Consider the following 72,089-nt stretch of genomic DNA (forward strand, 5'->3'; position numbering starts at 1 on the left):
ATATATAATTTGGTCCCTAATTTTTTTGATTTAGTTAATCCTTGAATTTATTTTTCGTCAATTAGGTTAATATCTTTACACTGATATCATTAGTTTATGTTGATGTGGAACTACTAGTCAATTTGGTGGTGTCATGTGATAGCATTTTATACAGGGGCAAAACTAAGGGTTGGCAGGGGTCCGACCACCCAAAAATGAAAATTTTTTTATTTAAGCTATTTGAAATTTTTAAAATTTTAAATTAATAAAGGTAAAATTATACTTTAGCTCCTCTAAAATGATAAAAATTAATTTAATCCTTTAAAAATTATAAAATTAGAGGCTATTAAAATAGTGAAATTGTATTTTTATTATCGTAAAAATTATAATTTAATTTTGACCCTTAAAAAATTTTCTAGTTTCCCCCTGCTTTTATATATATATATGTTTGTCAGGTAAAGTTCTGAGAGATTGTCATGTGCTATTACCAAATTGACTAGCAGTTTCATGTCAGTATAAACTAACGGTGTTAATGCAGAGTACCAATTTGATTGATGAAATATAAGTTTGGGACTAACTAGGTTTAGAAAAAAAATTTAGTGACCGATTAGGTATAAATAGACAAGTTCAGGGGATATAGTATATATTATCCCTATGGTTTATAAAAGATAAAAAGGTATATACTTTCACGAAAGCAATCATCTAAAAAGTCCCACCTTTTTTTCATTTACATGGGTCACTATCATTTATCTCAAATTTCAAAAGCCAAATAGATACCCAGATCCTCCATTGATGCTCTGCAACTCTGCTAGTTTGTTTGCCTACTTCAATAAAAGGTATTGTAATTTATGTTCTAACTTTGATCCACTTTCCAATTTTGTTTACTTTTATACTTCAGATCTTGAAAACGTGTTTTTTTTTTCTCTTAAGTATTAAGCAATTAATAGCCGCCAAGATTAATGGGTCTCTTTCAGATTTCATGGCTTGTAATTTGTTGGAAATATACTTAACAAGGAAGGCTTTTCTTTAGGTGTTTTAAGAACAGTGAAGGGGAAGCTTACGTTGCTGAATTGGTCTCTTTGAGATTTCTGGTAAATAAGGGAAAATTGAAGTTTCTAGGAAACTCCAAATTGTAGATATCGTTTCAATCTTTTAATTTTCTTGCTTCTTTACATATATTTGAATGCTTGCTTTGGTGGGTTTTGGAAAAGATTTGAGAACGGTTATTTGGTGATTTCATTCCTTAATTGTCATTCTTTGGTTGTTTGTGTATTATATCAGGGTTTTAAGTTATCTGTCATTCTTGTATTTGGGCCGTAGTTGTTGATTTCGATTCATTTGTGGAGGAAGGAATCGGTTTTTGTTAAGAATTGGGAATTTCTATAGATATTTGAGTTGATGGGGGGTAGTAGTTCAAAGGATGTGAATTGGAGGCAGAATTCATCTTATCGTACGAGTTCGGCTTCATGGGATTCTCATACTGGCAATCCTCAGTATGGTCAAGAAAGCCCTAGTTATATGTCACAGTATAGCTCTGCCTCCCTGCAGTATTATCCACCTTCACAACCGGAGCCGCAGTATTATCCACCTTCACAACCGGAGCCGCAGTATTATCCACCTCCTCAAAACCGTGGCAGTGATAAAAGGACACTAGACCGGAGGTATTCCAGAATTGCAGACAATTACAACTCCTTAGATCAGGTTAATATCTACTTTGCTTTCATTTTTAGAAGTTTTATATATTCATGCTTTTATCCTTTTTTCCCAACAATGATTTGGGTAAATGTTGCTTAATTGTTTGATTACAGGTGACGGAAGCTCTTGCTAATGCTGGTCTCGAATCTTCCAATCTCATTGTTGGTATTGATTTCACGAAGAGCAATGAGTGGACTGGTTAAATCTACTGTCTTAATTGCGAGTAATGTATGTTATTAGCAGTTCTAGAACCTGCTGAATCGAGCTTTTTTTTTTAGGGAAAAGATCATTCAATAGAAAAAGCTTGCACCACATTGGAAATAGTTTAAATCCTTATGAACAAGCAATCTCAATCATTGGGAAAACGTTAGCTGCCTTCGATGAGGACAATTTAATTCCTTGCTTTGGATTCGGTGATGGTATGTATTTAATTTGTTTTCGCCACGAGGATGCCTATTTTTTTAAATGCAGATACTAAGATCACTCGTATTTGTTGGCAGCATCAACACATGATCAAGATGTCTTCAGTTTCTACCCAGATGACAGATTTTGTAATGGATTTGAGGAAGTCTTAAGCCGCTATAGAGAAATTGTGCCACATCTTCGACTTGCAGGTTTACATTATCTCCTCTTTTTCTTCCTTATTGAGAATCACTTCTTGAAGAATATCCAGTTTAATAATTGCTATATCTCTTGCCAGGACCGACGTCGTTTGCTCCAATCATTGAAATGGCAATGACCATAGTTGAGCAGAGTGGTGGCCAGTACCACGTGTTAGTGATAATTGCAGATGGCCAGGTATTTTTCTCTTTGTGTGGGTTACTTCATTTAGTTTCGAGATTAGGTTGACATAAAAATGACAGAAAGGAAACATGTGTGAGCCGTGATGGTTGGCTCAGGAATAAACAAGTAAAGAATGTTGACAAGATTGTGTACTTGTACCACTTAAGATTTTTCTTGCAATGCATTATATTAACTTTTTGATAACTATTCAGTATGATTTGATCTATTTTCACATTCGTATAAAATCGTTGATGGTTGTTTCAGGTAACCAGAAGTATTGATACTCAGCATGGCCGGCTAAGTCCGCAAGAGCAGAAAACTGTTGATGCCATAGTTCAAGCAAGGTGAACACGATATAACATGTTTCATCTTTTTTGATTTCCTTGGTGCAGCCGTTTTCTTTCTTACTTGTTTCTTGTATTTCAGCAAGCTTCCTCTGTCGATTATATTGGTTGGTGTTGGAGACGGACCATGGGATATGATGAAGGAGTTTGACGATAACATTCCTGCTCGAGCCTTTGATAATTTTCAGGTATATTCTGAATTGCGTACAAGAAGTTTCATGTTTGATATTACCTGTCTTTTTTTTCCAATGGTATCATCATCATGCTTCAGTTACTAAGGTTTTTCACCTTGCTCTTCTCTTTCTCAAGTTTGTGAATTCCACGGAGATTATGTCGAAGAATACATCCCCATCCCGGAAGGAGACAGAATTTGCTCTTGCGGCTTTAATGGAGATTCCTTCACAGTACAAAGCAACCATTGAGCTTAATATTCTGGGGTAATAATTCGACCCATGTTGGCCGTTTTAAAGGTTTTTGTATTACCTGTTTATGGCTCAAGTTTGACGTTGATTTTCGATTTACTTGTTAGTCAAAAGGGAAATGTTCCCGAGAGAATTCCACTACCTCCTCCTACATACGGCGCATCATCTTTTAACAGCTCCAAACCATCCTATTCTACTAGTTTCCAATATGGTTCAGCATCTTTCAGCAGCTCAAAACCTTCTCATCCTACCGGTTTCTCACCAAGTGTCCCTCCTTATCTGGAAGACAGTAAACCCATCAGCTCAGCTCCCCCAGCTCCAAGTTCTAATTATGATAACCAGGTACGCTAAGTTTAACGGTTATTCAGTAGGTCCATATATCTTCTATTAATAACAAATGACCGTATCCATTTCCTGAAGACTAATCCTTTTGTGATCACTTTGAACAGCTTTGTCCCATTTGCCTTAGTAACTCGAAAGACATGGCATTCGGTTGTGGACATCAGGTAAGCGTCTTGAAATACTTACTCTCATCAGTTTTCAGTGTAGACAAATGGTAAAGGCAGATGCTAACATAATACTACCTTATCTTTTTGTTATCTCAGACCTGTGAAGAATGTTCGAAAGACCTTCAAACGTGTCCGATATGCCGAAGTCCGATCCAAACCAAAATAAAGCTATACTTTTGAAACAAAACAAACAAAAAATGTTTACCCATCATTCATTTGTTATTGAGAACATGCAAATAGTGATAGGTTTAGAGAAAGAAGGGATCTCAACCATCCCTTTTGTACATTCTCTGTTGGTGTGAATTCTTTGTACATTCTTTTTCTGATATTTTGATTATTTCATTTGTACGTTGCTTGCTCTTTTGAATCAACGCAGACACCAGTTTTAAAACATTTTTTTATGTCCAATCCCTGAATTTCGCCTGGTTTTGCTTGACCCTTTTTGTTTTATTGTTTATATTACAAAATATTTTTTTTATAATATAAACTTGAATAAAAATATAGTATTATTTTATTTCAATTCATGTTGAGCCAGAGTAGGGTAATGAGTGTAAAGTAAGGAAAAGTTAATACAAACGTTGAAGCTAACGGAATGTTTAATCAATTAGCCGGAATTACTACATACGGTGCAGAACTCAAGCGGTTTGTTTATTCTTTTTAATTTTAGTGATGTAAAAAAATTACTTTTATTTTTCCTATGAGAGACTGGTATTTTATGTCTTGCATCATCTAAGTTTTTCTTTTTCAAATTTATTAGAAACAAAATAATGATCAAGGAAGGGTTAAAAGTACTTTTAATTGAATTTTAGTTCGTTTAACATAAATATTATTGTTAATATAGGAGAATATAGGTTTGAGTAATCAAAACCTATAATAAAATTGTTAAAAAAAAAACTCAATAATATTGAAAACTTTAACAGTTAATGCATTTTTTTAACAGTTATGAAATAAATTTTGTAATAGTTATGAAATAAATTGACATATTTTGTAACTATTGTCAAATAAATTTTGCCACCATTGAATGTCTAGGTTTTTGACACGTCGCTCAGCTTGCAACAACAATGGGGTTTTACTTTTGTGTGTCAGCATTCATTTTTTCTTTAACTGAACAATGAAGACCCAAAACCAATATGTTTCATTTCCCATACAACAAAGTTACAATAACGTTAGAAGATGTAGCATTGTTGATGGACCTTCCAGTTGACGAGCATCTAGGAATAAGTCCTAAATGCAATATGAAAAAAGTACTTGTTCAAATGTTCGGAAGGGATCCCAATTATAAGTCTAAGTTCGATAGGCTTCGAATTAATTTAACACGGTTAAGGAGGCATTTCAACTAAATCTAATCCCATTGATATTGAGTGCTATGTTAGAGCTTACATCTTGAAACAAATTTTCTTATGATGTATAAGTGTACACAGTCACTCACAAGTAATACAATAGTAAATACTAGAGTTATCATTTCCATAGGGACTGATTTTAAAACAATAATTGCAAAATCAACAAATAACAATTTGAAAAGTAAATAAAAATTTGATTGAATTCAAATAAATATGCAAAGCAATTTAAAAACAGTAACAAATTAATAACAATGATTAAAGAGTCAGAATAATTATTTTTCCCTAATATGCAATTACTGGTAACGAAGTTGTGGCAATGCTTCGACATTAAGTCAATTGATTAATCTAGAATCAATAGTTTATAAACTTCTCTTGGAGTCACTAAGCTCAATCCTATAACTAATTTAACATATGTCTGCCAAATTAATATCAAGAATACAATTGCAAGCACCATTCCTACAGGATTATGCATGGTAACAATATATGTCTATATCATTACACATTTAAAATCAAAGAAATTAAACATGCATCATTCAAGTTTTATGTCTATTAATCATAATCTTTTCAGAATTAGTAATTAACTCAATTACCCACTAATGTTGATCAAACAATAACAAGCATTAAACATGAATAACACTTGAATGAATAAACATCAAATTACAACAAACACCCTTAACAAAGTACCAACAATCCCATATTAGGGTTCCATAATTATTTTAGCTAACAAACATTTAGCACATAATCATCAAATTAAAAACAATCAAACAAAATTCAGCCATGATTCAAAACAACAGGGAAATGAATAGAAGGTAAAGAGAAGCTGAAAAGATGTAGACTTGAATTTTAGTGGTTCTTCGCAAGTCGTTCTTCTCTCCTTCTTCCTCTTCTTCTCTCTATCGTTTTGTCTCCCTTGCTCTCAAATTTTCTGTTCTTTTCTTGTAATCGATGACTCCCCCTATTTATATTCTCCCAAAAGATTGTGAACTAGGTCAATTCCATTTCCTATTCTAATTTTGTCCTTTTATGAGTTTTTGGGCCTTTACATTTTCGCATAGCTTATTCTGATTGATTAAGAGATGGGCTAAACATAAAAGCTGATGTGACGTTCTTTAAGTGTAAGCTTCCCAATCTATTCCTGTCAGGCTCGATGTTGTGGCTTCAGATGTCGAAATTCAACATATTCTTTTCTCCACCTTCAAGAATAAAATTTCATATTTTTAGTGTCTAATTTGGAAAAAAATATATTATTAAATAAAAACTTTAAAAGTTAACTACTTAACATAAATGTAATTAAAACCATTACAAAAATCACTCTATTTCATTATTAACTTGATTAAAATAAAAACTTCAAATTAATAAAATAACTCTATATCCTAAAGCTATCACATCCTCTAAGTAACTGGAGGTGTGTTGATGCCAAAAAATTATGCCAACAAATTTTATACCACTTGGAACGCTATGTTCTCCTTTTGTTAGCTAATTTCAAAATATCTAGAAAGTACAATTGGGACTTTGCGGTTTTGATATTGTCGAAATCATTTTTTGAAAAACGGGGTTGACTTTGGTTTTGAAAATGATAAACGAAAATTGGGAGTCGCCACCAATCCTTTTTTGTTTAGGTGTGATCGGATCACCTAGAAATTTGGTCATCTTAATTAAATATCTCGATTTACTAAAACAACGATTTTGGTCTACGAAATTTGAGAAAACGAGTTCGGGAGTCGGTTACGTACGAGGAAGGATTAGCACCCTCGTAGTGCCTAAAATTGATACCTAATTGATTAATTATTGTCTTAATGTCGAGAATTGAAAAAAAACTCCAAAAGAATTTAAAATATGATCCCTATTTATGTTGATCTATACGAAGAATTTGCTTGAGTAAATTGAAATGGACTCCAAAGACTTTCTTGTCCCGAAGTAATAAAATGCCACATCCAGTACATTAGGACACAACAGTTCAGACCCTCGAGAATAAGTTGGTCTTTTGATTTTCAAAACTCACGCGTTTTAATTTTAAAAGGTTATTCGGTCATTTGGATCAAACGAGAAAAATTGAAACCCAGTACGTTAGGGCACGATCTCTTGAATTTCCAAATACAAAACATTGCCTTACTTTGAAAATTTCTTTGTTTTTTTTTAAATTTTATCAAACGTAAGTTTAAAACGATGTGGGTTATTTGTTTAGGTTAAAATAAAACAATTTATTGGGTAAATGTAACGAGGCTTAATTCATGAGGCGATGATATGAAATAAAAATATAGTAATGAGCCTAGAGCAATGATACATGAACACGGCATTATACGAATGAATAGCAATAATACAAAAATACGAAAAAACGAATTAAAATACATACAAAGGCAATAATCATCCAACATCCAAATAATAACATTGATAAATAAAAAACCAATGACTTAAGCGATAAAAAAGGTATAAAGCAAATTAAGATAAATAAAATGTAAACAAATTTTAGAATGATAATAAATGAGTTTAAAATAAATAATGTAAAAAGGATTTTAAAATCTATAATACACAAAGCAAATTAAAAAAAAGATATATATATATATATGAATAATTTAGAATAGATAATGCGTATGTATAAAAATGTAAAATAAATAATATGTAAAAAAACTGAAATAAATAAAATCATTTAAAATAAGTAAAAGGGTTTAAAATAAAGTATAAAATAATTTTAAAACAAGCAATATATGAGTTGATTTAAAATGATATATATATATATATATATATAACAAGTTTAAAATATGTAATATGTAAAGCATTAAAATAGACAATATAAATATAATAACGATTCAAATTTAATATAAAAAAGGATTATTTGAAATACATAATATGCAATAACCTAAAATAAGCAATATAAAATAATTTGAAATAAATATATGGCAAAACAGTTTTAAAAGAATGGCAAATATATAAAACTTGAAATAAATTGTATATATACATATATATAATAGGTAAAGATTATAAAATAAATAATACATACATAAAGCAAGTTAAAATAAATAATAATTTGAACAAACAGTACATTAAAGTAAGTTACAATGGCCTTAAGGTAAATAACATATAAGACATTTAATCGAATATATTATGAAACTTAAAAGGTTAACAAATGAGTTAAATAAATTAAGGACATGATTGAAACCGAATCAAAATTCGAGGTATAGATTATAGATAACAGAAAGTTACCAAGGACATCAATAAAACGTTCCTAAATTCGTGAGGATGAAATGGGACAATATCCCAAGTCCAAACGTGCTGCGTTTCAATTGTCCAGGCCAGGGATTGAATTGGAAATAAAATAAAATAATAGGGCGAGATTTTAAAAAAGAAAAAGAGCAAAGTGGGACTAAATAAAGGGATAGAAAAGGCGGAGGGACCAAAGTGGATATTTTCCCACTTAAAGGAAACGTGCGGATCCCCTGGAGCAGGTCGGGTCGCGCATGGGCATACTCCAAACGACAAACGGCACCGTTTTTGCATTATTTCTTAAGTCAAATTTTCATTTTTTCATTTGTTTCCTTTTCTCCTTTTTAAAAAAAAAACAGAACACCCCCCTTTTTATTTTCATTACTTCTCTGCTAGGGTTATACACCCATCATCGCGCCACTACCAAACCACCTCTCCTCCACCGTGGACGGTGGTTGGAGAGGTGTAAAATGGTCCCTCTAGCCCCCGTTTGACCGGATCCAGAGGCCTAGCCTCTTATTCGTGATAAAAACCGAATAAAAGAGGACTCTTTGGTCATTTTACCTAGTTGACGCAACCGTCAAAGCCAAGGCCAAACCTTGAAAGGTTTTGAGGCCATCGGCGTCGGTGAAACATCCTTGGCGTTGGAGGAGCGTGGGACTACTCAGGTAAGTTTTTTCTTTTCTTTTTATTTAAAAGATTTGTGTTAAAAAGAATAAAAGAAACAAGAAACGAAAATAGCTAATGAAAAGATTGAAACCTTTGAAACTTCTGTTCTGCTTTTGATTAATAGTATGTGTGTAAAAATATTTTGCGTTTGAGGCTTCTTATAGCCGAATACAAAAATTTTAATCTATTGTTTGCTACTGTTTGGCTCTGATTTTGTTGTTTTCCTTTCTTTGCCATGTTTACAGGTCCATGGAGGGTCAACGGATGAGGGAGTTTCCACTTTCATGCAAGGGGCGTCGACCCTCGGGTGGATAGAATGTTTTGGGCTTATTGGGTTGATAGAAAATGGGTTAAGGATTTTGGGTTGTGTTTGGGCCATTTGTAGACCAGGCCTGCTGGGTAATAGTTGGGTAGTGGGTCATTTGTTTAGGTTTGGGGTCTTATTGGGCCCCAGGCTAAATTAGGCTTGTATAGCTGCCCCTTTTTGCTTATTTTCGTGTAACGAGAATGGAGCAAAGATTTTTAAAAAAGGCTAATTTTGCCCGGTCTCGCTGCATCTTGACTTTTTGGTACTTATCTTTTTCAAGTAGCCTCTTTCTAACCCATTGCAACTTTAAGTATATAGGAATTGTTACTTTGACCCATTCCACTGCAACCTCAGGGAGATAAGGATCGTAACTTCCACCTGCCCCACTGCAAGTTCAGGGGGATAAGGTTTGTGGCTTCCATCAGCTCTACTGCAACTTCAGAGAGATAAGACTTGTATCTTTAACCTGCTCCACAGCAACTTCAGGGAGATAAGGTTAATGGCTTCTATCTGCTCCACTGTAACTTCAGAGAGATAAGACTTATATCTTCAACCTACTCCACAGCAACTTCAGGCAGATAAGGTTAATGGCTTCCATCTACTCCATTATAACTTCGGGGAGATAAGATTCGCCATGATAGATTTGATCCGACCCACTGCAAATTCAGAGGTATAGGACTTGTAACTCATAGATTTAACCTGTTCCATTGCAACTTCAGGGAAATAAGATTTATTATCTTCAATCTGCTTCACTGCAACTTCAGGGAGATAAGACTTGGTAATTTCAACCTGCTCTACTGCATATTCAGAGAGATGAGGTTTGCGACTTCAATCTGCTCCGCTGCAACTTCAGGGAGATAAGATTTGTCATGGTAACTTGATCCGACCTTACTGCAACTTCAGAGGTGTAGGATTTTGATTTCTCTGGTCTGTTATGCCATTCTTTGGAGAACATGACCTGTTAAGTCTATTTCATGGGCCTATTTATGCTAAATGATTAGGATGTCATGATCATAATGAATCAAATGCTCCTAACTAGATGTGTATGAATGATGTTTGCATGAATGCAAAAATGTCATTTTTTATGCTTAATTTGATATTACTCGTTGTTCATCGAGGTTTTATAATTGCCGTATTACTCTGTCTTTCTTCTACTGGTATTTCTGGCAGAAAATCTAAAGAATAATCACAACTTGGGCTATTTTCCCTAATGTTTCTAACCCTTGAATTTAGGTAGCTCAAACTAATTAGTCCCGTTTCAGCTCTTTGTATCATTTAGAAGCATTTTAGAGCCATATGTAACACTCCTTTTTTGAATATCATTAGTCCATTAGTCATTATTTCAATGAAAAATGCTTGAAAAAGATTATCCCAATAGACAAGATGGAATTTTATTGAGAGTAAAGCTAAAAATGAATAAAGTAATCAAGATTGCAAATTCTGCTAAGATACAAAATGAATAAAACGAAAAAAAATAGATGCCCCAGATATCGTAGAATGAGCTTCTCTGCACCAAACTTCTTGAGGACCCTTTGACCCTGATATGTGTTTAGAAGACCTAGAGTACATTGTTGATGCCCCAAGATGTAGCATCCCTCCTTGTTAATTCAGAGAAAACAAGACTATCGCATGCCCCATCTCGGATCAAAATTTGAATTACCCATTCTTGGGTTTTCAACTCAAAACCCCTTGGGTTTCAAAGCGCCCTTTTACGAGTTTTCGCTTTGGCCTCTCCCTTTTTTTTAGGTAAATTACCTCTTGACCGAATTTGAGTTCATGGGATTAGGCAGGCTTTTGCCATCCATCTCAGTCAAAATCAGAGCTCCTCCAGAGAAGGTCTTCTTCACCACATATGGTCCTTCCCAATTTGGCATCCATTTTCCTCTAAAGTCCTTTTGTATGGGGAGGATCTTTTTCAAAATAAGGTCTCCTTCATGGAATTCTCTAGGGCAAACCTTTTTGTTATAAGCCGGCATTATTCGCTTTTGGTACATTTGACCATGACGAATAGCTTTCAACCTCTTTTCTTCAATTAAGTTCAGCTGATCATATCGAGACTGGACCCATTCTGCTTCATCTAACTTTAGTTCTGACAGGACTCGTAGAGAGGGAATCTCAACCTCAATAGGTAGAACCGCCTCTATTCCATAAACCAAAGAGAAAGGCGTTGCCTCGGTAGAGGTTCTAACTGACGTTCGATAGGCGTAGAGAGCGAATGGCAATTTCTCATGCCAATCTTTGTAAGTCTTAGTCATTTTCCCCACAATCTTCTTTATGTTCTTATTGGCTGCTTCCACTACACCATTCATCTTTGGGCGATACGGTGACGAGTTATGGTGTTTGATCTTGAATTGGCTACAGACCTCCGCTATCGTGCTGTTGTTCAAGTTCAGTGCATATAATTCTCTCAGGCATCCATATCGACATATGATTTCTTTCTTTAAGAACTTGCTGACTGCCGACTTTGTGACGTTGGTGTAAGAAGTGGCCTCTACCCACTTGGTGAAGTAATCGATGACCACAAAGATGAATTGATACCCGTTAGATGCCTTTGGCGAGATCAGACCATGACATCCATGCCCCACATGGAGAAAGGCCATGGAGAAGTCATGACATGAAGAGGTGAATGAGGCACATGAATCTTATCTCCATAAATTTGGCACTTATGACACTTTTTGGCATAGTTGATGCAATCCCCTTCTATAGTGGACCAATAATATTAGAATCTCATAATCTGTCTGGCCATTGTGAAACCATTAGTGTGCATTCCGCAGACATCCTCATGGACCTATTCCAAGATTTGCTTAGCCTCAACAGCGTCTACACATCTTAAGAGTACCTGATCCTTCCTTCTTTTATATAGGATTTCTCCATCCAAGACATAGTCACTGGCTAGCCTTCTCAATGTCCTTTTATCATTCTCAGTCGCTTGGTCTGGGTATTCACGGTTCCTCACATGTCACAATATATCCTGATACCGAGGGTGATCATCTTTTTCTCCTTCTTCATTGATGTTGTAGCAATGAGTCGGAGCCTCATAAATACTCATTTGGATAGGCTTCACATCTTCTTGCTTATTCACTTTGATCATTGAAGCTAAAGTTGCCAAGGCGCCAGCCATCTGGTTTTCATCTCTTGGGAGGTAGCAGAAAGTGATATCGTTAAACTCCTCAATTAACTCTAGAACCAGCCTTCGGTAATTGATCAACTTAGGGTCTCTTGTCTCCCATTCACCTTTGAGCTGATAGATCACTAGTGTAGAATCCCCATATACTTCTAGCACCTTGATTTTGCGTTCAATATCCACACGGATACCCATGATGCATGCTTCGTACTCCGCTATGTTAATTGTACAATCAAAATCCAATTTACTAGTAAAGGGATAATAATCTCCATTTGGGGATACTAGAACTGCCCCGATTCCATTACCCACAGCATTTGAGGCTCCGTCAAAATTCAGTCTCCAAGGATGACCTTCTTGAGAGTCTTCTTCAGTGGTTGCAACATACATTAGATCTTCATTTGGGAAATCAAAGCTCAAAGGCTCATAATCTTCTAGAGCCCTACTGGCAAAAAAATATGCTATTTCACTCCCTTTTATAGCCTTCTAGTTTACGTAGACTATGTCGAACTCAGAAAGTAAAATTTTCCAACGAGCCATTCTTCCATTCAAAGCATTTGACTCCATCATGTACTTTAGAGGGTCTAGTTTTGAGTTGAGCCAAGTTGTGTGGTACAACATGTAATGTCTCAGTCTTCGGTTTGTCTAAATCAAAGCACAATACAATTTCTCGATCGACGAATATCTTGTCTCACATTTAGTGAATTTCTTACTGAAATAGTATATCGCTTTTTCTTTTCTTCCTGACTCATCATGCTGGCCTAACACGCATCCCATGGAGTTTTCGAACACTGCCAAATATAGTATCATCGGCTTATCTGGGCAAGGTGGCTTATCTTTTGGCCTGGCTTTGTTCAAATTTTGATAGTCCACGCACATTCGTACTTTACCGTCTTCCTTAGAAACGGGGACTATATTAGCTATCCATTCTCAATACTTAACCATTTGTAAGAAGCCAACATCGAATTGCTTCTTAACCTCTTCTTTTATCTTTAACAGAACATCGGGTCTCATTCTTCAGAGTTTCTGTTGAACTGGCTTCCACTCTTCCTTTATGAGGAGCCGGTGTACCACAATATCGGTATTCAAATCGGGCATGTCTTGATATGACCATGCGAAGACATCTTTGAATTCTTGTAGTAGCTCAATGAGGTCTCGCTTTGTCTCCGTGGCAATACGGGCTCCAATCTTCACCTCTTTTCCCTCTCCTAAGCTCGCAATTTTCACTGACTCCTTGTGAGGTAGGATTTGTTTCTCATCTTGTTCTGCCATCCTTAACAAATCGGGGGATAGGTTACAGTTTCGGTCATCGTCAAAATCTTGAGAATCCTATGTACACATGTCTTGCTCAAAAGGAGACTCTGAATTAGTAGCAGCATTACTCATATCATTAATATCTGGAGACCTGTTATAAAGATGAAGAAAAGTCCAAAGAACAAAAGAATCTAAGAATATTTATTGGTGGTATGATTATGAATGAAATAAAAAGAATAAAAGAATATTTGCTCAAGATGATACACAAAGATGCATTTTTATTGAAATAACGATATTAGACAAGAGCCTAATTCACAAAAGGATTCTTATTGCCCCTAGGCTTAGAGCAATAATGTTGTTTTGGACATTACTCTGAATTAATTTTAAAAGTTACAAGGATCTCTTCCACGGTCCAATTATTCAAAATGCTCCCAAGCACGTATGGGTAAATGCCTAATTGATCCTCTTCTCTTGTTTTTTCCTCGGATATGACGTTAATGCTCAAATTTTCCAATATTTCTTTGGCAAACCCCTTCCTTGTTGATCTGCATTTAGAGTAAATAGTCCCTCCCAATACGAATGTTTTGTATATATGAGGAAAGGTCATTGGCTCCCATTTGACTTTTTCCCCGCTTAAACGCGCTCTTCTCTTTTCTTGTTTCTTTTCTTGCTTCTTTCTCTTTTGCTTCGCATTTGACTTGAATCCTAAGCCAAAGCGGTCTCGTTTATCCATGAGCATGGGTGCCTCGATCCTTCATTGTAGGTTTCTTCCAAGCCCCTTCTCGGGCAAAGTTCCTTTCCTAATCGTCAGTTTTAGGCCCATCCTTGTAGTTTTGGAGATTTTGGGCACCAGGACCTTATTCCCTTCGACAATGAAGGTTGCATTCACAAACTCTAACGACCGGAATGAACATTCTATTGCTTTATCATCTGTCCGTACGTATGGTGCCTCGCTGGTAATGGAGGCAATGATATCTTCTTTCGCGTTTACAGTCACCAATCGGCCTTCCGTTATAAACTTGAGCTTTTAATGTAATGATGACGACACTGTCCCCTCTGAGTGAATCCATGGCCTTCCCAATAAGTAATTGTAAGAGGGTTTAATGTCCATCACCAAGAAATCTATATCGTATGTGCTTAGATCGATTAAAATGGGTATTTCAATCCTCCCCATTACTTTTCTTTCGGTGCCGTCAAACGCCCTCACTACATTTTGGCATGTCTTCATGTGGGAACTATCCACTGGCAACCTATTCAGTGTGGATAGGGGTAGGACGTTTAGTGCCGATCCATTATCAATTAATACCCCTGGTAATGTGTACCCTTTGCAATGGGTGGTAATGTGCAGGGCCTTTGTGGATCCCATACCTCCTGGTGGTATTTCATCATCATTAAAGAAAATAAAATTGTCGGCGCTGATGTTGTTGACCAGACGATCAAGCTTGTTGACAGAGATGTCATCCGCGACATAGGTTTTGTTTAGCACTTTCATTAACGCGCTTCGATGTGTCTTCGAGCTCAAAAGTAAGGCTAGCACTGAGATACGAGTCGGCTGCTTATGTAGCTATTCTACAATGCTGTATTCGCTGTGCTTTAAGAACTTTAAAAATTCCTTAGCCTCCTTTTCCGTTACCGGTTCATTAACTGGTGATTCAGGTCTGATTGTCCTCTCTTTTCTTCGCTCGACTATTGGGGCTTTTTTTTTGACAATTTCAGTTCTTGTACCTGTAGGATCATAACGTCTGTAATATCCCGAATTAGGGCCTAATCGGAATAGTGGTTTTGTAACCACAAATCTGAGATAGAAATAATTATTTTATAATTATTTTGATGATTATGATATGATTGCATGATTGTGTAAAAATTTCGTGATGAAATTCTATGCCTAAAGTGCTTAAATTGAAAGTAGGGACTAAATCGAATAAGTTGCAAAACTTGCATTCTAGAAGTTTTTAGTATGAAATTGTTTTGGAATATTAATGAGGAGGTCTTAAATAGCAATTTGACCAATTTTAAGTTCATGGACAAAATTAGGACATGGAAGGAATTTTTGGAAAGTTTAGTAGTAAGGGTATTTTGGTCATTTAGTTATTAAAATGAATTAAAAACAAAATTAAAAGCCAATTTTTGTCCATCTTCTTCATTAGGCCGAAATTTCAAGGGTTATCCATAGCTAGGGTTTGTTTCAAGCTTCCAAGCTCTATAGTAAGTGATTCCAAGCCCCGTTTTTAATGATTTTTACGTTTTTGAGATCCAGGTAACTCGATAAAACTTATGTTAGCAATAATTTAACCTAGGGTTCATATTTGGAAAAATACCCATAGGTGAAATTTGTGTATTTTGATGTTTTATGATAGAATATGAGGTTTTAAATTATGTTAGACAACTTGTACTACTCGATTTTAAGCAAAAACGAGTAAAAGGGCTTAATCGGTAAAAATACCTAATAGTCACAAGTACATGTTAGAGTGAGAATTTGTTGCTGCCATAGAAGAGAAAAGTGATCAGCATGTTGTAAAACATAAGAATAAGGAATAAAGTTTAATCCCGAGCCTAGGGGCAAAAATGTAAATATGCAAAAGTTTAGGGGTAAAATTGTAATTTTGCCAAAATTTGAGTTAAGGATTAATTTGATAATGTGAGTATTAAATAAGCTAAATGTGTTATTTTAGATCAAGAAAGACGTGGAATCGACCTCAATCGAGGAAAAGAAAAGATTGTGGACTAAATTGCAAAATCTTTGTATTTTGGTACCAAGGTAAGTTCATGCGTAAATAATGTAGCATAATGGTTATTTTAAGTTATTGATGTTAATTATATGTTATGCTGAATTTTATTATGAAATGTATGCTTTGTGGTTAATTTCAAATAATATGTAAATTATGTGAACTACTTGTTAAATATAATTGTTACAGAGTATTGATTTGGCATTCTACGGAAGGCGGCAAGGATAAGTGTTAGAGGAAAAGCCCGTTTGAACCTTAGGAATAGATTAGGATACAAGTGACATGTCACTAGGATGGTTGAGCATCCGAACTCGTTGAGTTGAGTCGAGTTCACTTATGGATCGAATGTCCGAACTCGTTGAGTTGAGTCAGGAGTTCGAGAGATGTAACTAGGCATCCGAACTCGTTGAGTTGAGTCCGAGTTCACTTATGGATGCGAACACCCTAGCTCGTTGAGTTGAGTCCGAGTTCGCTTATGGCGGGTTACATGATTGCTTGATTGCATATATGGCACTTATGTGCAAGTTATCCATGTATCCGAATTATATTCGATGTGTTCAGCGGGTAAAGTTCTACTCAATGGAGGAATATTCGAGATGTAAAGAGAAGTATTGGTGAGTGATGTGAAATGGTTATTTTGGACGGTATGTATTTAACCCTCGGGTTGAGTATTGATACAACCACTATAAGGTAATAAGATGATGAAAATGATCGGAGATGTGATATGTGTTTTGGTGATGTATGCTAATGTTGATTGGTATAACTGTTTGTTATGTTACTTATTATTTGCATATGAACTTACTAAGCATTTATGCTTACTCCTCCTTCTTACTCATTGTAGTTTTGGACAAGCCATTTCGAGAGTCGGGATAGGTCGAAGGCTCAGTCACACTATCCGGAAGACTTTTGGTAATGGCTTGTAAATTTAAGTATGGCATGTATAGCAATATACCTATTTTGTGTAAATGATCTTATGGTATGGTTGTGGAATGGTTGAGGAAATGCTTGATAATGATAAATTATGAAAATGGTTAGTGTAGATTATGTTTGATGTTAAGGAAAACTATTAAGATACTTAGTGCATAAAAACTCATAAAAGGATGAAATTTGCCATAAGCGAATCATTGCTGACAACATTGACGCGAGTTTGAAAATTTACTAAAAATCATAGCAATTGAATTTGGTGATGGACTACATATAAAATTGAAGATTATTATGTCTAGTTTCACATGAAACAAATGAAACAGGTAAAGGAATTATATGTTAGAAGACATTTGAATTTTAGTGAAACAGGGTCATAGCAGTTTTTGAATCCCTTGTTCCAACTTTAGAAATTCATCATAAATTATAAAGATATAATTAGGTTGTATATTTTATATCCTCAGAATCCTTATTGAGTCTAGTTTTAGTAGAAACAAATCTTATAGTCATATGAATTTTTTACAGAGAGAAATGTGGTTTGTAGTAAGCAGAGGTCAGACCAGTCGAGTCCTGAAACAGGGTAACTTTAACTAATAAAATGTACTAATTGGCCCAACCAAAATTATATAAAAAATTATTAGATAGGTATATGAGTCCAGATTCAGGAAAATTTACGGATCTTGATTTGAGTTTCGTAACTCAAGATATGATTTTTCTTGTGATTTGTGATGCAAGTAGCTTAAAAGCTGTGAATCGAAACAATAATCCAAAGTTCTAAAATGTTAAACTAAGCTTAGTAACACCTCATACTCGACTCGTGATGGTCTCAGGCGTGGGGGCGTTACATTTAGTGGTATCGAGCAGGTTTAGTCGGTTCTCGGACTACGTGTTGTATGTACGGATTTTGCTATACATGCCATATGTATAAATTGTGATAGTGTGACGACTTGACCTTTTAAATGAATTTTTTATATAGTAAATGGATCCCGATCCAGTGTGGCGAGATGAAGTAGAGAGTAATCGCATGACTCATTGAAGGAGCGAGTAGAATGAAAACCCACCCCTCTTGTTGGTCGAGAGGAGGAGAAAGGGATCGGAAGCCTTTCTCCAAATGATGAGTGCATGGTACTCGAGTTCGTTCGTCACGAACCCAAATGTCGACCTCCCCACCTCTCCCAATTCCTCAACCTGTACCCCGATGCCTCAAGGTATGGATATGATAAAATTTCACAGAACCCCGTTGTGAATTAAGTAAACAAGGGAAATTTGAAGAATTTAGAGCAAATATTGATGATGATGCAGAGAAAGCGAGTTACGGCTTGAAAATTCTATCCGGTATTTGATGAATTATCTTGTACACGAAGAATGTTTGAAATGTGCTACATCTTTGTTGAGAGATTCACCTATAATTGGTGGAAGACTTTGATTTGGTGGTATCGAAGAGAGGGTAACCTAGGAATTCTTTCAAGAAGAGTTTGGAAGAAATATATTAGTGAAAGGTTTATTGATCGAAATGTAAAGAGTTTCTTGAGTGAAGCAAGGTAATATGACGATCTCGAATATGAAAGAGAGTTAGTTCGATTGAGTAAGTATGCGGGAATATGTTCCTACAAAAGCCAAGATGTGCCGACGATTTGAAGGCGGGCTCAACGAAGACATTAAAGTATTTGTCGGGATCCTTGAACTAAAAGAAATGGTAGTCTTGGTTGATCGAGCTTGCAAGGTGAAGAACTACTTAAAGAAAAGAAAAAGGTAGAAAGGTGAGACTAGAAATTGGAAGAAAAGACCGATGAGTAGTTCATTTTCACAGCAACCTAGAAAGTCAAGGAATATGAATCCTCGTTCCCAAGCTTCAACTGGATAATCATATGGGAATTATAAGAAGCAAAATGTGGGTCCTAAATCTCAGAATACTTCTGCAGCCAGTGTAGGGAACTCGAGATTTGTTACACCCTAGTGCCAGCAGTGTGGTAGAAATCATTTTGGTCCGTGCAGAGCAAATGAATGTTTTCGATGTGGTTCTCCGGATCATTTTATTAGAGGCGCCGAGAGAGTGAGAAAGAAAAATTTTAGAATGTAAAAGCTAGTGGTGCAGACTCGAGGGGAAGGTATCCGAGAAAAGCTGGAAGTAAAACAAGCAGTAAGAATGTAGCGAGGATGCAGGTTAGACTTGAAGGAAGGGCTCGGCTAGAACTTATGCTATTAAAGCGTGTGAAGATGCTTCCTCACGATGTGATTACTGGTACATTTCTCTCTATAATGTTAATGTTATTGCTTTGGTTGATCCGGTTCTACTCATTCATATGTGTGCATGAAATTGGTGTCTAGTATGAATATACTGTTGAGAACGAAATTTATGATTAGAGTGTCGAATCTTTTAGGCAAATGTGTATTTGTTGATAAAGTATATAAGAAATGTCCTTTAATGATTCGGGATCATTACTTTCCTACCGACTTGATGTTGTTGCCGTTTGATGAGTTTGATGTTATTTTGGGTATGGATTGGTTGACATTGCATGATGCTAAAATAAATTGCAAAGAAAAGGTTATAGAATTAAAGTGTGAAAATGGTGAAACTCTGCGAGTTGAATCGGATAAATCGAGGCATTGCCTAGTGTGATTTCTTCAATGTCGGCTCAAAGATATCGAGAAAGGGTTATGAAGCTTATTTAGCGTATGTAATTAATACAAAAGAAGTTGAAAAGAAAGTTGAATCGATTGCCGGTTGTGTGTGAATTTGCGGACGTATTTCGGAAGAATTGCGGGTTTGCCTCGGTCGAGGAAGTAGAATTTGGTATTGATTTGATCTGGGAACAACTCCGATTTCGATTGCTCCGTATAGAATGGCACCAGCAGAGTTGAAGGAATTAAAGTCGCGATTGCAAGAGTTGGTGATAAAGGTTTTGTGAGACCGAGTTTTTCACCTTGGGGTGCTCCGTGTTATTTGTGAAAAGAAGGATGGTTCTATGAGGTTGTGTGTTGATTATCGGCGGTTAAACAAGGTGACAATCAAAAACAAGTATCCGTTGCCAAGAATTGATGATTTGTTTGATCGGCTAAAAGGAGCGACATGGTTTTCAAAGATTGACTTGAGATCTGGGTATTACCAAGCTGCGGGTAAAAGAGTCGGATGTGCCTAAAGCGCTTTTAGAACAAGGTATGGTCATTGTGAATTTTAGTTATGCCATTCGGATTGACAAATGCTCTTTGTGTTTATGGATTTAATGAATCGCATATTTCACCATACTTGGACAAATTTGTTGTGGTGTTTATAGATGATATTTTAATTTATTCAAAAGATGAGACGAGCATCTTGAGCATTTGAGGATAGTTTTGCAAATTTTGAGAAATAAGCATTTGTATGCTAAGTTTAGTAAAAGTGAATTTTGGCTCTGGGAAGTTGGATTTTTGGGTCATATTGTTTGGGTGATGGTATACGGGTTGATCCTAGTAAAATTTCAGCCATTGTTGATTGGAAACCACCTAAAATGTAGCTGAAGTTAGAAGTTTCTTGGGGCTAGTGGGTATTATCGGCGGTTTGTAAATGGATTTTCTATAATTCTTGCTCCTATAACTAGATTACTCGAAAGGATGTTAAATTTGAATGGACGGAAGAATGTCAACGAGTTTTGAAGAATTGAAAAGTTATTAACAGAGGCACCGGTGTTAGTACTGCCCGAATCGGGTAAAGAATTTGTGGTGTATAGTGATGCTTCTCTAAATGGTTTGGGGTGTGTGCTCATGCAAGAAGGAAAAGTGGTGGCATATGCTTGAGGCGATTAAAACCTCATGAGAGGAATTATCCTACTCACGATTTGGAATTGGGCTGCGGTGGTGTTTGCTTTGAAAATTTGGCGACATTATTTGTATGGTGAAAATGTCGGGTATATCTGACCACAAAAGTCTTAAGTACTTGATGTCACAAAAGACTTGAATTTGAGACAACGAAGATGGTTAGAGTTGTTGAAAGATTACGAGCTTGTTATTGATTATCATCCAGGAAAAGCAAATGTGGTTCTTGATGCTTTGAGCGAAAGTTGTTGTTTGCTTTGAGAGTTATGAACACTCGGTTAAAAGTGTCGGATGATGGTTCGATTCTAGCGAGTTAAGAGCAAAACCAATGTTTTTGCAAGAGATTTCGAAGCTCAAAAGATGATCAAGATTTGCAAGCCAAGAGAAAGCGATGTGAAGTTGATATAGAGTCGATTTCAAAATTGGTTACGATGGGTGCTTAATGTTTAAAGATCGGATTTGTGTCTAGAAGAATGAGGAATTGATTCAAAAGATCCTCAGGAAGCACATAGTGGTTATTTCTCGATTCATCCGGTAGTACAAAATGTATAATGACTTGAAGAAAATGTATTGGTGGAATGGAATGAAAAGAGATATATCGAGTTTGTGTCCAAATGCTTAATTTGTCAACGGTGAAAATTTGAACACCAAGTGCCTTGGGATTACTTTAGCCTATTATGGTTCTGAATGGAAATGGGATCGGATTACTATGGATTTTGTTTGAGATTACCATTGACTCCGGAAAGAAAGATGCCATCCGGGCAATAGTTGATGATTAACTAAGTCGGCTCATTTTATCCCGATGCGCACGGATTATTCTCTTAACAAGTTGGTGAAGCGTATATTAGAGAAATTGTTAGATTACACGGAATACCGTTGTCGATTATTTCAGATAGAGATCCAAGGTTTACCTCGCGGTTTTGGCAAAAGTTGCAAGACGCGTTAGGTACAAAGTTGAATTTCAGTACTGCTTTTCATCCACAAAGCGATGGACAATCAGAGAGAATAATTGATTCTTGAAGACATGCTCGGATGTTGTGTATTGGAATTTCAAGGAAGTTGGGAAAGATATTTGCCGTTGGTAGAATTTGCTTACAACAATAGTTATCGACGAGCTTGAAAATGGCACCTTATGAAGCATTGTATGGTCGTAAGTGTCGAACGCCTTTGTATTGGTGAACTCAAGGAAAATCAGTTTATGGAGTTGATCTAATAAAAGAGCGAAGAAAAGTGAAGGTAATTCGAGATTGTTTGAAAGTCGCTTGGATAGGCGAAATCTTATGCGATTTAAAACAAAAGGACATTGAATTTCAAGTTGGTGATAAAGTATTTTTAAAGGTGTCTCCGTGGAAGAAAGTCCTTAGATTTGGACGGAAGGGCAAATTAAGTCCGCGTTTATTAGGCCGTATGAAGTAATTAAAAAGTTGGATTGGTAGCATATCGATTAGCATTACCACGAATTTGAGAAGATTCATGATGTGTTCCACGTATCTATGTTACGTCGGTATCGTTCGGATTCTTCACATGTAGTTTCATAAGCGAAATTGAACTACAACCGGATATGACCTACGAAGAAGAACCGATTAAGATTTTAGCTCGAGAGGTCAAACAACTAAGGAATAAAAATGTTGCACTTGTGAAGGTGTTGTGGCAAAGGCATGGAGTAGAAGAAGCTACATGGGAATCCGAAGAAACTATGAGAAATCAATACCCACATCTATTTACAGGTAAGATTTTCGAGGACGAAAATCCTTAAAGGGGGAGAGAGTTGTAATATCCCGAATTAGGGCCTAATCGGAATAGTGGTTTCGTAACCACAAATCTGAGATAGAAATAATTATTTTATAATTATTTTGATGATTATGATATTATTGCATGATTGTGTGAAAATTTCGTGATGAAATTCTATGCCTAAAGTGCTTAAATTGAAAGTAGGGACTAAATCGATTAAGTTGCAAAACTTGCATTCTAGAAGTTTTTAGTATGAAATTGTTTTGGAATATTAATGAGGAGGTCTTAAATAGCAATTTGACCAATTTTAAGTTCATGGACAAAATTAGGACATGGAAGGAATTTTTGGAAAGTTTAGTAGTAAGGGTATTTTGGTCATTTAGTTATTAAAATGAATTAAAAACAAAATTAAAAGCCAATTTTTGTCAATCTTCTTCATTAGGCCGAAATTTCAAGGGTTCTCCATAGCTAGGGTTTGTTTCAAGCTTCCAAGCTCTATAGTAAGTGATTCCAAGCCCGTTTTAATGATTTTTACGTTTTGAGATCCGGTAACTTCGATAAAGCTTATGTTAGCAATAATTTAACCTAGGGTTTATATTTGGAAAAATACCCATAGGTGAAATTTGTTTATTTTGATGTTTTATGATAGAATATGAAGTTTTAAATTATGTTAGACAACTTGTACTACTCGATTTTAAGCAAAAAGCAGTAAAAGGGCTTAATCGGTAAAAATACCTAATAGTCACAAGTACATGTTAGAGTGAGAATTTGTTGCTGCCATAGAAGAGAAAAGTGATCAGCATGTTGTAAAACATAAGAATAAGGAATAAAGTTTAATCCAGAGCCTAGGGGCAAAAATGTAAATATGCAAAAGTTTAGGGGTAAAATTGTAATTTTGCCAAAATTTGAGTTAAGGATTAATTTGATAATGTGAGTATTAAATAAGCTAAATGTGTTATTTTAGATCAAGAAAGGCGTGGAATCGACCTCAATCGAGGAAAAGAAAAGATTGTGGACTAAATTGCAAAATCTTTGTATTTTGGTACCAAGGTAAGTTCATGTGTAAATAATGTAGCATAATGGTTATTTTTAAGTTATTGATGTTAATTATATGTTATGCTGAATTTTATTATGAAATGTATGCTTTGTGGTTAATTTCAAATAATATGTAAATTATGTGAACTACTTGTTAAATATAATTGTTACTGAGTATTGATTTGGCATTCTACGGAAGACGCAAGGATAAGTGTTCGAGGAAAAAGCCGCTTGAACCTTAGGAATAGATTAGGATACAAGTGACATGTCACTAGGATGGTTGAGCATCCGAACTCGTTGAGTTGAGTCCAAGTTCACTTATGGATGCGAATGTCCGAACTCGTTGAGTTGAGTCAGGAGTTCGAGAGATGTAACTAGGCATCCGAACTCGTTGAGTTGAGTCCGAGTTCACTTATGGATCTGACGCCTGAGCTCGTTGAGTTGAGTCCGAGTTCGCTTATGGGCGGGTTACATGATTGCTTGATTGCATATATGGCACTTATGTGCAAGTTATCCATGTATCCGAATTATATTCGATGTGTTCACGGGTAAAGTTCTACTCAATGGAGGAATATTCGAGATGTAAAGAGAAGTATTGGTGAGTGATGTGAAATGGTTATTTTGGACGGTATGTATTTAACCCTCGGGTTGAGTATTGATACAACCACTATAAGGTAATAAGATGATGAAAAATGATCAGAGATGTGATATGTGTTTTGGTAATGTATGCTAATGTTGATTGGTATAACTGTTTGTTATGTTACTTATTATTTGCATATGAACTTACTAAGCATTTATGCTTACTCCTCCTTCTTACTCATTGTAGTTTTGGACAAGCCATTTCAGAGTCGGGATAGGTCGAAGGCTCGATCACACTATCCAGGAAGACTTTTGGTAATGGCTTGTAAATTTAAATATGGCATGTATAGCAATATACCTATTTTGTGTAAATGATCTTATGGTATGGTTGTGGAATGGTTGAGGAAATGCTTGATAATGATAAATTATGAAAATGGTTAGTGTAGATTATGTTTGATGTTAAGGAAAACTATTAAGATACTTAGTGCATAAAACTCATAAAAGGATGAAATTTGCCATAAAGAATACTACAACAACAACGACATGAGTTTGAAAATTTACTAAAATCATAGCAATTGAATTTGGTGATGGAATACATATAAAATTGAAGCTTATTATGTCTAGTTTCACATGAAACAAATGAAACAGGTAAAGGAATTATATGTTAGAAGATATTTGAATTTTAGTGAAACAGGGTCATAACAGTTTTTGAATCCCCTGTTCCAAATTTAGAAATTCATCATAAATTATAAAGATATAATTAGGTGGTATATTTTATATCCTCAGAATCCTTATTGAGTCTAGTTTTAGTAGAAACAAATCTCATAGTTATATGAATTTTGTACATAGATAAATGTGGTTCGTAGTAAACAGAGGTCAGACCAATCGAGTCCTGAAACAGGGGTAACTTTAACTAATAAACTGTACTAATTGACCCAACCAAAAATTCTATAAAAAAATTAGTAGATAGGTATATGAGTCTAGATTCAGGAAAAATTTACAGATCTTGATTTTGAGTTTTGTAACTCGAGATATGATTTTTCTTTTGACTGTAATGCAAGTAGCTTAAAAGCTGTGAATGCAGAAACAATAATCCAAAGTTCTAAAAATGTTAAACTAAGCTTAGTAACACCTCATACTCGACTCCGGCGATGGTCTCGGGCGTGGGGGCATTACAACGTCTCCAACTGCGTGTATAAAAACCTACATCTTGGTTCCCCTCTGAAGCACTAGCCGGGCTCTCCTCCCTTGGGATTGTCACATTGCAGTCGTAATTTCAGAGAACCCTTTTGCTATCCTTATAGGGGAAGGATACTGGTTTCTGGATTATAACTCTCGGTGCCATTTGTATTCCTTCTTCATTTTCCTTGATCGCGAAATGATCACCACAGGATGATTAACTCTTTGGTCCCCTTCTGTTGTTCCTTCCTCTGAGGCGTAAACCTCTCCTTCTTCTGATCTTCCGATTTCTTCATAAAATTCTATCTCTTTATTGTCCATCAGATTTTGTACTATGGACCTAAACTCACTGCACTCTTGGATGTCATGGTCCTCAACGGCATGAAACTCGTAGTATTTTCTCGCTTCTCTGGGTTTTCCCCCTAAACGTTGTGTGATCAAACCTCCATTGATCATTTGTTTCCAAACCCAACTCAATGGGGTTTTTACTTCTGCCATGTCAGCCTTGATTCTTTTGCCTCCATTCTCAACTATCGCATTTATCCCTTTATTAACATGATCGGGCAATGGATTTTCTGCTACGTTGGGTCCTGATGGGTTGTCAAACTTTACGATACCCATTTGGATAAATCTTTCTATCAACTTTTTAAACGCAGTGTAGTTCTCGATCGAGTGCCCCGTTATCCCTGCATGGTACTCACGTTGGTCGTTAGAGTCACACCACTTCGGGAACAGAGGTTGCATAGGCTTCAAGTAGAAGGGTGACACTACATGGGCATCGAATAAGCTCTGATGCAACTTTCTGTATGACATTGGGATAGGCGTAAACTGGACTCTTTCTGCGTTAGGCCTTGAGTTTGAATCTTGTCTTGCCGAGCCCTGACGGCTAGTAGTCACTGTATTAGGTTGGCAACGGTAACTAGCTTGGAATAACTCTTATTGTACACGCTCATGTTGTTCACCTTATTTTCTTTCCTTCTCGGGGCTGATTTCTTGGCATTTTCCCTTGCTTCAATCTTCCCGCACCTTATCGCGTTCTCTATCATTTCTCCGGACATTACTATGTTTGAGAAGCTCTTAGTAGGACTTCCTAGCATGTGGTTGATGAATGGAGCCTTCGAAGTATTGATAAAGAGTATAGTTGTTTCTTTCTCTAGAAGAGGTGGTTGGACTTGAGTCACCACCTCTCTCCATCTTTGGGCGTATTGCCTGAAGCTCTCATTTTGTTTCTTCTCCATATTTTGTAACGTGATTCGGTCGGGTGCTATGTCTGTCACGTGGCCGTATTGCTTCATGAAAGCTTGTGCCAAGTCTTTCTATGAATGGATTTGAGTGCAGCTCAGTTGGTTGTACCATTTGGCCGCAGACCTGACCAAACTGTCTTGGAAGCAGTGGATCAGCAGTTGATCATTGTGAACGTACCCTGCCATTCTTTGACAGAAAATGGTGATGTGAGCCTCTGAACAGCTAGTTCTATTGTATTTTTCAAAGTTTGGGGTTTTAAACTTAGGAGGGAGTACTAAATCTGGGACCAAACTTAGGTCCTTGGCATCCATTCCGCAACAGTAATCGGCGTTCTCCATTGCTCTGAGTTTTTCTTCTAGCCACTTGTATCGATCATCCTGCTGTTTTGGTGGTTTCACTCTTGTTTTCTCCACTTCTGCTACATTATCTAGATCAGGAACAAGGAGATTGGTTGGGTTATCCCCAGGATTAGAACCTGAGCCTGTTTGATAATTCATCGACACTGAAGTATCAGTTTGATGCTATTGAGGCCTGATAGTAACGGGTATCCCTCGTGGGTATACTTCTGGTAGTGTCTGGAAGTTGATTGGAGTGAAGCCTGGAGGTAGATAGGATCCTCATTTTCGTTCGCAGTACTCTTCCCTTTTTCACATTCTCTGACCAACAACTGCACTAATTGGCTTAACATGTTATTTTGGGACTCCTACATTTGTTCCTTCATATCTTGTTACATTTTAGCTAGCTGCTCTTGCATCTATACTTTCAATTTCTCTTGCATATCCTTTTGTATTTGTTCTAGTCTTTCTATTTTTTGATCCATTACCTTATTTTTGTGACGGGTATTGTAGCGGTATTCGGTTGGTTGACTCTTGTTAGTTTCCAGATTAATTGAAATAATTTTGTTTAATTAGGGTCTTTTCGTGAAACTTAATGCATATGATGAAATGTAATGCAGATGAATGAAATGAATGCAAAAAGAGGTATTGATTCTGATTCAATTTCATTAGAACAACTTTACTAGAAGAAAAATTTCTTTACATAGAGCGGATGATTACATATACGACTTTGCCCTAATGCCCAAAGCCTTAACCTTCCTAAGGAGCCAGGCTAAGTCCGGCCTCGATCTGATTCTGATTCGTACTTTAGGCTTAACACATCAGCTTGAACTGCCAAGGTTTGCAAGTGATCAGCTACCTCTCAAACTTGAGCCATAGCTTTGCCCATGACATAATCTCTATTTCTGATCTGATCTTGAGAGTGGTGAAGTTGTTCTTTCCAATGTTCATGATTTGCCTTAAGGAGTTCCACTCGAGTTTTTCTATCTTGTAGCGCAGTCTCGAGTTCCTCGATTTTCCTTTTCAATTCCTCGATCTTGCCTAGACTGGCCTTCAACTTAATTACAGAGTTACGAATACGATGCCGATGTAGTGATTTTTCCAATTCGACCACCCGAGCTTGTAACCTCTCTTTTTCGTTTTGGCTTTCCAACAAGCTATTTTTCAAAGCGTCTTCTTGTATTCAGACATCTTGAAACTTCTCCCCCCAATGATCGGCTCTAGCCTTTTCTTCTTTAATTTCTTGATGCCATTGCTCAGACGTTTTACCCAAACCGACAGTTTTCATCGACATAACAGCTTTTTGTAATCAGTTTTCAGACTATCTAGATCTTCTTCGGCCTTGTTTTTTCCCTTCCTCAATTTTTCAACCTCAAGCTTGTGGATATCGACGTCTAATCCCAACTTCATCTTCTCCTCTTCTAATTGTTCTATCTTCTTTCCTAATTCTGACCTCCTTTTCTCAAAGTCTTGTTTGATGATTTCTAATTCAGACAGTACTGCTTGCAAGTGCTCCTCTATCGATCGAGTGTTCTCTTGACTTGGCATTGGGATGTTGTCTTTGATTCTTTTACTCCACCAGCAGTCATACTCAGGGGTCGTCATTGGACCTTCGGTGAATCCTTTCATTCTACGGGTTTGGCTCCAAGCATTCGATATCTCACGAACTCTCTTCCTATAATTATCGTCCTTGTATGGGAACTCGCATTGAGCTAACCCTCGTGTCACTGGTACGAACTGCCTTGATTGGTACTGCCTTAACACGAGTAGTGGAGCATATCCAACGGCTCCCCATATCCCAAGTAGAAGGACCCAGTCAAAGTCCCCGTACCGATATAAAATCTTATCGGGGATCATCCATGGGGCCCTCCACCTAATATCTTCAGCTTGTAGATTCTGGAGAATCGCCACCCACTTTGCTTCAGAAAGGTCATCCTGCCTTGGGGTAGCCACTAATTCCTTTAATGGGGAGTAGTTCTTAGAAAAAACTCAATATGCGATTTTTTCTACCTTCCAAAAGTGTCTATGGAACCACGATACACCCTATAAATCTGCCTTCGCCCGCTCTCTGGCAAGCATTCAATGATCTAAACGTTTCGACCAAGATCGCAGGGATAGGTGAGACCCCTTTATCAAGTCAATCAAACAGGTCTGAAACTGCTTCATCTACGTATCCTAATGCCTTGGGATAGACGACCAAACCGTAGATGCTCAAAGCAAAAACATTAACCCTCTTTTTCACGTCCGGATGTGCTAGAATCAGATCTCTCAAGTTTTTCCAAGAAATACACTTGCCGTCTCCTTTTTGCTTGGTTTGGGCTGCAACCCACTACTCACTCACCCCTGTGATATTCATCAATTTCTTTACAAAGGTCGGGACGTTAGCCATTTTGGAATAGGGCTTGTCGACTTTAATCCTCGGGCAACGAAGTAAGGCCATATACTCTTCCACGGTAGGTACCAAATCAACCTTCCCAAAAGTGAAGCAACTATATGCGGGATTCCAATACTGGGAGAGCTCGGAATAAGCGTTTGTCTACTTTCACCTCGAGTAAATAAGGTAAGTCCCCATAATCGCGATAAAACATCTGCTTGATCTCGTCATTCCAACTGTTCCATATTTCCTTCAATTCTCACTGGTCATTTTGGGTCACACTGATGCGAGTGAAATCCCACAACTCCGATTCATATCCCTCGATCAAACTATCTCCTTTCTTTTGCTGCGTCCTTTCGGGCCATACTCGGACGGTCGCATTATTCTCCACTCTATCAAGAAACCCTTTATCCATGTTAAGCTTTTCTATTTAGTAACCAAACGTGAATCAACACCTTCTTATAATGTAATGCCATGCAATAACAACAAAACACAACAAGTCAGTATACAAAAAATAGAATCCAAAGCAAACAGGAAATAATCAAGCACATATTCGAGTAACCACTAAGGTTTGGGGTAGTTTAACCACCTATTATAGGCTCATATGGATTGAGTTCGGTTTAGGTGAATACATTTCCCTATGGCTACACGGAGATGAAAATCTCACGAAGACATAGTTACGGATGTATCCCGAAAGAGATCCACTATCCTACATGGAGGTGAAGACCTCACGAAGGAATAGTTTCTCACTTCCACTTAAAAGGGTAGATTAAACGATCATGCAATGCGATATGTAAAACTATTTAAAGACTTGAACCAAAGAAGCAGGTATTATATCATAAACCACAAAATAATAGATGAAATGCAATGAAAGGATCGTACTCCAAAACCAAATTTTTAATTTTTGACAAAAAGACAAAAGTTAATCAACTTGTGGCTTGACTCTCTTAGTTCATTCCCAGCGGAGTCGCCAAGCTGTCGAAATTATTTTTTTGAAAAACGGGGTCGACTTTGGTTTTGAAAATGATAAACGAAAATTGGGAGTCGCCACCAATCCTTTTTTGTTTAGGTGTGATCGGATCAACTAGAAATCTGGTCATTTTAATAAAAATCTCAATTTACTAAAAAAACGATTTTGGTGTACGAAATTTGAGAAAACGGGTTCAGGAGTCGGGTACGTACGAGGAAGGATTAGCACCCTCGTAGTGCCCAAAATTGGTACCTAATTGATTAATTATTGTCTTAATATTGAGAATTGAAAAAAACTCGAAAAGAATTTAAAATACGATCCCTTTTTATGTTGATCTATATGAAGAATTTGCTTGAATAAATTGAAATGGACTCCAAAGACTTTCTTGTCCCGAAGTAATAAAATGCCACATCCAGTACGTTAGGACATAACATTTCAGACCATCGAGAATAAGTTGGTCTTTTGATTTTCAAAACTCACGCATTTTAATTTTAGGAGGTTATTCGGTCATTTGGATCAAACGAGAAAAATCGAAACCCAGTACGTTAGGGCATGATCTCTCGAATTTCCAAATACAGAACATTACCTTACTTTGAAAATTTCTTTGTTTTTTTAAAATTTTATCAAACGTAAGTTTAAAACGACGTGGGTTATTTGTTTAGATTAAAATAAAACGATTTATTGGGTAAATGTAACGAGGCTTGATTCATGAGGCGATGATATGAAATAAAAATATAGTAATGAGCCTAGAGCAATGATACATAAACACGACATTATACGAATTAATAGCAATAATACAAAAACATGAAAAAGCGAATTAAAATACACACAAAGGCAATAATCATACAACATCCAAATAATAACATTGATAAATAAAAACCAATGAATTAAGCAATAAAAAGGTATAAAGCAAATTAAGATAAATAAAATGTAAATAAATTTTAGAATGATAATAAATGAGTTTAAAATAAGTAATGTAAAAAGGATTTTAAAATCTATAATACACAAAGCAAATTAAAAAAAGATATATATATGAATAATTTAGAATAGATAATGCGTATGTATAAAAATATAAAATAAATAATACGTAAAAAAACTGGAATAAATAAAATCATTTAAAATAAGTAAAAGGGTTTAAAATAAAGTATAAAATAATTTTAAAACAAGAAATATATAAGTCGATTTAAAATGATATATATATATATATATATATATATATAACAAGTTTAAAATATGTAATATATAAAGCATTAAAATAGACAATATAAATATAATAATGATTCAAATGTAATATAAAAAAGGATTATTTGAAATACATAATATGCAATAACATAAAAATAAGCAATATAAAATAATTTGAAATAAATATATGGCAAAAAAGTTTTAAAAGAATGGCAAATATATAAAAACTTGAAATAAATTGTATATATACATATATATAATAGGTAAGGATTATAAAATAAATAATACATACATAAAGCAAGTTAAAATAACTAATAATTTGAACAAACAATACATTAAAGTAAGTTACAATGGCCTTAAGGTAAATAACATATAAGACATTTAATCGAATATATTATGAAGCTTAAAAAGGTTAACAAATGAATTAAATAAATTATGGACATGATTGAAATCGAATCAAAATTTGAGGTATAGATCATAGAGAACAGAAAGCTGCCAGGGACCTTAATAAAACGTGCCTAAATTCGTGAGGACAAAATGGGACAATATCCCAAGTCCAAACGCACTGCGTTTCCATTGTCCAGGCCAGGGATTGAATTGGAAATAAAATAAAATAATAGGGCGAGATTTTAAAAAAGAAAAAGAGCAAAGTGGGATTAAATAAAGGGATAGAAAAGGCGGAGGGACCAAAGTGGATATTTTCCCACTCAAAGGAAACGCGCGGACCTCCCTGGAGCGGGTCGGGTTGCGCACGGGCATACTCCAAATGACGCCGTTTCGGCGTTAGAAACCTAGGTGCAAAATGGTACTGTTTTTGCATTATTACTTAAGTCAAAATTTTCATTTTTCATTTGTTTCCTCTTCTCCTTTTTAAAAAAACAGAACACCCCCTTTTTAGTTTCATTTCTTCTCTGCTAGGGTTATACACTGATCATCGTGCCACCACCAAACCACCTCTCCTCCACCATGGACGGTGGTTGGAGAGGTGTAAAATGGTCCCTCTAGCCCTCGTTTGACCGGATCCAGAGGCCTAGCCTCTTATTCGTGATAAAAACCGAATAAAAGATAATTCTTTGGTCCTTTTACCTAGCCGACGAAACCGTCAAAGCCAAGGCCAAACCTTGAAAGGTTTTGAGGCCCTCGGCGCCGGTGAAACACCCTCGACGGAGGAGCGTGGGACTACTCAAGTAAGTTTTTTCTTTTCTTTTTATTTAAAAGATTTGTGTTAAAAAGAATAAAAGAAACAAGAAACGAAAATAGCTAATGATAAAAATATTTTACGTTTGAGGCTTCTTATAGCCGAATACAAAAATTTTAATCTATTGTTTGCTACTGTTTGGCTCTGATTTTGCTATTTTCCTTTTTTTGCCATGTTTGCAGGTCCATGAAGGGTCAACGGATGAGGGAGTTTCCACTTCCGTGCAAGGGACGTCGACCCTCGGGCGGAGTGCATGCTGAGGCACGTGGGTGGTGGCTGCGACACAAGGGAGGCTTAGAAACCCTAGGGTTTCTGAGTTGGCTTAATGTTTTGGGATTATTGGGCTGATAGAAAATAGGTTAAGGATTTTGGGTTGTGTTTTGGCCATTTGTAGATCGAGCCTGCTGGGTAGTAGTTGGGTAGTGGGTCATTTGTTTAGGTTTGGGGTCTTATTAGGCCCCGAGCTAAATTGGGCTTGTACAGGTATACCTATATAGAGTGCTATGTAAGATGTGCAAAGTGGAAGATATGGAAATAAATGGTTGCCTTTGTGATTTTGTAATTGTAGGGGTGGTATTGAGTTCAATAGGTAGTGCCTAACCTATAACACGCCAAACTCGATCCCTTAGAAGGACCCAGGTATGATGTGTCACTACTTAGAAGTCATCCATCTTTAAAACTATTTCTAGCAAAAATTTTATATAATTTACAGTGTTTGATTTAAACCTTTAATTCAATACTAAAATATAGTATAAGCCAAATGGCGTATAAACTTCAATAAGATAATTTCATTATTCGAAATATAACATTATGAAAGCATTCCAAAAACTTAGATGAAATTTCGTTAAAGAATTTTCATAAGTTTCAGTTACAATTCCATCTCAAAATACAACTAGACATCACCACCCTATGTCACGCATAGTACAAATAAATAGATGTCTCACAGCAACAGTTGTCTTCTAGCGTAGTCTTTTAGAAAATCTTCCTTCAACAATAGGCTTGAGAAGGAAAGGGTAACGGGGTAAGTTCAAAAGAACTTAATGAGTTCCGTAGATATCTTAAGAAAAATATTAATAACACAGTTCAATCTTGCAAAGGAATCACTTATAACCATAGAGTACGCCCACTGGCGTTTACAGAACTCAGACAAACTCAGTATCTGTGTAACGCCCCAAAATTTTTATTTTTAGTTCTGTGAGATCTTGACACAACTTTGTATCTACTTTAGTGGTTAAGTGTTCTGGGAATGTTTGAGAGGTCCCAAGTTCAAGTCCTACCTCTGGCAAATTTTGATATTTTTCTGATTTAAATATTGTGTTTGGGGAGTGGGCTTATGTTAATTATTTGTAGAATCATATTAGAATGAGCTTACTGGTTCGAGTGGAAAGGGAGTCTGTGTGTGGTATGGAGGTTTTGTGTTTGAATCTCTGCGCGAGTGGAGGAGTTTACCTTTTTTTGTTTGACTGAGAGAGAGTTTTGGTCAAACAGAAATTCTGTAGAGGTTATTTGGAGTGGGGTAGTGGAGAGAGTTAAGGGATTGTGGGATATCAGATTAGTTTTTGGTTTTCCTCTCCATTCTAGAAAAAAAGTTAACATCTTTGTTTTCTCTGCGTTTCTTTTCCCCTTTTTTCCTCCTTCCCTTTTATCATTCAATTCTTTCTTTTTGCCGTGGTAATTTCGTGGTGCTGTGTTCCGTGGTCATCGTGCATCTTGGTAAGCGAGGTTTCAGTTTGGCTGAAGTGTATTCGAGCGGTGGAGTTTTTCTTAATGGGGTGTTTTTGAAATTATAGTAATTCAATAAGATCATTATTTTCAAGAATTGACGGGGGATCATTCGTTAGAGCTCCGATGGTTTAGAACATGTAGTAGTGGTAGTCGTTGGCGGTAAAGTTTCGTATTGTTTCCTTTGTATCAAATTTGTTAGTGAATCCGCTAAATCGTTGACGGGTACTCTGTTTTTAGGCTTTTGGAAGGCTCAGGATAGCTTTGCATTGAAACGATATCAGATGTGTACCCGAAATGCAGAAAAATGAGGTTCAGTGAAAGTCAAAAAACTTCACTTTCGACGCTACCACTACAAGAAAACAGACTTTTAGCGGAAACGCCGCTGAAGATCGAGCATTAGCAGCGCTTTTTTAAAAACGTCGCTATATGTACACCTTTAGCGGCGTTTTTAAAAAAATGCCGCAAAAAAATTAACACAACGTCGTCGTTTTGTATTGAGCCTTTAGTGGCTTTAGTGGTGCTTTTTAAAAACGCAGCTAAAGATCCAGTATTAGTGGCGCTTCTTTAAAAACGCCGCTATATGTACACCTTTAACGGCGCTTTTTAGAAAACGCCACTGATGTTCGATCTTTAGCGGCGTTTTTCAAAAAACGCCACCAAAAATGAAAAAAATTAAAATACTATTATTTAAAATAATTTTAAAGATTTCTGGTATATGACTAATTGTTTTTTAATTTATATGTTAAATATTTTCTTATATAATTGTAAAAGAGATAGTATTAATTTTAAAATATTGAATTAATTATCATTATAGTTTAGGGTTTACGGTATATGGTTAAGGGTTTAATGTTTATATGTTACTGTTTTAAGGTTTATGGATTATGGGTTTAGGGATTATGGTTTAAGGGTGGTTTAAGGTTTAGGTGTTAGGGGTTAAAGGTCAGGGGTTTATGGTTTAAGGTTTATGTTTTATGACTTATGGTTTAAAGTTTAGGGATTAAGAGCTTAGGGTTTAGATTAATTAGTGTTTTTAATTTATATGATAAATATTTTCTTATATAATTATTAAAGAGATAGTATTAATTTTAAAATATTGAATTAATTATCATTATAATTTATGGTTTATGGTTTATGGTATATAATTTAGGGTTTAAAATGTATGAGTTACTATTTTAAGGTTTATGGATAGGTAACTATATAGTTAGAGATTAGGGTGTAGGTTTATGGTCTAAGATTTAGGGTTTATGGTTTAGGATTTTGGGTTTGAAGTTTGGGTTTTAGGATTTAATTTTTAGTGTCAGGGGTAAATATGGTGAACTACTTAACTTGTGTATCTTGAATTTTTTATAATATAAATCTAAATAAGATAAATATAGATTATTATTTTAAAAAATATATATCAAAATGGGTTAAATCCCAAAAGCATACATGAACAATGGTTTAGTGTGCAATTGTATACATGAACTTTAATTTAATCTAGTTCTTGTAAATTATTAACACGATTATTGATATAACATCATTTTATATTTATATATTGCATACATAAATATTTATATTTATTCAATATAAAAATATATTGATGTATTTATTTTTAAAATATGTATGACTAAATCAAAATTAAAGTTTCAACTATACATTTAAACCACAATTAGAATTTCAAGTCTACAATTACACATTAAACCGAAATTCATATATAATTACGAAATATATTCTTGTCAAAATTTAGGTGTATACATATAATTAAATGCCATTTACATAAAAATCTAAACAATTAATGCAAACTATACTTAAAGAATAATACTTGTATTCTTTGTTTCATTTTGTATTTTTTTAATTCATCGATTCTATTTTATTTCTATTAAAGTTTTCTTTTATATTTTATATATTAATTTAAAAATTATAAAAATCTCCAAAATACAATTTAAAAATAAAAATAAAAAATAAAAACTTAAAATTTAATATTTAATATTTTAGTCCATATTTCAATTAAAAAGTTTAATATTCAAAATTAAAAAAATCCAAAAATAATAATCTCAACACAAAAGTTTTAAAAGAAAAAATAAAAAAATATTTTAAAAATAAAAAATTAAAATTGAGTAATTATGACGTTTTTAGATAAAACGCCACAAAAAATCATTTTCCTTAAAACAAAACTACGCCGTTCTGCTCTATTAAAATCCTATTTTGTTTCTCCTAAATTATAACCCCGAAATCCCTTATTAATTTTTTCCCTAAATTTTACACATTAAAACCCCTAAAATTTCCCCCTAAAATTTTCCCCTAAAATCAGTATCCCCAAAACACATCTAATTTTTCACCCAAATCGAAATCCTTCCACCATTTCCATGTCGCCATACTGATCCGTAATCCTCAGCATCTCTCTCACTGCATTTCCTGTTTCTCTAAATCTTCATCCATTTGATTTTCGCCGAAATCTAGTAAGTCTAAGTTCAAATCGAAGCATTTGCAGTCTGTTCCCTTATTCATAGGCTATGATGGCCTTCTGTTTTCATACCTTCATTTTTCCAACTAATTTGTCCATCAAAGCGAGAAGTAATGGTGGTCGGAAGCTTCAAACAGAGGGGCACTCTTCTAGCAAAAGTTCCCAAGGGTTGGGGATGGAGGACAGCCTTGTTGTTTGATGAACTTGCTGATTTTCTTCAAAATGGCGCCTTGAGAGTAGCTGCCATGAATTCTATATTTTCATTTAACATGAATTTGTAAAATGGCATATAAGTGTTTGTTGCTTTGTCTCTATGTATCGTTCTTTCTAACATTTTAACGAGTGTAATATGTTTCATTAGTTTAAAAAATTCAGTGTTTTACGATCTGCCATTTTGTATATGTTTTAGAAACTTCTATTTTTTGACCGACGATGGGAAAGAAAGGGAGTGGATGGTTCTCGACGGTGAATAAAGTGTTCAAATCATCTAGCAAAGACTTGCCAGACAAAAAAGTAACGTATTTTTTCATTGGTTTTTAGAATTTTTTTTTTGCCTTTTGATGTTTTTAGCAGGTTGATTTGATTGCCCTCTAGTTAATGAAACAGGCACAGTAGCACCGCAAGGAAGAAAAGTAGAGAGGTTTTTGTTAGGGAGTTATTATTATTATTATTATTATTATTATTATTATTATTATTATTATAATTATTATTAATATAATTAGTAATAAATAATTTCATGAAATAGTAAAAAAAGAATCCAATTCCTCAAGAAGATGTCTTACATTCCGAAGGAGTACAAAAGCTAGTTTCTACAAACATGAAGGAGTTGCTAAGTATTGCTGCAGAAGACAAGAGGTAGCTTACGTACTTTAAATTATTCTTGATGCAGGAGATGCTGTGCTATTTCTTGTACTTTAACATCCCATTATAACACTCTAAGGTCCCTTGTTTAGCAGTTTTTAGATTGCACTCTTTTGCTTTGTATTAAAGTTTTCTCTACGATAAACAACTTTATTTTTCCTGCTTATTAGTTCTACTTATAAATTATTTAATTTGGCCATTCAGTTATTCACCACCGTTCTTTAAAAAAAATTATGTTTTTTCCCTGTATATTTGTTTGTATGTCCGAGTAAGTAAAAACTTAGCAAGTTAGAAGTAAAAACCATGTCTGTTGAAGAAGAACGTTTATGGAGTATTTTGAGAGCCAATTCATTAGATTTTAATGCTTGGACTGCATTGATAGAGGAAACAGAGAAGGTTGCAGAGGTATGTGAGCATGAAGATCTGTTGCATGGGAACAATTGATACTGTTGTTGCATAGGAGTCTTTTATTAGTCTAATTCCATTGTTGAATTTTCATGTAAAGTTCTTGAATGTTTTTGTTCGAGCCTATGCTAGAAGACTGCTAGCACATTTGATTAATGAATCCCGCTACAACATGTGCTTAGCTGTCAACTTGTATTTCAGTGTTTAAGGGCGTTCCTCATTTAATGTTTCAGAAGCTTGACATTCCTCGTGCTAAAGAGCCCTTTTCCACTTAATTATTGAATTAATTTTATATCTTTTAGAAGGAAACAGGTCATGCGTGTGAGTTTCTAGAATGTTGGCATGTGGAAATTCATTTGTAGTTATGGATAAGACTATAGTTTCCTGGTGACGGACTTGGACCATTAGGTCATTACGTACTTGGTGTATGTTTAATCCTTTTAGCTTGCTATCACGTGATGTTAGGCTTGGATTAATAGCTGAACCTGAAGAACTGGTGTCTGTTGGCCACTTTTTGGCATTTTTAACTGATAGTCCTTAATGAAGGAATTCATACGGTCCTACTCTTCAAGGGTTCATTGGAAAGCTTTTAATAAAAGCTATTATACATATGAAGGATTATACTATAGAATGTCAAACACATATCACTTATACCAAACACAAGTACTTTATACACATGACAAAGAAAGTTTATGCATTTTTCAGTTTGAGTTTCATTTTTTTATCTAATGAATTTGAATGTGGCAATTAAATTTGTGTGTTTTATAGGCTCATGTTTTGAAGGAGAATGGGAACTTGTTGGAATTGGTTGATACAAGGATTGGCTCAGATTGCAACATAGATGAAGTACTGGTGGATATGATCAACATTGCACTATTGCAAACTATGATTCTATCAGATAAAACAAGGTAAATTATTTAATATATATAATTTTTCATGATAAGGTGATGTGTGCACCCTCATGAATCAAGGTGAGATAGTTAATGAAGCCAGCACCGTATTTTTACGATCATTTATTTTCTTTTCCATATTTGTTTAATTAGTTCTAATTTGATAATGTAAGGTTTTAAAAATTTTTCCAGCACTTACACTCTGCTTTGTGTGTGTGCACATATCTATGATAAATGATACATGATGTGGTTGTTTTTCTACTTGGACTCCATAAAAGATTTATGGCACAGGCTGTTGAAGGTGATGAATGCCATTTTAGTTCCATGGCCAGTGATATTTCTTTATAACTACTGGGGATTACTTTACGACTTAATTTTAAACTACTGCTTCTAGTTGTACTTTTACATGTGCATTATGCATAAAAAAGCATGAATTTTGAAGTAGTATTCAGTGGATTTGGGATCTAATGCAAAATTTTGGTTTTTTTTTTTTTCTTTCAAAATGTTCTTATTTTTTATTAGGGGTGATGTATAGGTACTGAAGCAGCACCAAGAAAGAACATATATGTTCTTTTACAGGGAAACTGGACCTGGGAACATGCAAAACTTAAAGCTAGAATGCAGACTTTACAAAGAAACCTGAGGTACCCCCCAATGGCTTCAAATTTTAGATACATTCAAGGCATGCATCTTTCTCTTTTAATAAATAATTAATTATATTTCTAGGCATTACGAAGGAGAAGATACCTAGAATTTGAGTCTTAGAGAGCTTCAAAATTTGGAGCAACAACTTGATTCTGTCTTTAAACGCATAAGATCCAAAAAGGTTTAAATCACTCCAATAATATATATACTAAAACATTATTTTCCTTAGTGTAAAATATTTTCATGATTTATATTTTAAATCACTCCTTGATCACCATGTTTGCCAAAGGTAAAGTCATTGATTATATACATAAATTCCTCAAAAGATAAATGAATACCAAAAATCTCAATATTCAGCTTGCTTTTTTCTTTTTCATGTCATGAACAACAAGAAATGTGATGAAGATGATTATATTCTCACCTACCAGGACAAAGAAGGAGAATGGCTGATTGCAGGCGATATTCCATGGCAGTAAGAATATTTTTCCTTCCTTTTCTTGGTTAATGAATCCTAAAATTATATATTAGTTGTAATGTTGCAAATTGAAGTGTTTAAGTACTGCAAATTGAAGTGTTTAGTTACTGGAAATTGAGATGTTTTATCACTGTAATTGACGTGTATAAATGTTGTTAATTGAAATGTTAAAGTGCTGCAAATTGAAGTCTTTTAATGCTCTAAATTGAAGTGTTAAAGTGATGCAAATTGAAATGTTTGAATGCTATAAATTGAAGTGTTTAAATGTTGTTAATTGAAATGTTAAAGTGCTGCAAATTGAAGTGTTTTAATGCTGTAAATTGAAGTGTTAAAGTGTCGCAAGTTAAAGTGTTTGAATGCTGTAAATTGAAGTGTTTAAATGTTGTTAATTGAAATGTTAAAGTGCTGCAAATTGAAGTGTTTTAATGCTGTAAATTGAAGTGTTAAAGTGCTGCAAATTGAAGTGTTTGAATGCTGTAAATTGAAGTGTTTAAATGCTGTAAATTGAAGTGTTAAAGTGCTGCAAATTGAAGTGTTTGAATGTTGTAAATTGAAGTGTTTAAATGCTGTAAATTGAACTGCTTAAATGTTGCACATTGAAGTGTTTAAGTACGACAAATTGAAGTGTTTAGTTGCTGGACATTGAGATGTTTTATCTCTGTAATTGAGGTGTATAAATGTTGTTAATTGAGATGTTAAAGTGCTGCAAATTGAAGTGTTAAAGTGCTGCAAATTGAAGTGTTTGAATGCTGCAAATTGAAGTGTTTAAATGTTGTAAATTGAAGTGCTTAAATGTTGCAAATTGAAGTGTTTAAGTACTTATTTTGGGCTTTTTAACTTGTGTGATTATTTGTGTTTCTAGCTATTGGTTTCAATTAGATGAGGCTAACATCTCCATCACCGGTGTATAGAGGTATCTTCGCCACGTTCCTCGTAGGTTCAAGACAGGTTTCAGGGAAGGTAGGAAAATGCCAATGTCCTTAGGCTCATTGCTTTTTGATTTTAGTTCCATTGCGTATTTCTGTTCTTGTAAGAAATTTTGGATTTTTTTTTTTTCAAAATGTTCTTATTTTTGATTGCGGGTGATGTATAGGTACTGAAGCAGCACCAAGAAAGAAGGTTGCAGCAGCTTCTGCTTAAAAGACAAATTGTAATGGTATGAGGTTTTGTTTTGGATGAAGCCATGTTTATGAGGAAACATTTAGTGATGAAGAGTGAAATTATATTCCATTGGATGCTTTAGTTGTTATTTAGTTTCTATTTGAATGTAGCTGTCTTACATTTTGAACATTTATTGGAGCTAATGTTTGACCCTTAATTTCTTCATTGTCTTTTTTTTTAACTTGATCAATGTTCTTGTTTCGTTAATTTAAATTCATTAATTTTTATATTTAGTTTTGAAGTTTAAATATTAATAGAAAATTTAATTTAATTAATATTTTTATTTATCCTTAAAAGTATATAGTTTAAAGTTTAAATTTTAAAACTAAACATAATATAATATTTATCATAGAAATAAATATTATTTTATTAAAATAAATTTTTTAAAGATCATGTTTTTAGCGGCATTTGTGAGAAAAACGTCGCTAAAGGTTCATTTTATAGCGGCGTTTGTAGGAAAAGTGCCGCTAAAGGTCATGACTTTTAGTGACGCTTTTCCCACAAACGCTGCCAAAAGCATTGACTTTTAGCGGCGCTTCCCCAACAAATGCCGCTAAAAGGCATGACTTTTAGCGGCGTTTTTTGTGGCGCTTGTAAAAACTCTTTAAATAGTTTTAATGGCACTTAAAAACGCCGTTAAAGGCTAAAAAAAGCAATGCTAAAAGTCTATTTTCTTATAGTGTATACGACTGTGTGGTAGGCCATATACGTTGACATGGCCGTATGATCGACGAAGGCCAGGCTGTGCGCAAGACACGACTGTATGATGGCTGGAGTGTTGCTATGTGGGCCTTACGGGCTAGACCGAATTGGGCGTGTGAGCCCACATAGGCACGCCACATAGGCATGTGGTAAATGGGCCAGGCCGTGTAGTCTACATGGGTAAGGCCAATCTGGGCGTATGGGCTACACGGACGTGTACGCCCACATAGGCGTGTGGGTCTATATTATTGAAATTTTTTGTTGGGTCACACGGGTCGTCCTAATCGACTGTGGGCCTATTGTGGGGTCGGTAAATGCTATCTAACCCTATAACCAAATGATCTGTTAGACCGAAATATGTTTATGAGCATGCTTATGTTTGTTTATCTGATATTTGATTATGTAAGCATGTTAAGCATGATTTATTTGTTAATTCTGTATACGTGTTCTGTTATTGTGATTGGGGTGGGACGATGTATACTGGAGGAAGTGTTCTGAAAGGCAGACTATGCCTAATATCTAGCAGCATAGCTGTATTATATCTGATATATGCCGCATTGGTACAATGTGGTGTGTAGGGCTGGGTGGGTGTTCTAAACTCCATATGGTGTGTAGAGATGGTCGAAGATGTTGTGTAGAGGATGAGGATAGGATTCTATTATCTGATTTGCATATCTGTATCTGAAATAGGCTCAGGCTCGAATCTGTACTTGTACTTGACATGGCCCGGCCTGATTGTGAATCTGACTGATCTGTGATATTCCGTATGTGTACTTACTTAACTCTGCTGGGTTACACACTGAGTTTACGTAAACTCAATCCTTTTTTGTTTGTTTGTACAGGTAACCCACAGTTTTAAGCGAATTGGTGCAGCGGAGGATTCGACGGTGACCACCTATTTTACTGTTTCATTTTGTTTTTGGGTTATTAAGTTTTGCCATTGAGATTGTACTTTTTTGGGACCCTGGACTCTTTTAAAATTGTAACGTTGGTTTTGGATTTGGTTTTTACTTATTTATAATTGTGATGGTTTTCTAAAACCTCAAACAGATTTTCTGGACACAACGATTTTTACAAGTTTCCGCTACAAACACGTTTTATCTCTAAATGATCAAATGAAAGAAAGCTTTGAAATTAATAATAACTCTAAAAGTTAATGAACCGAAAAGATTTTAACCTAACGACAATGGTTTTTCAACCTATTTCATGTGACACGTTTAGGGTGTTACATTTAGTGGTATTAGAGCCAAGTTACAAAAACTCGGCTGTGGATTTTTGAGTTCCAAAATACATTTTAAAGAATTGGTTTTAAAAAGGGTTTAAAAATATTTTGATTAAGTACGTGGTACATCGAGTTTCCGGTGTCGATCCTGTAAGTATTTTTGATTTTTGATAAAATTTTTTTGAAAGCATTGCTGATAGTCTACTTGGAAACACTATAGTTAATGCATTTTGAAACTGTAGTAGAACTGATAGAGACTAAAACTTGCAAAAACAACTCTAAACTTCTGATTCTTTATGCATAAAACATTTGTTAATAAATATCGAAACTGATGCATAAAATTGTTAATTTAGATAAAACTTCTAAATCAAAATGAGCACACGAGGTATCCGAAGACGTGGTACTCGAGGCTGAGGTAGAGGCCGTAGGGGGGCTCGAGCTGAGTCCTCATTTCCGGGCAGCATGCCAAATCTGGACACTAGTGAGACACCTGTGTCACCTGTTACTGAGGCTAGGTCTCAGAGTCATTCGGCTGCGGATGACGCACTGTCCCAAGCCATGCTGAGGATATTAGAGAGGGTCAATGGGCCTAATTCTGGATCTGGGGGCCGAGGGTCAATAACTGAGCGACTTCAGTCTAATGGAGATGAGTTGTTTAGAGGTGTCACAGGATTTGGGACAGTGGTGTAACAGCCCAATTTTCAGTGGTGTTGAAAATAGTGATTTGGGGATCACTAAATCCGACAAGTAAGTTTGAAAATTTAATAAATTAATACCTATGAGTCAAGTGTGATTATAGAAGTATTTTTTTAATTAGTAAATTTTGTGATTTAAAAGAATTAATTAGGTAAATCGGGTTGAAAACAAAGTATCGAGACCTCAGATTCATAAATCGAGCCATAAATATTTTTATAAATATTTATGGAGTGTTATTAAGTTAGTATTAAAGTTTCGTTAGAGAATTTTAACGTTTGGTTAGTCAATTAATTAAAAAGGACTAAATTAAAAATAATGCAAAATTTGGTAAAGTGATTAAATAGCTTAAGTGACTAATAAGGAGGGATTTAAAAGGCAATTAGACCCAAATTATATGGGCTGGATGGTTTGGGCAAGAAAATCAGCAAAAAGACAAGGAGAAACAAGGGCAAAATTGGAAATTTTACAAATTAAACATATAAAATAAAGACAAAATTGAAAAATCTAGAGATATCATCATTTTTCTTCAGCAAAAACGTCATGGGAGGTTTGGAAGTTGCTGGTTTTTCATATTTTGACATATATCAAGAACCCGAAGTGAATCGTGGAAAAGAGAAAATAGCATATTAGTCCCTGAACTTGTATGACTTTTGCGAATTTGCGCAGGTAAGTTCATATGGCTAAATTCAATGTTTTGTTATGAAAATTTCATGAATATTATGGTATATTATTGTATATGAACGTTATAAAATTTTGATAATTGTAAAATAATGTTTAAGTAAAAGTACAAATTAGTTAGAACGATGGATTTGAGTACTTTTGTTCAATGGCTAAGATGAATTGACGGAAAAGACCATGGTTAGACCATGGCAACATGTGATATGTGATTTCTGTATAAGACCATAGCTGGGATATGGCATTGGTGTGATATGAGCTTCCATATAAGACCATATCTGGGATATGGCATCGGTATGATATGTGCTTCTGTGTAAGACCATATCTGGGATATGGCATCACTGTGATATGTGATCCGTGTAAGACCATGGCTGGGCTATGGCTTCGTTGTGTAATATGTGACTATGTGCAAGACCATAGTTTTATTATGGCATTGTGATAACGAAATAATCAATTCCATAATCGTTCCCTAATTTGATTAAGAAAGGTAAATGATAAAAGGGGCCCAAGAGATTTAAAAGTTGGTTAATAAGTGACATTGAATTCAAGCAAGTGAACTTATCACTAATTTTGTGATTGACAGGAGGAGTTAGTGAATTTAGATATTGTATAATTGTTATAATATTTTCGGTAAGAATTATTTTCTGTGCCCATGACCTTACTAAGCTTTCATAAGCTTACTCCTGTGTGTTAAATATTCTTTGTAGATTGACGTGAAATTGGTGGATCGGATCAACACATCAGGGCATACTATCTAGATTACTTCAGTAAATTTTATTGTGCATTTTAAAGTTTATATGGCATGTATAGGGTTTAATTGAAAGGAAGTGAAGGCGTTATAAACTTAGTTATCAACATTTTTCACTAAAACAGTTTTAGACAGCAGCAGTAGTTCAACTTTGAAAAATCACCAAAAATTGTGGAAATCGACTTAGAAGTTGAATAAAATATGAAATTAAATCTTATTGAGTCTAGTTTTACATAGAAGAAACCTTGTAAGCAAAAGAATCTTATTTTATAAGATATTTGAATTTATGTGAGATAGAGTCAGAATGATTTCGGAATCCCCTGTTTTGATTTGAGAAAATCATTAAAAATTGTACAAAAATAATTATGGGTTATAATTTATATGTTTAAAATCCTTAATAGTCTATTTTCAAAAAAAAAAAAGGGAACATCATTCGAATTTCGTAAGAGTAAATAATTAATTTTTAGTAAAGAAAGGTCGAAGCTGTCAAATAGCAAAAAAGGGGTAACTTTGAAGAATAAACTGTACTTATTGGCTAACCCATAAATTCTGAAAATTTTATGTAAGTCTAATTTCAGGGAAAATTAGCGAATCTTAATTTGGAGTTCCGTAGCTCTAGATATAAATAATTTAGTGACTATAACTCAAGTGGACAGTTTCGCTATGAACAGTAAATATTATGAATTATTTGAAAATGTTTTGAAATTTTCGATAATGCTCCGTAAACCTATTCCAGTTTTGGATATAGGTTAGTGGTGTTACATTGGAGGTTGTTGAAAGGATTATGAACGATCTGGACTGTACCCCAGAGCAGAAATTGAAGGGTATAGTCTCCTTGCTTCGCGACGAGGCATACCAGTGGTGGTTGGCCGTTAAGGAGGGCACTCAACCAGATCGTCTGACTTGGGAATTCTTTAAGAATACGTTTCAGAGCAAATATGTGGGGGCCAATTACGTTGATGCTTGCAGACGTGAGTTTTTGAATCTCACGCAAGGTGACCGATTTGTGGCCGAGTATGAGGCTAAATTTCTGAGGCTAAGTCACTATGCTCGAGGTATGGTGGTATCAGAATATGAGAAGTGTATTCATTTTGAGGATGGACTGAGGGATAATCTGAGGGTTCTGATTACTCCACACAAGGAGCATGAGTTCACAGTATTAGTAGAGAAGAAAAAGATTGCTGAAGAGGTTAAGGGCGCGAAGCGCCAGAATAGAGAGATGGAGAGGGGTAAGAATAAGAGGGATTTGGAGCCCTTTAGTTCTGTCCCGAGGCCTAAGAAAAAGGCCAGATCTGATGGGCCAGTTAGAGTGGGGCCCCCTGTTGCTTCTGTTGCTTCTACTAGGTTGCAGCCTTGTAGTGATTGTGGTAGGCGCCATTCGGGCAAGTGTTGGAGGAGGATTAGGGCTTGTTTGAGGTGTGGGTCTCTTGAGCATCTCATTAGAAAGTGTCCACAGTGGGCAGATTAGATACAAGCATTAGCTCTGGGTTTTGTACAGCTATAGAGGGTGGTTCAGCAGCCACCTAGGGGTCGTGGATAGGCTAGGGGTGGTAGCGATTTGGGTCGTGGACAGAGAGCACTGGGCAGGGGTGCTAGTCAGACTGAGGCAAGGCAGCTTGTTTTGGTTTATGCTGCACGTCGCCGAGAGGAAAAAGATGATTCTGACGCCATCACTGGTACGTTCTTTATATTTGATGTACCTTACTTTACTCTAATAGACATAGGATTTACTCATTCCTATATAGCCTGTTCTGTTTCCAAAAATCTGAGGTTATCAATTGAGAGTATTTTTAGTGAGGTTACAATGATAAGCCTATTGGGCCAGTCTGTTTAGATTAGTAAACTGTATAAGGATATCCCGTTAGAGGTGCAAGGGGAGATATTTCTGGCTAATTTGATGGAGCTTCCGTTTGGGGAGTTCGACCTAATTTTGGGTATGGACTGGTTGGTTAAACACTGAGTCAGTTTAGATTGTGCATCTAAGAGGGTCGTTTTGAGGACCAAGGATGATGTGGAGGTGGTTTTGATTGGTGAGTGTTGAGACTATTTGTCACATGTGATCTCCTAACTAGTAGCTAAGAAACTAGTTCGAAAAGGTTGTAAGGCGTACTTGGCCTACGTAAGTATTTCTGGTTCTGGGGACTCTTCTGTTGGGAACATTAGAACAATAAAAGACTTTCTAGACATTTTTCCTGAGGAGTTACCGGATTACCACTGAATTGAGAAGTGAAGTTTGGGATTAAGCTTCTTTCGAGTACAACTCCAGTGTCTATCGCTCCTTATCGTATGACACCGAAGGAGCTTACAGAGCTTAAGACTCAACTGTAAGAGTTGTTGGACCGTGGTTTCATTCTTCCTAGTGTGTCTCCGTGGGAAGCACCAATATTGTTTGTTAGGAAGAAGGATAGGACCATGAGGATGTGCATAGATTATTGGCAGTTGAAGAAGCTAACCATTAAAAATAAGTATCCACTTCTGAGGATCGAATACTTATTTGATTAGTTCCGAGGGGCTTCTGTATTCTCTAAGATCGATATCCATTCAGGGTATCATCAGTTGAGGGTTAAGGAGGTAAATATGCATAAGACGGCATTTAGGACTTGTTATGGACATTACGAGTTCTTAGTTATGCCTTTCGGGTTGAAAAATGTACCAGCTACATTCATAGATATGATGAATCAGGTAATTCAGACCTATCTGGATCAATTCATTGTGGTCTTCATCGACGGCATTTTGGTATACTCTAAGACTAAAGATGAGCATGATGAGCATATTGATGAGCATATTAGAGTAGTGCTTCAGATTCTTCGTGAGAAGTAGCTTTATGCTAAGCTAAGCAAGTGTGAGTTCTGGCTTCGGAAAGTGACCTTTCTAGGGCACGTAGTCTCTGCTAAGGGGATCCAAGTCAATCTTAGGAAGATTGATGTTGTGTTGCATTGGAAACAACCTAAGAATATTTTTGAAATCCGCAGTTTTCTGGGTTTGGCGGGATACTATTAGCATTTCGTTGAGGGGTTCTCTTTGATTGCTACACCGTTAACTAAGTTTCTGCGTTAGGGTGTATCGTTTGTCTAGACTGATGCGCAGCAATCGAGCTTTGAGAAGTTCAAATCTGTTCTGACTCAGACACCTGTTTTGATACAGCCTGAATCTGGAAGGGAGTTTGTGGTATATAGTGATGCGTCGCATGTTTGATTGGGTTGTGTTCTGATACAGAGTGGTAAGGTTGTGGCTTTTGCGTCCCGTCAGTTTAAGATGCATGAGACCAACTATTCAACGAATGACCTTGAGTTAGCTGCTGTGGTCCTTGCACTGAAAATTTGGAGGTACTATCTGTATGGTGAGAGATGTATTATCTACACCGATCACAAAAGCCTCAAGTACCTCCTCACTCAGAAAGAGTTGAATCTTAGACAACGTCGATGGATTGAGCTTTTTAAGGACTATGATTGCATGATAGAGTATCATCCAGATAAAGCCAATATGATGGCTGATGCTTTGAGTTGTACAATGATGACTGATATGAGGGCAATGCTAGCTCGCCTTAGTTTGTATGATGATGGGATTTTATTGGCCAAGTTGCAAGTTAAGGTGACTTAGATTGAGCAGATTCGAGATAAACAGATAATAGATGAGACTCTAGGTGTGCAGTTTAGTCAGGTTGAAAGTAGTACTACTGTAGATTTTGGATTGAGTAGTGATGGTATTTTCTGTTTTCGAGGCCGGATTTGTGTACCGAACGATTCTGATATGAGACAGTCTATTCTGAGGGAGACGCATAGTAGCCCTTATGCTATACATCCCGACGGTAATAAGATGTATTATGACCTTCGTGAGCTATACTGGTGGTCGAGTTTAAAGTGTGAGGTTACTGACTTTGTGGCTCGATGTCTGACGTTCCAGCAAGAAAAGGCTGAACACCAGTTGCCTTCGAGTTTATTGCATCCAGTCAAGATTCCCTTATGGAAATGGGAATGAGTGACTATGGATTTTGTTAGTGGGTTGTCCTTGACACCCAGTAACAAGGATTCTGTTTGGGTCATCGTGGATCAGTTGACCAGATCTGCTGACTTCATTCCGGTTCGAACTAATTACTCTCTGCAAAAGCTAGCGAAGTTGTACATTTCTGAGATTGTAAGACTGTATGGGGTCCCTGTTTCGATTATTTCTGATAGAGATCCTTGTTTTACTTTTTGTATATGGAAGAAATTGCATGAGGCTCTAGGTTTAAGGTTTGACTTCAGTACTGCGTTCCATCCTTAGACCGATGGTCAATCTGAGAAGATGATTCAGATACTAGAGGATATGCTTCAGAGTTGCGTGATTGATTTCTGAAGTACTTAGGAGGATTATCTACCACTAGTTGAGTTCGCTTACAATAACAGTTCCCAAGCTAGTATTCAGATGACACCTTACAAGGCTCTGTATGGTTGTAAGTGTCGTACTCCTTTGTGTTGGACTGAGCTGAGCAAACATCGAGTTTTGGGTCCTTAGTTAGTTTCTAAAACTGAGGATAAGGTTCGACTGATTCAGGATCATTTGAAAGTGGCTTCCAGCAGACAGAAGTCTTATGCGGATCTGAAGAGATGTGAGATTGAGTATTCTGTGGGGGACCTTATGTTTCTTAAGGTCTCTTTGTGGAAGAAAGTTCTACGGTTAGGTCGGAAAGGCAAGCTGAGCCCTAGATTTATTGGGCAGTACTGGATTCTGAAACGTGTGGGACCAGTTGCTTATCAGTTGGAACTACATCCTAAACTGGACCGTATTCATGACGTATCCCATGTTTTGATGCTAAAGCGGTACCATTCTGATTCGTCTCATATTGTCTCGATTGAGGAGATCGAGGTTAGGTCGGACTTGACTTTTGAGTTGGAGCTGGTTCTGTGAAAAAAGTCCATTCCGTTAGAAAAGGTGCTATGGCAGAATCATAGCACTAAGGAAGCCACGTGGGAACCTGAGGACTCAATGCGACAGTAGTATCCTCATCTGTTTTGGTCAGGTAAATTTTGAGGTCAAAATTTCTTTTAGGGGGTGGAATTGTAACACCCTAAAATTTCTTTTTTTTTTTTATTTTTGTGAGATTTTGACAACTGTGTATCTGCTACAGTGGTTAAGTGTTCTGGAAGTGTCTAAGAGGTCCCAAGTTCAAGCCCTCCCTTTAGTAAATTTTGAGATTTTTTATCTAAATCTTGTGTTTAGGGAGTGGGCTTGTGTTAATTATTTGTGGAATCAGATTAGAATTAGCCTACTGGTTCGAATGGAAAGGGAGTTTGTGTGTGGTATGGAGGTTCTATGTTCGAATCCCTGCGCAAGCGTGGGAGTTTACTTTTGTTTGTTTGAATGAGAGAGAGAGAGAGAGAGAGAGAGAGAGTTTTTGTCAAACAAAAATTCTATGGAGGTTATCAAGAGTAGGGTAGTGAAGAGAGTTAAGGGATTGTGGGATATCTGATTAGTTTTTGGTTTTCCTCTCCCTTCTAGAAAAAAGTTAACGTCTTTTTTTTTCTTTACATTTCTTTTCCCCTCTTTTCCTCCTTCCCTTTCATCGTTCAATTCTTTCTTTTTACCGTGGTAATTTTATGGTGTCGTGTTTCGTGGTTGCCGTGTGTCTAGGTAAGCAAGGTTTCGGTTTGGCTGAAGTGTATTCAAATGGTGGAGTTTTTCTTAATGGGATGTAATAATTCAATAAGATTGTTATGTGTAGGAATTGACGGGGGACCATTCGTTAGAGCTCCGACGGTTTAGAACTTATAGCAATGGTAGTCGTTGGCGGTAAGTGAGTTTCGTATCATTTCCTTTGTATCAAATTTGTTAGTAAATTCACTAAATCGTTGACAGGTGCTCTTTTTTTAGGCTTTTGGATGGCTCGGGATTGCTTTACAGCGAAACGATATCATGTGTGTACCCGAAATATAGAAAATGAGGTTTGACGAAAGCTAAAAAACCCACTGTCGACGCCACACAGTCGTGTAATCGACGAAGGCCAGGTTGTGCACAAGACACGACCATGTGATGGCTGGAGTGTGGCTGTGTGGGCCACACGGGCTAGACTGAATTAGGTGTGTTGGCCCATACGAGCATGCTACATGGGCGTATAGTAACTGGGCCAGGCCGTGTGATCCACACAGGTAAGGCCAACCTGGGCGTATAGGCTACACGGGCGTGTGGGCCACACAGGCATCCCACATGGGCGTGTGGGTCTATATTACTGAAATTTTCCTTTGGGTCACATGGGTCGTCCTAATTGAATGTGGGCTTATCATGGGGTCGGTAAATGCTATCTAACCCTATAACCAATTGATCTGTTAGACTGAAATATGTTTATGAGTATGCCTATGTTTGTTTATTTGATATCTGATTATGTAAGCATGTTAAATGTGATTTATTTGTTAATTCTATATGCGTGTTCTGTTACTGTGATTAGGGTGGGATGATGTATACTAGAGAAAGTGTTCTGAAAGGCAGGCTATGCCTAATATCTGGCAGCACAGCTGTATTATATCTGATATGTGCCGCATCGGTACAGTGTGGTTTGTAGGGCTGGGTGGGTGTTCTAAACCCCACATTGTGTGCACGAATGGTCGGAGATGGTGTGTAGAGGATGGGGGTAGGATTTTGTTATTTGATTTGCATGTCTGTATCTGAAATGGGCTCAGGCCCGAATCTGTATCTGTACTTGACATGGCGATGCCCGATTGTGAATCTGGCTGATTTGTAATATTATGTATGTGTACATGCTTAACTCTGCTGGGTTACACACTGAGTTTACATAAACTCATTCTTTTTCTTTTTGTCTAAACATGTAACCCACAGTCTTAGGCAGATCGGTGTAGTGGAGGACTCGACGGTGACCACCTATTTTACTGTTTTTGTTTTTGGGTTATTAAGTTTTGGCTTCGAGATTGTATTTTTCTTGGACTCTGAACTCTTTTAAAATTTTGACATTGGTTTTGGATTTTTGTTTTTACTTTATTTATAACTGTGATGGTTTTATAAAACTTTGAACGAATTTTCTGGACGCAACGATTTTTACAAGTTTCTGCTACAAAAACATTTTATCTCTAAATGATCAAATGAAAGAAAGCTTTGAAATTAATAATAACTCTAAAGGCTAATGAATTGGAAAGGTTTTAACCTAATGACAATGGTTTTTCAACCCATTTCATGTGACACTTTCAGATTCAGCCATAACGTCTAGGCTGGGTTTGGGGTGTTACAGCATGTCACATGGATGAATTCTATATGCCAACACAACCATAACACAGACATTCCATTTTCATGCCAGCCACATACCTAGAATTCAGAGTCAGTTTCATATCAGATGTTTCTCTCCTTATAGCTCCCCATTTCAAAATCATTCAGTAGCATGTTTAATTGTGTTATGCCAATCCAGTTTGCAATATATATCTGCCCTACCAGAGGCTACACAACATATTTCCTTTAACTCTATTTTTGTAGATCAGCTTATATCATATCATTCATATCAGAAGAAGATGGTAATGACTTAACATAAAATGACCCATACTTCTTATCCTAGGCATACATAAATTGGACTAATGACTTTCGACAGACAACCATTATTCACACACATACACTGATCATCCTTTACAGAGTAATAATACTTACCTTACAATATTATAAAGTAAAGATAACCACAACACATGGAAGTAAGAAAAAAACTCACCAAAAATATAACAAGATCTAAATAACAAGTTATTTGCCTTTGTCACTCGGACCTTTAGTAGTGTCTTAAGCTAAAAATAAGATTATTTAAACATATCATATTACTACTTCATCGAATCTAAACATGCATGCACGAAACATTAACACTTAACCCAAAAAAAGGAAATTTTCTTCCTCCCAAAAAAAGGAAATTTTCTTCCTTACACACCAATCTGACACTTATGCATGTAGAGTTGAAAACACGTAAATAACCTTAAAAATAACCTAGGGTTCACCAGAAACTACCATAAAGCTTTGGAAAATGTATAAGTTGGCTGACTACAATGAACCTAACTTTAGATAGGTTTTCTGGACTTTGGTTTCCAAAAAGTTCAAAGAAAATCAAAGAGGGAGATGAATACAGAGAAAACACAAAGATTTTCAGTGAAGGCACTGCTATCCTTATATACTTAAGCATAGAGACAATCTTTAGTAGAAAAATCTGATAATCAACTAATATTCTTGATTCTTGTGATTACATGTGCTTATGAAAAATTATGTCTTTTCATCTACAGTAGCTTAGTTCCATTCTAGCTAAATCTGAATTTAACTAACTAAATTATCTTACTGAAATAGTAAACAAATCTATTCACCAGTAAACCAAGCGAGTTCGCCAAAGCATCTGGGTGGCGTACACTTAACAAAAGAGTCCACCAAACCACATATCTTCGCCAAGTTAAGAGTTCGCCAAATGGCGCATACAAAGAATTCTATACTTAATCAAAACAAACAATTTACTTACTCATCTCTACTCTTAATTCACCAAAACACTTTAAACAATAATCAGATACCGATACTTTACCTTTCTGATAATCTTTATTTTCCTCTTACTAGAAGGTAAATTTGAAAACATATGTTATAAAATGTATTACATTCTAAATATTTAAAAATTGGTACTAACATTTGATACTTTAAAGATGGTTCATGCAGACAATTTATTGAAAAGATGATATTCTAGCAATTCAATCATATATTGTTGTTCAATCATATGATTCGATAATTTGTTTCTTACATTAATATTTAATTAATGTAATTATTTTCATAATTGAATTTAAATGCATTATTTTTGCAGTTGCAGTGGATGGCGTACCAAATGCAATAGATTATCGTCGTACTATTGGTGGATGCACATGTATATAGTCAAGTTTCTAATGAGTGCACGCCACTTATATGCATTCCTTGCATTTAGTGGAATTAGTCTGATCCAGTCTTATGATAGTTCGAGATGGCCTAATAAATTATAACAAATCCATAAAACATAGATGAGTATCATGATATAGATTTCTGCTTAGGGACTTAATGCAATTAGGTTATTAAACATGCCTAACACATTATGCATTGAGCCAATCATTTTTAGTATATCTTATAGGTAGCATTGGTTAAGGATGATAATTTTTCCCTATCCATGATTTATGTGGAACGACTTAAGACCCATGGTAAACTATATTTCTATTAGTTGAGGGAGCTTCTTGTATATTTGAAAAAACATCTAATACTAGGTCCTTGGAAAGGAACATGAAATCAACATACAAGGTTGAGGTGGAAGTGGAGGTAGAGGCTAAAGTTGGCTAAGTTAAAGAACGGATAATCCTATGACCTCATGGTAGAGGTCGAGGAGGAGGCCAAGCTGCTGAAGCTATTAGGAAATGTGTCCATATTGTAGTAAACATGTAATTGTTTTCTATGTATTTGAACGATGAATAAATAAATAAAATTAATTTCACATTTCACTATTATGTCTTTTGTGTTTCTGTCTTTCATGTTTTGCATGCATAGCGAAATTGTGACAAACAAATAATAGCTCATTAATTGTCTAAGTTCAAACTTATGATATGTAGCACTGTAAGAATGTTTGCATTGCGGGAAAGACAACTACTTCAGTAGATAATCTAAACGAGTCTGTAATACCGTAAAAGAATCAAAGTAAACGTTTGATTCAAATACTTAGAAGGATTATTATGTTGTCTACAATTCCAATTGGGGAGATGATTAGTCTTGGCTATCGGAGTAGTTGAATCCATAGGTAGAGACATAGATGTACTCATTGGAAGAATGATACATTGGACTGGACCCAAGTTAAATTAATTCTGAATCTATTTGTGAATTAATTCACTTGTGACTGTAACGCCCCAAACTCGGCATAGACGTTATGGCCGTGTCTGGCAATGTCACACGATAGTGTTTTTGAAACCTTGTTGTTACAATGAAAACATTCCATGTTATTATCTTTAGTAAACCTTTGTTAGAACATAGAAAGTCATCTTTATTCATTTAAAACATTTGTTTTGAAACATTCCTTGTTGCGGAAGCTTTAATAAAACAGTTTAAGTGATCATGCATTTAGAAAATACTTTAACTTTTTGAAAACTGAATTTCCAACTACTAGCAGGTATAAATCCATAAAGTAAAATAAATAAATAAATAAAAACCCAAATTTAAAACCAATGTCTCAGAAGGTCCTTAAATTACAACCCAAATAATCAATAATAATCAAATTATAAATTGTAAATTGAAAACCATGAAGTCCAAAAATTACTGTAGTCACCGCTGAGTCCTTTGTCGCACCGATCTGTCTAAGTCTGGGGATTACCTGTGCACATTAAAAAAAAATGGTGTGTTTACGTAAACTCATTGTGTAATCCTGCAGAAACAAATAAACAATCAGTATTCACAGGCACAGTTGAACAGTCTTGGGCATAAGCCTTTTTCAGTATTAGTGATAGTTTGGGCCTTAGCCCATCTCAGTATAGTGTCAAAAATGCAGTAGGGCCTTAGCCTATCATAGTATCAGTAGCAGTAACAGTTATGCAGTAGCAAAATCCTACCCATCCAGCCTCTACACAGCATCTTTGTCTAACCCTACACTCCATGTAGGGATATAATCAACCTACCCATCTCTACACTCTAAGTAGTACAGAATGCGGTACAAAACAGTAGTTTGCAGCTGAGCTGCTAGTAAATTAGGCTTAAAGCCTTTCAGTACACTTCCTCCGAATAACAACCCCAACCCAATGTAATGCAACATACAATGGATGATATGCTCTCAGTACAAATATTAACATGCTTTGTACATATATCATTCAGTCAATTTTACATATTTAGGGGTCTAAGTAGCGCTTACTGACCTTACAGTAGGTTCACAGTTGACTTGGGCGACCCGTGCAACCTTAGAAATATTTAATGTAACCCATGCTAGCTAAATATTCATATATGTTTTCACTATTTACTTATATGTTCATTCAAAGTTGTCTATTTGAGTCATTGTCACTAAATTATTTATACCTTGAGTTCCAAAATTCCAAATTATTTATAAACTTACCAATAATTAAACTGGTTAAGGCTTTATTTATAAAAATACCAAAATTTTCCCAAGTAAGGCTTGAACTTGGGACCTCACACACACACTTAGAACACTTAACCGCTGAAGTAGATACTCAATTTTGTTCACACAAACACGAAATTAAAAATTAAAATTTTGGGGCGTTACAACTCTACCCCCCAAAAGAAAATCTTGTCCTCGAAATTTACCTGATCAAAATAGAGGAGGATACTACTGATGCATCGCATCCTTAGGCTCCCACGTCGCCTCCTCATTACTATGATTACGCTACAAAATCTTCACCAGAGGGATAAAATTTCTTCGCAGAACATTAACATCACGATCAAGAATCTGAACCGGCTCTTTCTTAAAGGTCAAGTCTAGCCTCACCTCAATCTCCTCAATAGGAACAATATGAGCAGGATCAGAGTGATAGCGCCTCAACATAAAGATGTGGAACACGTCATGAATCCGATCCAACTCCGGAGGTAGCTCCAATTGATAAGCAATTGATCTCACTCGTTTCAGAATACGATAAGGTCAAATAAACCTAGGGCCCAACTTGCCTTTACAACCAAACCTCAGTACCTTCTTCCATGGTGAGACCTTGAGAAATACGAAGTCCCTCACGGAATAATCAATCTCTCGACGCTTTAGATCTGCATAGGATTTCTGCCTATCAGATGCTGTTTTCAGACAATCCCGAATTAGTCTAACCTTATCCTCAATCTCCAATACTAACTTAGGACCCAGAATACGTCACTCGCCCAACTCAATCCAACATAAAAGAGTACAACACCTACGACCATACAGTGCCTCGTAAGGTGCTATCTGGATGCTAGATTGGAAGCTGTCATTATAGGTGAACTCCGCTAGCGGCAGATAATCCTCCCAACTGCCTCAGAAATCAATAGCACAGCTCCTGAATCTGAGCTTTAAGCTACACAAGCTCCTTCGGTGCCATTCAATAGGGAGCGATGGACACCAGAGCTGTACCTAGAAGTAGCTCAATCCCAAATTTCAACTCGCGATTCGGAGGTAACCCTAGTAGCTCCTTAGGAAAGACATCCAGAAAATCCTTTACTGTTCTAATATCCTTAATTGTAGAATCTCCAGAATCCGAAACACTTATGTAGGCCAAGTATGCCTCACATCCCTTACGAACCATCTTCTCTGCCACCAGTGCATAGATCATATTAGATAAGTAATTTCGATGTTCTCTAATCATGACTACCTCTTTATCCTCCTTAGTCCTTAGTACGACCTTTTTAGTTGCACAGTCCAAGCTAACAAGATGCTTAACCAACCAGTCCATCCCTAGAATTAGGTCGAACTCCCCAAATGGAAGCTCCATCAAATCAGCCAGGAAGATTGCCCCTTGTACCTCTAAAGGAATGTCCCTATACAGTTTGCTAACTCTAACAGATTGCCCTAACGGGATCAGTACCGTAACCTTACTTATAGTGCTCTCAATTGAAATCCCCAAGTTTCCAGATATGTTGCTAGCTATGTATGAGTGAGTAGACCCTATGCCTATCAAGACAATATATGGTACATCAAGAATAAAGAACGTACCCGTGATGACGTTTGGAAAATCTCCATCTTATTGGCGATGAGCAGCATAAACAAGGGCCGACTGTTTCTACTCAGCCTGTTCAGCACCTTTGCCCGGTGCTCTTTATCCATGACCCATACCGTTACCACCTCTGGCCTGTCCACGGCCCCTTGGTGGTTGTTGCATTACCCTCTGTGGCTGTGCCGTACCAGTATCCGAAGCTTGTATCTGATAGACCCTCAACGGACACTCCCTAATACGGTGCTCCAATGACCCACACCGCAAACACTCTCCAGTCCTTCTCCAACACTCGCTCTGATGGAGTCTACCACAATCAGTACATGGCTACAATCCAGTAACAGTAAAAGGGGGCCCAGTTCTAACCGGCCCATTAGCCCTAGCCTTTCTCTTAGGCTTCTATGCAGAACTCGAGGGCTCCAAATCCTTCTTGTTCTTACAGTGCGCTTAACCTCCTCGGCGATCTTCGCCTTCTCCATCAGTGCAGAAAAATCATGCTTCCTCTGTGGAGATATCAGAACTCTTAAATTATCTCTGAACCCATCCTCAAAATGAATACATCCCTCATACTCAGAAGCCAGTATACCTCACGCATAGTGGCTTAATCGTAGGAACTCGGCCTCATACTCGACCACTGATCGATCTCTATGAGTTAGATTCAGGAATTCCCTCCTACGGGCATCCACGTAGCTTGCCCCCACATATTTTCCTTAGAAGGAGGTCTTAAAAAACTCTCAGGTCAGACGTTCGGGCTGAGTGCCCTTCTTAACAGTGAGCCACCACTGATAAGCCTCATCCCTCAACAGTGAGACTGTACCCTTTAATTTCTGCTCTCGGGTGCAGTCTAAGTTATCTATGATCCTCTCCGTGGCCTCAATCTAGTACTTGGCCACATTAGGGGCAACTCCAGTAACACCCTTGAAGAGCTCAGCTCTATTGGACCAGAGTCGTTTCGTAACAGACCTTCTGCCCTCATATCCAGTATTGGACCCAGCGACCCTCTCTAAAATCCTTAGCATAGCCTGGTGCAATGAGTCATCCCCAGCTATGCGATCTTGAGACCCAGCCTCAGTAGCATGCGACACTAGCGTCTCACTCGTATCCAAATTCGGTATGCGACCCTATGAAAAGGGCTCAGCTCGAGCTCCTCTATGGCCTCTACCTCGGCTTCTAGTACCTCATTCGCGGATACCTTGTGCGCTCATTGTCTAATCACGTTTATCTGTGTTAACAGTTTTATGAATTAGTTACAGTTCCAGTGTTTATTAACAAATGTTTTATATAAAATAGTATCCGTTATTCAGAATTCGTTTTGTAAATCGCAATTTCACTACAGCTTTTAGTTTCTCTACAATTTTCAGTATGCACTAACTAGAGTGTTTTTAGTACAGTTTACTACCTATAGTTGTTTCAGAATATACTGTCTATAATAGTTTCAGTTTAAAACAAATCACAGTTCAAAATACTTACAGGATCAGCGCCGGAGACTCGGTGTACCACTTACTCAGTAAAAACATTTCAAATCATTTGGAAATCAATCAATTTTTTGAAAGCCTATTTTTTTTATAAAACCCATAATCCACAGTCGAGTTTTGCAACCTGACTCTGATACCACTAAATGTAACACCCCAAACTTGGCCTAAACGTTATGGTCGTATCTGGCAATGTCACACGATAGTGTTTTTGAAACCTCGTTGTTACGATGAAAACATTTCATGTTATTATCTTTAATAAACCTTTGTTAGAACTTACGAAGTCGTGTTTATTCATTTAAAACATTTATTTTGAAACATCCCTCGTTGTGGAAGCTTTAATAAAACAGTCTAAGTGATCATGCATTTAGAAAATACTTTAACTTTTTGAAAACTAAATTTCCTACAACTAGCAGGTATAAATCCATAAAGTAAAATAAATAAATAAATAAAAACCCAAATTTAAAACCAAAGTCCCAGAGAGTCCTTAAATTACAACCCAAATAATCAATAATAATCAAATTATAAATCGTAAATTGAAAACCATGAAGTTTAAAAATTACTGTGGTCACCGCCGAGTCCTCCGTCGCATCGGTCTGTCTAAGTCTGGGGATTAGCTGTGCACTTTAAATATAAAAGGGTAAGTTTATGTAAACTCAGTGTGTAATCCCGTAGAAACAAACAAACAATCAGTATTCACAGTACACAGTTGAACAGTCTTTGGCCTAAGCTCTTTTCAGTATTAGTGACAGTTTGGGCCTTAGCCCATCTCAGTACAGTGTCAAAAATGTAATAGGTCCTTAGCCTATCACAGTATCAGTAGCAGTAATAGTAATGTAGTAGCAAAATCCTACCCATCCAACTTCTACACACCATCTCTGTCCAACCCTACACTCCATGTGGGGATATAATCAACCCACCCATCCCTGCACTCCAAGTAGTACCGAATACGGCACAATACAGTAGTTTGCAGTTGAGCTGCCAGTTAATTAGGCTTAAAGCCTTTCAGTACACTTCTGCAGAATAGCAACCCCAACCCAATGCAATTCAACATACAATGGATAATATGTTATTATGTAATTTCAGTACATATATTCAGTTTAGATATTAACATGCTCAGTACATATATCATTCAGTCAATTTGACACATTTATGGGTCTAAGTAGCACTTACCGACCTTACAGTAGGTTCACAGTCGACTTGGGCGACACGTGTAACCTTAGAAACATTTCGGTAAAAATGGGCTCACACGCCCATGTGATTTGCCTGTGTGGGCCCACACGCCCACACGCCCATGTGGCCCACTCGGCCCAAATTGGCCTTGGCCGTGTGATCCATTTTTAATGTAACCCATGCTAGCTAAATATTTAGATATGTTTTCACTATTTACTTATATGTTCACTCAAAGTTGTCTACTTGAGTTATTGTCACTAAATTATTTATATCTTGAGTTACAGAATTCCAAATGAAGATACGCTTGATGTTTTTGAAACTAGACTCAAATAACTTTCTACCATAAAATTTTCAGAATTTATAGTTTATCAAATAAGTACAGTAAAATCTTCAAATTTATCCCTATTCTACTGTTTGATAGCTTCAACCTTTCCTTACTAAAAAATATTTATCTCTTAGTAAAGAATTTGGATGATGTTTTCATTTGTTTTTCTTGAAAATAGACTCATGAAAGATTTAAACATATAAATTATGCCCTTAATTAATTTTTTTACAATTTTCGATGATTTTCCAAAGTCAGAAATAGGGGAACCCAAAATCATTCTGACCTTGTCCCACAAAATTTATTATATCTTATAATTTACAATTCTATTGCTTACACAGTTTCTTCTATGAAAAACTAGACTCAATAAACTTTAATTTCATATTTTATTCAATCTCTAACTCAATTTGTACTATTTTTTATGATTTTTCAAATTTAAATTGTTGCTATTGTCCAAAACTATTTTAGTGCAAAATGTTGATTTCCAAGTTTATAACACCCTTATTTCATTTTTCTACAAATTTTTTTGCATCATTTTCTCTTATTTCTCGACAGCAAGCAATTTTGGCTTTTTTCCAAATCTCGATTTTTGCCTTTCGGGTACACACCTGGTATCGTTTCTGATGCGTAAGCACTCCTAAGCCCCCAGAACCTTAAAATCGATCAACATAACTCCTGATTAATCACTTAATTCTTTTTTAATCAACCAATTTCGGAAGGAACTCGACTAAAAACCTAACAAAACCCTTACCTCGCTTGAGTAACCATGACTTCGTACAATCACAGCGTCGATTCAAAACCACCAGCCCCTTGATTAACTCCTAAACACCAAAAAAGAATCCCCCTTTTGGAGATTAATCAAGAACGATTAACAATAGACAAAACCGTTACTTATCGAACACATGCAACCAACGATGAATAATCGAATCAATTGAAAAAAAAAAGAAACAAAAGTGGAAAAAAATAATGGAAATTTTGGCAGCAACTAGGGGAAAGAATTAGCAGAGGAGTGAAAAAAAGAAGAATAAAACGTCAGAAAAAGTTTGAGGAATTGGAGAGAAAACTGAAACTCTATTATTATTATTATTATTATTATTATTATTATTATTTGCAACAAAAAGATAATTAGATTATTTTCTGATAACCTCTCCCCAATTATCTTCTAAAATCACTCCCTATTAACCCATTAAAACACAACTACTCAGAATTTTGCCCCAACACAACTCTTACCCGAAATTACAGAAAAAATACTGCCTCTACACTATCACAGAGAATTAAACACAAGACCTCTAACACTTCAACACTCTACTTAACCACCAGACCAGTAGTCCCATTCTGATATAAATTTACCAACAATTAAACTTAAGCCCTTTGCACAAGGTTAAGGCTTTATTTATAAAAATACCAAAATTTGCCCAAGTAAGTCTTGAACTTGGGGCCTCACACACACACACACCTAAAACACTTAACCACTGAAGCAGATATTCAATTGTGTGTCACACATACACGAAATCAAAAATTAAAATTTTGGGGCGTTACAGTGACGTTCATGGTGTGATTTACCTAAATCTTGAGTTAGCCACTGACCATGCGTATGTAACTCATGTGCTTTGATTTAAGTGAAGGCTTATGCTTTAACAATGATCGAGCCCATAATCGGTATGTTGGGTACATGACTTGTGCATGGCATGAGTTTACTAGCAACAATGGAATTCATAGCTTGATTAAAGAGTTAACGGTGTTCTCTCATTGGCATTGTGTGGATTGATAAATATGATTCATGACCACGAGTTTCTTCTTCTTGAATGAGCAATTTATCATAGTCATTTGTTGACAGTGATTATATTAATTCTTAAGAAGACACAATGTTGACAATGAGATAAAATATGATTGTATTGAGTGAACAAATTTAACTCAAAGGAATCAATGATATCATATGAGGGTAACACACACATGACGAGCTCATTGGACAAAGCAATTGGATGAAATGCTTCCATAAATAGTATATAATAAGAAGTTTTCAATCATGGTACTTCTTGTGGACAAACTCCATGATTAAGTAAGTTGCGAAATATTGGAACAATGATTCTAGATATAATTGCAATTACTAGATCCTAATCGTATATGTCCGATTGGTCCCTCTGCTAGCTCAACAAAAGCTCGATCAGATTGTATTCGAATTAGAAGGAAATTCTACGATTTTGGAAATAATTTAATTGAGTCAATTTATTCGATGTGGAATTAAATTAGGCAGTCATGAGAATTGTTCAGCTAGAAAATTTGATTAAAAATTTTTCTTGAAAAAATAATTTGGAAAATCTTAATGATTTTTGGAAAAATTAATTTTGATCAAGTAAAATTAAATTAATTAAAATAAATATGATATTTTTGGAAATTAATTTTCGGGTCAGACAATTGGTTCAATGGGTAATTGAACTTGAAAGTTTGACCTAAGATTGAAAATTGGGCCCAATAACTCAAACCTAGAACCAAAAACTGGTTGAACTGGGCCTGGTATGTGAAATGGGGTTTACGGTCCAACCGGTGATAGGACTGGACTGGTCGGGCCGTCATTGGCTAAAACCTAACTGGCAACAACTGAACCGATTCGGGTGCTGTGAGGGTTCTCACACCTACGATGGCACCATAGGACATGACAGTGTTGGAGACGACGATGAAATTTCGATAATTGACGGGTGGTCCTTCGACGATTAAGTAGTGGAGGAATCACACTCTTACTAGGACTCTATCGAATAATTTGATTTTAGATTAACTATTCAAAAAATAATATTATTTTAATAAGACTTAATATTAAATGTAATTTCATACTTATCTTGATAGTATTTTATTAATTTAATATTAAAGTGATTATTTTAATATTAAATTAAATTAAATATTTATCTTTTAGATAAATTTTATATTCTATTAATTTAATAGATTTAATATTAAATTTAATATAATATTATCAATATTATATTAAATTTAATATTAAAGTGATTAAGTTTAATCATAGTTGAACTCTCTAAACTCTCCTTATATAAAGAGAGTCACGACTCATTATTTTACACACACTTGAATTCAAGAGAAAGTTGTAGAGAGAAAATTCTTTGAAAAAATTATTTTAGAAGATTTCCAGAGATATTTTTCTTATTTATAACTTGACCCAAAAGTTGTAGAGAAATTAAAAAATTATCCTACTAATAATTTTGCAAAATTTTTTTTTATTTGAAGCAAACAACATTCGTTAGACGTGAGCTTGAAGATAGTGGAGAAGATTACTCAGTCGAAAATTCATCTTAGACGAATAAAAAAGATACAATTTTAATTAAGTATTTATTATTTTAGATACCATAACCAAATTTATGTTTTTGGATTTTTTTTTTAAAATTTTGATTTTTCCCTTAAACTTATTTTTTGTTGCGTGGGTTGAGGTTGAGGCAAAAATTGAGATTAAGGTAGAATCCTTGTTGTTCAAGCTCTCGAAGCTCACCAGCATGCGCAACAGTATAAATATTTGGATCCTCCAAATCCAGGTATTGATCCAACAAGTAGGTTATCACTGGATTTGCAAATTATTGATCTTGACTTTCCATGATAGACTAGATGAATGATTGTGTCGAAGTTTTAATACTTCAATTAGATAGGTTTATGTATAAAGTCTAGGGTTAAGGGAAGTTAATAGGTTTTATTACTTCATAGCTTAGGTGTAGGGTATATCTATTGAATTTTAAAGTGCATATTTAATTAAACATTTAATTTTTTTTGAATTAAATACAAGATTTTGAATCATCATGATAATTTATATTTGGATGTTTTAAAATAAAATTCAATGTGCTTGAATAATTAAAAATCTCATAAACACTAACACATGCATAATGAGACACTCATTGGACTATTAGTTTTTAATTTCTTAATTTTAGTTTAATTCACTTAATTAGGGCCTAACTATATAAAACATTAGAGGAAAAAAGCGAGTAACAAAGTTTTATGAAAATTAAATTTAAATATGACAACAAATTTTTAAAAAATATATTTACAATAATATAGTTTACATATAGGATTTAGGAATATAACCTATTTCCCTAATTTCCTAGAGTTTCGCAATTCTAGAGGGATCTTGTAACGTTCCCAAAATTTTTGGTACTATCTCGGGTACCATTCTATAACCATGTTCAGTTAATTTTGAGAAAATTCATAAATAAGTCAGATAAATTAGATTCAAAAGGAACCGAATTGATATTGGGGATGAAAATCAATGTAGATAATTGTGGATGTGAAAATGTAGAAAAAGATAAAATTTGAAAATTTGAAAAGTTAGAAGACTAATATGCAAATTTGACCAAAAAAGAAAACGTAAATTATTATTGATTATTTGAAATATGAAAATCACTTTTAGACCAAATTGAAAAATATTTGAAAGTACGTGACTAAATTGTAAAATTTCTATTTTATCGAAAGAAGGGTAAAAGTATAAGTTTTCATCATACAAATATTATAATTAAAACTAAAATGTGAATTATGGTATTTGAATTTGATAAGTGCCCATTGCTGTGAAGAACTTGTGTTAAGAGGGAAAAAAGAGACAAAATAATAAATTTTCCACCAAAGGGCATTTGGTCATTTCTCAATAATTTATTATTAGGAATATTATATTCTAAGATATCAAATTTTTGGGATTAATTTTGAGTCATTAGATTGGATTATAACATAAAGATTAAATGTGAACCATACATTAGTGTTGAATTTAACTTTAACCAATTTTAAATGGTGAATAAAATGAAACGAAAAGAAGATTTATTTTCATCTTCTCATATTCAGAAGTAGCCATGGGGGAGGAAAAAACTCTTCTCCCATGGTCATTCTTTCCTTTTTTCATTTCTAAGTGAAACCTCAAAAAAACTAAAGTTTCTTATATTAAATCTCGATAGAAAACACCATTTTTCTTTGTTTTCCACCACCACCATATTAATTAAAGACCTAGGGTTTTCATGACTAGAGAGAGGACACTTTGGTAAAGAGAGAAAACTTTAAATAAAGGTAAAGAAGTATGCTTTCTTCATCTCCACCATGCCTATTTAAGGTAATTAGTATGAGAAAGTTGCTAAGGAGTGTATATTAATACTTCTGTTTATATTAATGCCATGAAAAATGTTGATTAGGTGGAGAAAAAGACTTGAAGTAGATGGGTGAAAAGCTTCAAGTGTTGAAAAAAAGAGTAAGGAAGCTTGACTTTGAGCTATAGTGCATCCAATAGGTAAGTGCCTTGGATTTCTTAACTTTCCTAAATTAGGGCTGAGCAAGAAAACTTGAAAAATCGAAAACCAACCCGAACCTAGGTGTTTGGACAGTTTATAGAATGCATGTTTAAAAACTACAATTACTCGAAATCGAATTGAATCATGTTTCTTTATTGAATATATATTTAATTTTAATTTTTTATACATAAACAAATATTTTAGATTTAAAATAGTTAAAATAGTGTAAAATTTCTCGAAAATTATTGTTTTTTAGAAAAAAATTATGAAAAATATTTTGAAAAATTGTCAAATAATATTCAAACCATAAAACAAAGCTCAATATGTCAAAATAAGTCTAAAAATCCAAATTAAGAATTGTTAGGAATCAATTTGTATAAATAACAAACAAGAAAATTAGAGAAGACCGAACACAAAAATATTTATGTGGAAAACTCCTCCGAAGAGGATAAAAACCACAGGTAAAGGAGGCTTCAACTTTTTACTAGATGAGTAAACAAATGAGAGTACAATATGGAGAAAATAAACCTAAATGTACTAAACGTATGTTACCCAAACCCCAAAAGAAAACTGTTAACTCAGGAACAAAATTCTCTCCATAGTTACCACGAAACTCTCACCAAAACTTATATGCAACTACATCTTGTCGCCGTTAAGAAAAGCCCTTATTGATTGACATAACTTAATCAGAGTTACAAGGGCCTTTTAAATAGACTAAGATTAGAGATCTAATCATACTAAAACAACCTTGAAGTAATTAGAGTCCAACTGGGAGAAGAAGTCCTGCTTTGAGTCTAAAACATGGCTACATTAGGTGAAATATCATTGCGACATTGCAACATCATGAATCTCCTTGTCGTGATTTCACCTTTAGTCCTGCCTCAAGAGACCGTTGCCTCATCTTGACGTCCCAATGACCTTCATCGTGACGTTGTCCCTTGCTCGTCGCATTGTCGCAACGTCACATATTTCCTCATCGTGATGTTGTGCTTTTATCTCTGATGAGTTCTTGTAAAACGTCCAATAAATGTGAGGCACACCCCACAAATCTCCACCTTGACTTGTATTTATCACGCCTCTTTTTCCGTGCCCTGTCAATGGCCTAACTTGAATTCTGAATAATGTCAACCAAGTCTAAACCATGCTCGAACTTAGAAACTGAAAGACTCCTAGTCTTTAAATCAAAGTTGTATAATGCAACAAGGGTCAATAATACCCGAATAGGAGGGAAAACATCAACTATCTCCACTTGAATGTAACCCTCTATCACCAACCTTGCCTCAAACATTCTTTGAAGCATTCGAGTCCTAAAGACCAAAAGAGGACGAGATTCTTCTCTAAATCAGGCACATGCCTAATATCTGACACGACTCCACATTGAGACGTATTATATGTGGAAAACAATGAATCATCACCCTTGTCCTCGGCCATATCAGCTACCTCCATAATTATCCGAAACTGCCACAACTAAAATTTGTGTTCCTGTCGAACTTATCGATATCCATATTCATTGTTGTGTCACTGAACAAGTCGATTTACGGAAGCTAAACCAGGCTTTGATACCAATCTTTTGGGGATCGAACAATATAAATGACGAACAAGTAAAATAGAGAAGATCAAACACACAAATATTTACGTGAAAAACTCATTCGAAGAGGATAAAAAACCACGAGAAAATGAGGCTTTGACTTTTCACTAAATGAGTAAACAAACGAGAGTACAATATGGTGATAATAAACCTAAATATACTAAACGTACAAACCCAAACCCAGAAAACAAAGTCCTAACTTAAAAACAAAATTTTCTCCATAGTTACCATGAAATTCTCTTGTCGCCCTCAAGAAAAGCCCTTGTTGATTGGCATATCTAAATCAAGGTTACAAAGGCCTTTTAAATAGGCTCAATGTTAAGGGCTAAAACGACTAAGATAACCCTTAAGTAATTAGAGTCCAATTGGGAGAAGAAGCCCTATTGAGCTGTACAAAACATGGTTGCATAACATCAGGAATCTTCGTGACGTACGGGTTCTCCTCGTCATGACATTGTTGTCACGTCCATTGCAAAAAAAAAGTCATGTCATCCCGATTTTAGGGACCTCCTTGTCCCGATGTCGAGCCTGTTTAGCCCTTCTTCGGTTGCTCGTGAATTTTCATCTAAGGTTGTCCAATAAATGTGAGGCACACCCCATAGTTCGAGCCCACACTCGAAGCGATTCGTGGTACGAGAATAACAGATAAGGTTGTTTCATTGAAAGTCAGAAATGTCTAGGATCTGTCTTGCACAAAAACTTTTACTTTTTGAAAAAAATTTATTGATATAAATATCACAAACTGACTCGGTTTTCAAATTTTTTAATTTTTCGCTGTGATGGAAAATTGTTTTTAAACAAGATTTTTTTTAACATAACGTTGGATTTAGGGGAGGTTAACTACAAATAGAGGCCTTCCTCTTTATTTGTAATCATCTCATAGTATCCCATTGTACTTCATTCTTGAGTAATAGAATACTTTGAGAGCATTTACTTAAACAACTTGTAAGCGTTTCTTTATTGTGGCTTTTTCTATTGTTTCATTGCTTCTTTATCTTTGAGTTGCTTCCACTTTATTTTTGGTGCCTTTAGAATTTCTATAAAAAATTCTTTCTTTGCAAGAGTTAGGCTAACTTAAGTAGATTTGAAACAAAGAGATCTTTTAAAACCGCACAGATTGCGAGATTAAAGTTCTAGCCCTGTGACACATAGGCCCGACCCGACTCAACCCATGAACACCTCTATAAGTAATGTACTGCTCCATTTTATTTTTCCATTCAATTCAAAATAAAAATTTGTAGAACTTTCATAAAAAATCCTAGCAAAACCCACAAAACCCAAAAACATTCTCATCAATAAAGCAAATGCCAGAATCCCTTCCCCCTAAAAAAAGAATTTTTAAACACTACATAAAAGACCCACAAAAACTAGCATAAATTTTTTTCTTTTGTTTGGGGTTTTTCAAATTAAAAAAGAAAAGAAAATAAAACAACCCTAAAAACATATAGCCAATTTCAAAACGCTTAAAAAGAATCTGTTTCAGCTTACAAAATCCATCCAAAAGACTAACAAATGCCTGATATGCTGCAGAAAAATTGAACATTGCAGTACATGTATCTTAATTTCTATTTAGCTTACAACAATCAATATGGAATTAAAACAAACTAATGAAAAGATTGTTGAACTTACAATATTGGTTTCTTAAAATAGCATTTTATTAAAATATTTCTTTTAATTTAAATTCATTTTAAAGAGTTTTATTAAAACATTAAAGAATCTGATATGCCAATCACGTATCCCTTTAATTGAATAAAATACCCTATTTGAAATAACTTGCAAGTTGAATGATGATGATTGTATTGTATATTAATATAAAAAAATAAATATATAAAAATAATTAAGTAAAATATAATATATATTATAAACATTAAAATTAATTAAAAATAAAATAAAAATTTTGAAAATTAAAATTCTGAATTCAATCTAAAATTAAATTGAATTCAATAAAAGCCAAACCAATTTGTTCTTGAAATCCTAAAATTAGGTTTATTTCTGGTTAATAGTTTGATGGAAATTAGATGTGTTTGATGCCTTCATTTGCTCTTTTCCTTTTAGTGGTTTTGATTTGTTATTCAAGAGTTAAAAGTTTATGACATGTTATTAACTTTTAAGCCATTTAATACATATAAAGGCAAAGTTAACAATTTTAACTAATTTGCTATGTTTTTAAATGTAAAAGGGTTAATTTGCTCTGTTATACTTTAACCCAAAATCTTACTACAATAATTTGAGATTAAAATTGAGATTATTAAAAGAAAAGAAATTACGTCTAAACAGAATATATGATCTTTTACACTATTTTTAAAATTGTTGGAGGAAGTGATTAAATCTATTTTTCTTAAAATAAAAACTTAGTAGCTTGAAGTTAAAGTGAGGATTTTTCATGGTTAAATATTTAATTTTTAGATATTCTAACCTAATTATTCGTATTATTCGTAAATTGTAGTTATTGTGACCCATTTTCTCAAGTACTTTGAAGAATTTAATTTAAGAAAATCACATGCAAATTTTAAACAACCAATATTTGCTGGCTTTTATTTAATGGGTTTCAGTATAATATATAAAGATATAATTAAGCCAAAAATCAGTTACTTTAATTTAAGGTATTTAAGATATTTACTTTAATATTTATTTAGTTACTTGATAAATGTATTAGATTAAAAGTTGATCATTATAAATTAATTTTCTCTCTATCTATTAGGTTACACACATACACAAATTAACAGAAACTTATAACCTCTTAGGTTTGTGTAACAAAAGGGAAAATGTCAAGAAGGAGAAATCAATTTATCGTGGTATTCTTCAAATCTAATAGATGGCTCCAATTCTCTATTAGATAATTCTATATATTTTGTGAAAATCATATTACTAGAATTATTTATTATGCAATATTAGGTTTTGATCGTAGAATGATCAATTATGCAATATTATGTTTACTTTTTGAAATTGCATCATTCAAGTAGCAAATAAAAAATTTCACCACTGTTCTAAACATGCCATAGCACAATAACTCTACCTTTTTAATGTTTAACCTTACATTAAAAAAAATCAAAATCAAATGTATTTATAGACAAGGAAAAACAAAGTGGACCAATAAGAGGGGAGGACATCTAAAAGCTTAAGCCAATAAGCTTAACCCATACCATTCCAAGATCCAACCTCCTCTGCTGGTAATGTTAGAATTAAGTGACCCGAATCCTTATTTAAATAAAATACAGTGGTAAAATAAAATAAAAGAAGAATCTATACAGAATTACACTTCTTTTATTTTATTTTAGAATAAGGTTTTTTAAACCTTATTAAATTCTATCTATTTGATATTGATTAGAATAAGGTGTTTCAGTCTTACTAGAATATGGCTTTACAAGCCTATAAATAGATATAGTCTATTCCTCTTGTAATAATTCGAATTCGACATAGTGAATTTTCTTCTCCTCTGCCTGTGGTTTTTTCTTGAAAGGGTTTCCACGTAAAAATTTGTGTGTTCTTTATTTTATTTTATTTTCACAAATTGGTATCAGAGCTTCTGGGTTGTTCATCTCGACCACGATAATGGCGTCTTTGAATTATGAAATTTCGCTATTGGATCGCAACACCAGATTTGCATTGTGACAGATTAAGATGCAAGCAGTTCTTGCACAGATAGATCTGGAGGATGCCCTGCTAGGGATAGATAAGATAACTTCGACATTAACAGATGAAGAGAAGAAGTGTAAGGATCGAAAGGCGTTAACACAATTACATCTGCATTTGTCCAACGAAATTTTACAAGATGTGATGAAAGAGAAGATCACCGCTGCATTATGGAAGAGGCTAGAACAAATATGTATGTCAAAAACTCTAACAAGCAAGTTGCATAAGAAGCATCGTCTTCATGCTCATCGTTTGGAGAAAGGTGCATCTGTACACGAACACTTAACAATGTTTAAAGAAATTCTCTCAAACTTGGAGGCCATGGAGGTTCAGTATGATAACGAAGATCTAGGGTTGATTATACTTTGTTCGTTGCCCCCGTCTTATTCAACCTTTAGAGACACAATTTTATATAGCCGCGAGTCTCTCACAGTTGATGAGGTTTATGATTCTTTGGCCTTGTATGATAAAATGAAGCATCTTGTGGTTAAACCCG

General features: G+C 35.3%; 1 protein-coding gene and 1 long non-coding RNA gene across 15 annotated transcripts; both read left to right on the plus strand.

The window, feature by feature from the left end:
- Positions 1 to 603: 603 nt before the first annotated feature.
- LOC108457487 (E3 ubiquitin-protein ligase RGLG2-like) lies at positions 604 to 4,125 on the plus strand. 7 transcript variants are annotated; one of them, XM_053019307.1, is made up of 13 exons: positions 604 to 815; positions 910 to 1,070; positions 1,261 to 1,680; positions 1,788 to 1,872; positions 1,953 to 2,093; positions 2,175 to 2,288; positions 2,375 to 2,472; positions 2,722 to 2,801; positions 2,884 to 2,989; positions 3,111 to 3,238; positions 3,331 to 3,565; positions 3,673 to 3,729; positions 3,829 to 4,125. In XM_053019307.1, exons 3-13 carry the CDS (start codon positions 1,378 to 1,380, stop codon positions 3,910 to 3,912), a joined length of 1,431 nt encoding a protein of 476 aa, XP_052875267.1. In that variant the 5' UTR covers positions 604 to 815; positions 910 to 1,070; positions 1,261 to 1,377; the 3' UTR covers positions 3,913 to 4,125. The 7 variants fall into 7 exon arrangements, with proteins under 7 accessions (XP_052875267.1, XP_052875266.1, XP_052875268.1 ...); XM_053019306.1 differs by having other exon boundaries at positions 954 to 1,070; XM_017756582.2 differs by having other exon boundaries at positions 605 to 815; positions 1,010 to 1,070.
- Positions 4,126 to 36,824: 32,699 nt separating this feature from the next.
- Positions 36,825 to 41,653, plus strand: LOC108457508 (uncharacterized). 8 transcript variants are annotated; one of them, XR_008271125.1, is made up of 9 exons: positions 36,825 to 37,054; positions 37,469 to 37,699; positions 37,805 to 37,914; positions 39,094 to 39,233; positions 39,738 to 39,859; positions 39,942 to 40,041; positions 40,253 to 40,332; positions 41,198 to 41,295; positions 41,429 to 41,653. It is a non-coding gene; the product is annotated as an uncharacterized LOC108457508 (long non-coding RNA). The 8 variants fall into 8 exon arrangements; XR_008271126.1 differs by having other exon boundaries at positions 39,751 to 39,859; XR_008271123.1 differs by lacking the exon at positions 39,942 to 40,041 and having other exon boundaries at positions 37,469 to 37,572; positions 37,654 to 37,699.
- The last annotated feature ends 30,436 nt before the right edge of the window (positions 41,654 to 72,089 follow it).

Source organism: Gossypium arboreum, chromosome 9 (genome assembly GCF_025698485.1).
Source record: "Gossypium arboreum isolate Shixiya-1 chromosome 9, ASM2569848v2, whole genome shotgun sequence".
Taxonomy (NCBI): Eukaryota; Viridiplantae; Streptophyta; class Magnoliopsida; order Malvales; family Malvaceae; genus Gossypium; species Gossypium arboreum.

Bases quoted from the DNA above. Each gene is read 5' to 3' on its own strand.
- LOC108457487 (XM_053019307.1), top strand. From the start codon at position 1,378: ATGGGGGGTAGTAGTTCAAAGGATGTGAATTGGAGGCAGAATTCATCT. The intron at 1,681-1,787 runs GTTAATATCTAC...GTTTGATTACAG, and splicing joins ATTACAACTCCTTAGATCAG to GTGACGGAAGCTCTTGCTAA. The intron at 2,802-2,883 runs GTGAACACGATA...CTTGTATTTCAG, and splicing joins GATGCCATAGTTCAAGCAAG to CAAGCTTCCTCTGTCGATTA.